This window comes from Copidosoma floridanum, unplaced genomic scaffold, assembly GCF_036245765.1.
Source record: "Copidosoma floridanum isolate Cflo_tuat_1 unplaced genomic scaffold, Cflo_Japanese_pri ptg000034l, whole genome shotgun sequence".
NCBI lineage: Eukaryota > Metazoa > Arthropoda > Insecta > Hymenoptera > Encyrtidae > Copidosoma > Copidosoma floridanum.
The window spans coordinates 1,688,453-1,760,541 of NW_028321911.1; the positions used below are offsets into that span (position 1 = coordinate 1,688,453).

At 37.3% G+C, this 72,089-nt stretch overlaps 4 protein-coding genes and 1 pseudogene across 5 annotated transcripts; 2 read left to right on the forward strand and 3 right to left on the reverse strand.

Moving 5' to 3' along the window:
* Positions 1 to 6,153: 6,153 nt before the first annotated feature.
* Positions 6,154 to 8,168, reverse strand: Psf3 (DNA replication complex GINS protein PSF3). The gene is made up of 2 exons (XM_089597596.1): positions 8,033 to 8,168; positions 6,154 to 7,936 (listed from the first exon to the last, which is right to left on the reverse strand). The coding sequence occupies exon 2, from the start codon at positions 7,872 to 7,874 to the stop codon at positions 7,278 to 7,280; it is 597 nt and encodes a 198-aa protein (XP_089453722.1). The 5' UTR covers positions 7,875 to 7,936; positions 8,033 to 8,168; the 3' UTR covers positions 6,154 to 7,277.
* Positions 8,169 to 10,119: 1,951 nt separating this feature from the next.
* On the forward strand, positions 10,120 to 11,602 carry LOC149373238 (uncharacterized; annotated as a pseudogene).
* Positions 11,603 to 16,364: 4,762 nt separating this feature from the next.
* Positions 16,365 to 21,028, reverse strand: LOC106636992 (5'-3' RNA helicase armi). Its single transcript, XM_014349606.2, has 6 exons — positions 19,872 to 21,028; positions 18,670 to 19,555; positions 17,777 to 18,378; positions 17,145 to 17,717; positions 16,817 to 17,062; positions 16,365 to 16,727 (listed from the first exon to the last, which is right to left on the reverse strand). Exons 1-6 carry the CDS (start codon positions 20,895 to 20,897, stop codon positions 16,410 to 16,412), a joined length of 3,651 nt encoding a protein of 1,216 aa, XP_014205092.2. The 5' UTR covers positions 20,898 to 21,028; the 3' UTR covers positions 16,365 to 16,409.
* A 599-nt stretch (positions 21,029 to 21,627) lies between these two features.
* LOC149373239 (F-box only protein 2-like) lies at positions 21,628 to 23,876 on the forward strand. 2 transcript variants are annotated; one of them, XM_089597598.1, is made up of 4 exons: positions 21,628 to 21,659; positions 21,878 to 23,338; positions 23,539 to 23,567; positions 23,652 to 23,733. In XM_089597598.1, exons 2-4 carry the CDS (start codon positions 22,763 to 22,765, stop codon positions 23,668 to 23,670), a joined length of 624 nt encoding a protein of 207 aa, XP_089453724.1. In that variant the 5' UTR covers positions 21,628 to 21,659; positions 21,878 to 22,762; the 3' UTR covers positions 23,671 to 23,733. The 2 variants fall into 2 exon arrangements, with proteins under 2 accessions (XP_089453724.1, XP_089453723.1); XM_089597597.1 differs by lacking the exon at positions 21,628 to 21,659 and having other exon boundaries at positions 22,198 to 23,338; positions 23,424 to 23,567; positions 23,652 to 23,876.
* Positions 23,877 to 50,534: 26,658 nt separating this feature from the next.
* Positions 50,535 to 52,774, reverse strand: LOC149373240 (uncharacterized). The gene is made up of 6 exons (XM_089597630.1): positions 52,699 to 52,774; positions 52,318 to 52,613; positions 52,068 to 52,269; positions 51,727 to 51,953; positions 50,925 to 51,528; positions 50,535 to 50,647 (listed from the first exon to the last, which is right to left on the reverse strand). The coding sequence occupies exons 1-6, from the start codon at positions 52,772 to 52,774 to the stop codon at positions 50,535 to 50,537; spliced, it is 1,518 nt and encodes a 505-aa protein (XP_089453756.1).
* Between the last annotated feature and the right edge of the window lie 19,315 nt (positions 52,775 to 72,089).

A 72,089-nucleotide genomic window follows, 5' to 3' on the forward strand; every position in this document is an offset into this window, starting at 1 on the left:
GTTGCCAGTAAGCGCCCTGGGTGATCAGGTGATAGGCGCTTGTGTTATTTATTAATGATTGTTTATTTAAAAGAGTGGCCAGTAAGCGCCCTGGGTTATCAGGTGATAGGCGCTTGTGTTATTTACTAATAATTATTGATTTAACAGAGTGGACAGTAAGCGCCCCGGGTCATTAGGTGATAGGCGCTTGTGTTATTTATTAATGATTGTTTATTTAAAAGAGTGGCCAGTAAGCGCCCCGGGTCATTAGGTGATAGGCGCTTGTGTTATTAATAATTATTTATTTAATAGAGTGGCCAGTAAGCGCCCCGGGTCATCAGGTGATAGGCGCTTGTGTTATTTATTAATAATTGTTTATTAAAAAGAGTGGCCAGTAAGCGCCCTGGGTCATCAGGTGATAGGCGCTTGTATTATTTATTAATAATTGTTTATTTAAAAGAGTGGCCAGTAAGCGCCCCGGGTCATCAGGTGATAGGCGCTTGTGTTATTTATTAATAATTGTTTATTAAAAAGAGTGGCCAGTAAGCGCCCCGGGTCATCAGGTGATAGGCGCTTGTGTTATTTATTAATAATTGTTTCTTTAAAAGAGTGGCCAGTAAGCGCCCCGGGTCATCAGGTGATAGGCGCTTGTGTTATTTATTAATAATTGTTTATTTAAAAGAGTGGCCAGTAAGCGCCCTGGGTCATCAGGTGATAGGCGCTTGTGTTATTTACTAATAATTATTCATGTAACAGAGTTGCCAGTAAGCGCCCTGGGTCATCAGGTGATAGGCGCTTGTGTTATTTACTAATAATTATTTATTTAACAGAGTGGACAGTAAGCGCCCCGGGTCATTAGGTGATAGGCGCTTGTGTTATTTATTAATGATTTTTTTATTTAAAAGAGTGGCCAGTAAGCGCCCCGGGTCATTAGGGGATGGATGCTTGTGTTATTGGACCTTATTTGAATCTCGCGCGTCACCTTTGGTACTAATTTTTTTTTGATCTAGTGATTTCCCACGTCAGAGAGGTTGGGTCCTAGAGAATTCCCAAATCTGGCCGGAACTATATCCCATCGCTGCACTGCCAACACGCGGACGTGGTGAACTAGCGGGCGCTAGCCATCCAACTTTGAATTTTCCGTGGAATCGTAGCGCACGCTCTTGTAGCGGGCGCTAGCCATCCAACTTTGAATTTGTCCGTAGAATCTTTGAATTTTCCGTGGAATCGTAGCGCACGCTCTTCTAGCGGATGCTACTACAGCAGTATGCACTGCCAACACGCGGACGAGGTGAACTAGCGGGCGCTAGCCATCCAACTTTAAATTTTCCGTGGAATCGTAGCGCACGCTCTTCACGCCTTCCAACCCCAATTCAATTAAATAATAGGTCTTTCAGACACTTAACGCCATCTAGCAGTATGCAGGGATAATTACGATTTTCTACCATCTATGTTAGCACTGCAGAATTTATGATTTTCAGTGCCCGTTGCCAACCTCGAGGCCAACCTCAAGTCAGAAAATCACTATTTGGTTTTTGTGCAAATAGTCGCCGACCCTCATTTTCATGATGATCTGCGCCCTATACCGCGACGCCATAGGTTCGTTTGGGGCTTAGCTTGGAGTAGCTCGGAGCTCCTTTGGGCCAAAACACGCGTTTTGCTCCGAGCTCATCGGAGTGACTCCGAGCAAATTCCTACAGTCGGTAGATCTATATTTACAGTCTTGGCAATATAAATATTTACGTCTTGGCCATAAATATAGATATACCCACTGTAGGAATTTGCTCGGAGTCGCTCCGATGAGCTCGGAGCAAAACGCGTGTTTTGGGGAAAAGTTCGGAGGAGCTCGGAGGAGCTCCGAGCTGCTCCAAGCTAAGCCCCAACCGAACCTACTATTGGAGAGTAATGTGACTATTACAGCGCCGAAAAGCCTGCACAATTAAACGAAGTGACTTAAGTTGAAAGTAAAACCTATTCTATGTATCTCGTCTCAAAGTGGGATGCATATATACATGAGTCATTTTACAACCCACCCACACAGACACTACAATACATAATAATTCAATTCACTCATATTCACATAAAACGTCCGCCTAATACAGTTACATATAGAGATTTCTCTCCATACTTTTAAACCCTAAGAATTACAATAAAGAATTAAACATTATCAAACAAACATTATTGAATAATAATTATAATCCTTTAATTATAGATAATATAGTTGAAAAATAGAATATAAAATAGCTGTATAAAATGTTTTTCCCTTACCCGTAACAGTAAATAAGTATTTTGGTATAACATACACTGGTAGACTATCACAAAAATACAATTATTTTAAAAGTACAGTATCAAAATAGCGTTTTTAAATCTAATAAAAATTTACAAACAATTATAAAAACAACAAAGACAAAACAGAAAAAGAAAATAAATAAGGTGTTTATGAACTTGCCTGTGGAACTTGCGATAAAAAAAATATAGAGTACAAAAATGCTTATGAAAAAAGTTTAGATACTTTCAGTTGTACGAACCACTTAATAGAATGTTAACACACACTTATAATTTAAAATTTTTTAATTTTACACGCATGTAATGAAATTAAAAAATTAGATGTATTAGAAGCATTAGAAATTAAAAAATTAAAAAATTCAGACATTTTATTGAATGACATGTTAAATCTCTTAATAATGTTCACCAATGCTAAATATGTATTGTATGTAATTGCGCCTACGTTGACTATGTACGTATTCATATGTAATTTTGCGTTGTTGTGGATCTTTGATGATAAATGTGTATATGTTTTGAATATAAGTGTAGTATATCGTTCAGTCTTGCTGTACACGCGTCTGAAGAAGGTACTGTGATACCGAAACAGCCGTAACGTTTTTATTCTCGAATAAAGAGAAGATTGACTTATTTATTAACAGTCCTTTTTATTTATTAAACCAAATAATTATAATTAATTATAAAAATAAATTAATAGATGAAAAATAATGTTTTGAAATGTTAAAATATTGATAATATTTATATGAAATGTTAACTATTACTAGAATTCATGACAAAAAAAAACTATTTTTCTATAAGTTAATGTAGAGAATTTTTTTTTTATGATAGTAAGAATTAAATATTTAGTACTAGCAGCCCCCCGTCTCAGCTTCGCCCGAGACTTACTAAATAAAACACCGTAGTGTGTTGACATGTAATGTGAAACATTTTTAGTTAGAAAATTTTACACATATTCCCGATACATCTCAGAACAAAAATCTTCTTATTAAAAACATATTTTTTTGGAATCCATATAGTTTATTTGGTCAAATAATAAGGTATAAAAATTCAAAAAAATAATTATGCTGAAAAGTACCGTGCGTTCTTTATGCCATAAAATAATCGATGGCTATAAGAAGTTGTTGATTTACAGTTTCTTTTGTGTAATTTACGAAAAGGGCTATTTTTTAAAGCTGTTAAGATTTTAAACCCCCAAAAAATTTATATTAAAAAAAGAATTTTTTTTCTCATATCTCACAATTTTATTACCAGAGTAACAAAGTCCTGGACCTAAAACCCAACATTTTTATTGCCACAAAAACAGAAATACATTTTCTACTTATTTAAAAATCTGGAGTAGGATCTTTAAAGATTTCAGAGATTGCTGTGAGGGTACAATGAAAAGCTGATCTCTCACGTAATGGACTCTTAAGTTGACGATTTTGATGCTGCTGTTTCAATCTCGATAAATTTTCTGCGTCAGTTTCTTGACGCCTCAAATTGTATTCATTAGATACATTTGAGGTTTTCTTTCCAATATACCCTTTTGCGACTATTGGTGGTATGCTTACGACTTTTATGACCCCTAAAAGCTATTTTCAGTCAACTTTGTTAATTTTAATACATTTGTTGGAAGGTAATTCGACGTCCGATGGCCCTAAAAAAGACCGGTGAGCTTCTTAAGTTAACTCTTTTTTGACTGCAGTTAACAGCAATTGTGACTGCCTGGATACCTCAGGGTGATCTTCTCTGGCTTACTGTTGAAGACCCAGACTGATTGGGAGAAAAATTACAAAGTCCGAAGCTTTGGGGCTAGTTGTAGTGCTCTTTCCCAACGTCTCCCGTTATAACGTCGAAGACGTTGGTATCTAAAGCACCTTTTTTATTTGCAGATTCAGTTGTTTTGGTGATCTTAGATGGGAAGATTGGTTAGTGATACTTCTCCAGTGGAGGCTGTCCCGTTGGCTCAAGTTTTTTTTCCTTTATAGCTGTTATAGGTTTGCCCAGCGCAGACCTTGGAGAGGATCAGTGATTCCTGGTTAAATGCTTAGAGTCAAGAGGTTAATATAGAGTCGTCGGTCACCGGGTTTTCCAGCCTTGCGAAGAACAACTCCGCAGGTGACGTCTGCCAGTGAATAGCTGACTTGGTTTAATAGTGCCCGTCTTTAGTTAATATAGTCTTTTAGTCGACGAATCGCTTCCGGAAATGGTAATAAAAATGTATTTGTTGGCAAGGTAGTTTACACTTAGGTGGCCCCTAAAAAGAACCGATGAAATTGATGGTTAAGTAGGGAACGTAAATACTTATAATGGCCCTAAAAAACGCCAGTGGTGAAACTTCCAGGCTATTCTTTATTATTATTCCTGATGATAAAGAGCTGGCTACGGGTTGCTTGATTCTTACCCTGGGAGTCTTGATGTACGGAGACTGTGATGGAGGAAGGTACGCCGCTGACCAAAGAATATCTCGTCTCGGGTCGTTCCCCGGGTAACCAACTGCTCATCTTTAGACGAGAACATCTGGGTAAGCGCGCTGGGGACGCGACGACCAAGAAGGTAGCCGTTGTGGCTTCCCGTGCCCCTCAGAGCTGTTTTCCCTTGCACATTTGTAGCCACAAATTTTCTAACTATACCAGGTAGGAGGGTGGGACTGCCACACAACTCTGAATAGTTGGTGCAGATTGTGCTCTAGCTAGATATGTCTTCTGGTATTCTGGCAGACGGCATCGGTTGAAAATAATTTTTTTTTTTTTTATCGCACTCGCCGAGATTCAGGGTGAAGGGACACCTAGGTCCCTGTCCCCTTTAGAGAAGAGTGTCATCCGTAACCGGGATACCCAGCTGCAAGACTATTATCAGCATTCTCAATACAGCTCGTTGAGTTGCCGAAGCTCGACCATAATAATATGGAGACGCTCCAGCCTATTATAACCACACTTATTTAATTATGTTGCAGGTAGCTTCGATTTTATGTCGACGCCACCTAGCGGATTTTACTAAACTAAAGTGAAAAGCTGGCGTATTTTTGCAAAACTTTGAGCTCATTTATTGCTATTGTTATTAAATTTTTTAAGATAAAAACTATACTAAAACCATCTAGAAAGTATCATGAATCAGTGTGCAAAATTTCAGCAAAATCGGTTCAGTAGTTTTCGCGGTTAGCGATTACAACGGTTTTAGCGCTTCTGCTTTATATATTAGTAAGATGTAGTTGCAGTCTATATTTTAATTTGACCCACCTGAAAAAAATTGACGGAATTCTAAGTAAAATTAATTCTACAATACTTTCAGGACAGCCATATGGCAAAACACATGGTTTTACATTTGGCATTACATGAGGGGTTTTAGCTTGGTGATGTCATATGTAATTCCGTAGGGAAAAACACATGGAATTAATAATTTGAAAAAGAAAAAATTTTTATCATCTAGAAATAACTGCAAAATGCCATAATAAGTTATTGGCAGTTGAAAATTTGTCTTACCATCGGGATGATAACTCCGAAAAAAGGGGGTTCAGCTTATTTTACTTCTGTATAAAAAAATTTAATTTCTCAATTTTTTTTATTCCTGAAATATAACTAGAATCCCCTTGTTTTAGAGTTATCATCCAGATGGTAACACAATCTGTTCACAGTAAATGACGCATTACAGTATTCTGCAGTTATTTCTAGATGACAAAAATTTTCTCCTTCTTCCAATTTGTAATTTCATGTTTTTTCAAATGGAATTACATATGGCGATACCAAGCTAAAACCCCTTACGTAATACCATACGTAAAACCATATGTAATGCCACATGGCTTTCTTGAAGGTATTACAGAATTAATTACACATTGAATTAGTCTTTTTTTCAGGTGGGGAAACTTCAAAATATTAAGTTTAAATTGTAAAAAAAAACAATAAACCATTTAAAAATTATTCTATTGGTATGGACATGTTAAAATGTTTCCATACAAATTTTTTTCGAGACTTTTACAGTTGAAAAATGAATTTTAAGTTTTTTTTACAAATAGGTCAGTTCCGACCCCCACCCAAAATCATAAATGCTGCATGTTTTGACACTAATATTTTGTGGCAAATTCATTGTAGATAATTGTTTTTTAGGTAGTGACAAGCAACAATCAGCCATAAAATATTTATAAAGTTCAATTCGGAAAACAAAAAATTTTAAACTGAATCTGAGACAGTTACGGCGGCATTATCCATATGTACATACATGTACGTCAACTGATCAATGTTTGCCTATTTAGTAAGTTTTTTCAGTGTAAATATTTACGAATTGTAAGTCTGGTCACAAAAACAACTGGAATGAAACTATTAATATAAAAAAAATATATTGTTTCACAAGTTCCTTGATGTTAATATGCTTTATATTTTAGAAGCTTTTGAAATTCGCAGACACACATCGTGGTGCAGTTTAAGCATTCCTGATTGGTCAATCAAAATGGATATGCAACGCCACAATTTGTATTTTTACATCATGGTTGCGATCATGATGTTTTGGGTACTGCTGAGCCTTCTGAAATTTCAACAGTAGATCAAAAATAGTTCAAGGAATACATGTTCAAAATTTATGGAATTCTCGTCGTCATTTCACTTTATCAACTACGACTTCAAGTATTCATTGAAATAAACCCGTAGATACAAGTGAAGTTCATCTCAAAATATATGAGAAAAGGCACATGCAGATCAGTGATGTATAAGTCCGTCCTATGGTTCAATTTTTAATTTATTGTTCATGTCATGAAAACTTCTAGGTGCTCAGTTTAATACCAAACCAAAGAATATTCATGTGTAGTACCATATAACACGTGCACATGAACCTCCATGTATAGTATGTATCTATGTATTCACAAGAATTCTGTAGGTGGCTTAAGAGTAGTCAAGCCAAGGCAGGCAAATTTTCGCCTTTATCAGCGCCACTTTTAAGCTAAACTTAGACCCATATTAGTTGCCTATAGTAGCCTGAGCAATGTGCTTTGAAAGCTTGTATTAATTTTTTGTTTTTTTTTTTCTTCAATCGGGAAAGAACTCCAGTTAAACATTCATTCTCTTACGTTTCTTAATGTTATTGAGCACAGTCGAGGTTTTAATGTGCCTGACCCCACGTATCATCCAATTGAGGAGCTGCTGCTTGCCAAAACTGCCCTGCTCAATCAACTTCTTTTCGAGAACGGGCGGCGAATGTGAGCTAAGGGCTGAGGTCCCGAAGACACACTGCTCTGAGTCCATGATCACACGGAAGCGTGCCCTGAAAACCTGTAGCAGGAACTCAGCTATACGTCGGGCTTCTTCGGCGCCGACGTTCATCAACTGGACTCTACCTAGCTGTAACCCAAGCTCGTAGTAGTGTTGACCCCACTTGGCCAGCTCGACGGCGCAAGCGTCAGCCTGCAAGATTTCCCGGTAACTCTCACGATATACCTTGGGCATCTCGCAACTGACTAGCTGGGCATGTCGTGTGCAAAGCGCGCTCGCCAGCCAGAGCGGCAGTTCAAGCTTCGCACCGACATTAAGGTCCACATCCTTAGCTGAGTGACTCAAAAAGCCGAGCTTTGGAAACGATTGCTGCAGCTCCACCGACATGCGCTCCTCAGTAACGAGGATGTCTGTTAACGAAAAGTAATCACTCATGATTGGTTTTCTTGTTGCTCTTACGTTGACGTTTACATAGGAAACTACAAATCTTACTTCTCCTGTGAAAAATTGCACATAATATTTTAAATACGTAAGTACCTGCACTCAGCTGTCTACAAATTGAAGGTGGCGCAGCTTAATATTTATTGACTTACTTATTTCTCGACGATATCAGCAACGCTTATTATAATGTAATTTGCTTTCCATACCATGCGCGCCAAAGGTAAATACATATCAATCATGCAGTAGATTAGGGGTTTTTCACGGTAGCAAAGAAGAGAGCTTTGAAAAGGAGTCCTTTAAGCTGCCGTCACATCCTGAATAGAAATGTGCCGTAGCTTGCCTCACAGGCCTGTGTTATAACATAGGCAGGTCCTGCACAGGCAAGATAGGCATTTTCTGCATATGTGAGTTCAGGCTGTGCACAGTTCCTGTACAGGTCCGGTGCTCTTGCCTGAACTGACATCAACTGTCTGCTACTACAGTATATAGTCTTAACCTTTTTTTCAATTAATCTAAAATGGAGCAAAACCATTATTCTCGACGAAAGACGCGAAATAAATATAGAATGTAAATTATTCGTAAAAGAAAAATTTCGGAAAAAAGAAAACCATACAGATTTAATGGTAATAATAAAAAAAAAGCTAAACTTACAGATAATATTAGTGAAAACTCAGCTGTACAGTTTGATAAGCAAAAAATTTAGAGCGATATTCAGCAAGAAATTTTTGAAGAATTAAACATAACTAATGACAGTGTAAGAAGAAAAAAAAGCAAACAAGTGTCAATATTGATGAAGTTCGTGATTTGTATGTACAACCTCGGAAATGGAAAAGAGAGTGCGTTTTATTGCAAATAGCAACATGAATGAGCTTTTAAAAATATTGCAATATAACATTTCCAGCTTATCTGTTTCCCATAAAACTTTACAAAAATTAACTTTCCTGTTTAAAAACATTTTTTTATGTAACATAACCTAACTATTTAATTGTGTAAAAGTCAGCTCAGGACTAGATAATATTTGTCCAGGTTGCCTGAGCTGAGGCTGCCTGTGCAGGAGCCTCAGCAGGTCCTGTGCACATCGTTGGATGAAATTCCATTAATGCCTGAGCAGGTCCTACGCAGGCAGTTCAGGCACCTGTCCAGGACCTATTCAGTGCCTGAACTCAATTTCTGTTCGGGTAATAGACCGTCCGCAATTACAGAGGGCACTGTTGGCAAAGAGGATCTTCGCGTGGGTGGGTTAGTTCGCGTCAGTCGTCAGTGTTGCCCTGGGTGCGTGTACCATGTACATAAATATATAATTTAACAGCTACATGAAAATAGATCAACCAACTGACTAAAAAAACTCACAAATTTTATGTTTGATAGATTTAAAGTAACTCATCGTAGATAGTTTTGTCTTATTTTTAGAACCATAAAAGCTGAATACCCAGCTTTTATCCACGTTAGACTGACAGATGATATAATGATAATCAAAAGTTATACATCAAGTACTTAAATATGGAGCATTGTACCCACGAAGGATCTGAGGTAATATTTAAATATTTTATCCATTCCAAATATAAACAAAATCCCCTGTGCATAAGTTGTACTGTGACGTACAGTATCTAGAACCTTTGTAAGTTCGCGCCCAAGACTCACCTCTCACGGCGCATGAGCAGCGGATACAGAGTTACAGAGTACGTCAAACTGTCAGAGTATGATGAACACCTTTCGGCGGCGGGCCCGAGAGTTATCAGCTCTCCCGCTCTCTCTCTCTCCGATCATCCTCCGAACCTAACGCCACGCACGCGACTGCGCTCGCTTTGAGACACTAATAAACGGACAAATACTTTCTTCCACATGTATTCAATCCCCTTACACCCCCAAAGTCCAAAACTCCACAATTCCCACGTAACAGTGCATAAGTACAAATAATATACAAATATAACACCGTAATATAAAATAACATGTACTATTTCTAACGAAAAAAAATTTTCGTAAGAAATATTCACTCTAACATTTATAGTGATCTTCAAAAAAAGTTTAAATTTGTATTTAAGGGAGAAAATAGATTTTTTTGTCCAACAATGAAGAAAAAAATTTCATAACGAACAAAATTATTGGTCATTTCTTGCAATTTTTTTAGGACTTTTTTGAAACTCTGCCTGGAAATCGTAAGCTGAAAAATCCAGAGGATAATGAATGTGTAAAATAACTTCTTGAAATGAGCTGTCCTAAAGCTAAGATTCGTGATAAGATGTAAAAAACTAAAGGTATACATATGACTGCAAAAGATGTACAAAACATTGTAAAAAAAGCAAGAGGCGACGACGATGACAATCTGGGAACAGCTGTAAAGTTGTTGAAAAATACATACAGTACGTAAAAAATATTTTTTTTTTAATTAAAGGCATGCATTTTCTCAAAAATTTTTTTAAGTTAATGTGTAAATTTAGCCTTCACGACAAATTATAATAGGTACATTAGTCTAATACTCTATAAATATGGATGAGGTTTTATTTTTTACTACTTTTTTTCAATCGTTAAATATATACATCAAATTTTTATCTGTTGCAGAAGCCAATTGTGTAGTGATTTGTGAAAACCCAAACCCAAACTGCGATGTCAAAAAAGTCTTCAAGGCTTTATACTTTTCTACTGAAGAAATGCGCCTGTACAATCGTACTAGATTTAAAGGCGGGCGACGTATCGTCAGGAGATCCGTACTGCCTCGGTCGCCTGATAGTGTGTGTAGGCATGACCAGGCGTGTCTCTCTAGTAGTGTGGAGCTACGGCATACGCGCTACTCGCAGGGCCAAGCGCGTGCTCATGCACTGCGCACACCTACATGTAGGTATATGTTGCATCAGTCTTTGGACAAGAAACGCGCGCACGGCGCAGACCGTTGCCATGTTGAATCTCGAGTCTCGACTAGTGGTGCTAGGCATTGCTGATTCGCAGGACACTCGCTTTGTTGTAGTCATTGCGTGCGGAGCTCTGTAGCAAATCTAACTCTAAAGTACCTCAAAGGTTAAACCTCTTAAACTATCTCTCTGGTAAATTCGCTTGCCCTGACCGGCGATTATCTCTCCTTAGTGGATTTACCGCCAAAATTTAATCATTTCGCGAGTGCACTCGGTGAAATCTTGGGTTTGTTATTTCCAATGCGTTTAGTTTACGTTAATCATGCGTTTGTTTAAATTGTTGTGATTCTCGTGCGTGCGTGCTTATTCGTATGTTTCGTCATATTCATTCAGTTTGTAGTTATTAAATAAAAAAAGGGTTTTTTCTGGCTTCGTGTCCTTTTTTCCTTCAAATTCTTGTGTTATTATTTATAGCCTAATATCCAGTGTAGTGTTAAATATAATTATATGCATGCAATTGAATTCAGTGCTTCACAATAAAGTAACTTCCTTTTTGTTATACGGCGGCCGAGCCACCTAAGGCAAGGTCATCGGATTAAACAGCGCCAAAGCTTCCGAGCTTGGCCTGAAATCGTATTCATTGATGGCACATACAATCCACTAAAATGTAACTTAACTGTAATAACTCTTTCCCTCAGGGATTCGAATGGAAATTGTTTAATTGCAGCCATTGGTCTATTAGCTAATGAAGAAAAAGAAACAATAATGAGATTCCTGCAACAGTTTAAGGACGAGAATAAAGATACAGTCTATAAAGTGCGTGCATTCATGACTGATAAGGATTTAATCGAGAAAATGGTCATGAGTCATCACTGAACTATTTCCTAAAGTTAATATGTTTCTTTGCGAATTTCACGTTTTAAAAATTTTTTCCCGTACAATCACTACATCAACAATAAATATAAGTAAAGAACGATGAGATAAAGCATTATATTTGCTTAATAAAATGACAAAAGCTAATTCACTGGAAGTGTATGGAGCTATTCACATAGACATTTTTTGCTTATTTCATTGTGAACGTTCATTTTAAAAAGGGGGTTCCACTGTTCCGCTAAACTCAAAGTGAGCAAACAGACTGAACAGACCTATACCTCATTTTCAATTAGGCAACAAAGCCTGTGGTCGCAACTATGTTGACTGACAGACAACACAGTATAGGTCTGTTCAATCTGTTCACTCAATTTGAGTCAAGCGGAACAGTGGAACCCCCTTTTCAATATGAACGTTCACAATGAAATAAGCAAAAAATGTCTATGTGAATAGCTCCCGTATCTCGTGTATACTTCCAGATTCTAAATATAAATCTGATCAGCCGTCTGCATTTGCACATGTGTTCATGTTCATTTTGCTATTTCACAAACACACACACAGAGCTGAGAGCGTGAGAGTGAGAGCTCTGATCTCTGATGCTATATGGTAGTATGTGTATCGTATCTGTATTCTACCCATAGAGGTATAAGAATAGAGGAGAAAAGGGGGCGTGATATGCGACAGCAGAATTCGCTACGTAACGAGGCATCTGTCTTTGTCTGGCAGTTATGTTATTGGTCGAGTCATACATGAGATTGAATCAACTGTAGGATTCAGGACGAAGAAGTAGCCAATAACGTGGCTTTGGCAACAAGGACAGATGCCCCGTTACACTTAGTTATGCTGTCGCTGCCGCTAATGGGCTAGTATAGCGCTTTTCCCCTCTATTCTTATACCTCTATGATTCTACCGGATAACGATAACCAGAGTAGGTACAGGGTACAGGGTACAGGGGTCTGATCGGGGAATTCGATATCTCGTTCAAGTAAGCAGTTTTTTCGATAATCCGATTACCACCGTGTACCTAATATTATTAGGTACACGCTTGCAAATTATACGTTTACAAGTTGCTGGATAAGACTTGGCTATTCGCTCCGTGCATCAGGTTGGAGGGGATGAAAAAAAACGACTGCAGTGCTGTAGGTGAACAAAGTTGGCGAACTCGTACCCCCATGAATCGTACAGTAAGCGTTGTCTTATATGAGAAAAGATATTATTTCATTTAAAGTAATTAGTTGAGAAATCAAAGGCGGAAAAAAATTGTTATGTAGCCAAACCGGGTCTATAATACGGATAAATAATTTTGCTAGGCACTTCAAATCACCCGAAATTTTAAATAATGGGTTATTAAATATCATCTGTCATATAGTACACAACACATATACTTATCTGTAATGTTGTATACGTGAGAGCAAGAACTCCAAGCAGTCGACGTATGAGACTCTTTTACAGTCAAGCTTGAATCAGATGGCGCCAGGGCACGTCGCGGCTGTCATGGCCGTCGCACTTACACACCGTCAAATTTACAGTTGTGTATTGTGTCCGTGAGCCTATCTGTGTGATGAGCAAAGCAGAAGACATAACCTTTGTAAATGATTGCTGTTGTTTGCAGACAATTTTTGTTTGCATTTACGTTTAAAGATGGTAGGAAAAATGAAGTGCAGTGTAATATCCTGCGATAAGAAAGTGAAATTTAAATTTCCTTCTGATAGTGTGATAAAAAAAAGTGGCTTGAAGCAATTGGGAGACCAATCATTAGTAAACAAATACATAAATAGCCTTGTAAATATAACCTAAAATGTACATTTACCTGTCCACGAGTTCTACTTTTCTTCCACTGACTCTTGCTCCTTTCCCTTTTAAAAGCTTTTTCAATTCTGAAACTTTTAAGCTCCCATAATATTCTTTCTTGTCTTCCTTATTCATTTCAAAATTTCAAATATTGCGCTTTACCACTACACTTTAATTTCCTGTATACATACAATACTGAAAAGTAATGTTGTGTGAGTGAGACGGCCATAACAGCCGCGACGTACCCTGGCGCCATCTGATTCAAGCTTGACTGTAAAAGAGCCTCATAGGCTGCCGCTAGCTGTATAATCTGAATCAGTGTTTACGTTTACAAAGTATCGAAATGCGTACGAGACAGTGCTGCGTTGTTAATTGCAACAAGAAAGAAAAGCAGGGGGTGGTGCTGTATAAATTCCCAAGTAGACCCCATGAAACAAAACAGAAGGAGCTGTGGATTAGGGCTGTTAGGAGACAAAAATTCGTACCTAACCTACGGAATTTTTTTTATTATTACACATTTATGTATATGTTACCATAACCTACGTTTGTTAAGCAGAGGCAATAATGTACTTACAGATAATTCTACTTTGTATGGATTTAAGCTGACAGATGTTTGTCTCACAACATAGCAATTGATCAGATAACCGACTCCTTTATTTACATATTCCTGTACGTAGGCAACGTGCCCACTCTCTACTAATTTTTTAGCTTTTTTCAGCGTTTCATTATTAAAAACTATGTTGCAACTTATACTTTTAAAGCCTGTTTGGATAATCATATCCATTTTTTAGGGTGCTGATGTTTACGCGATAGCAGTATGTACGTCTTATTCAATAAATAATACTTTCTACTATAAGCGACAGTGTTACGATTTAATCATACGGGGGTACGGTATTGCGCGATTCTGACACCGAGGGCGGCGCTGCGTGTCATGCACGGAGCGAACACGGTTTTACAAACTACTAAAGACACTTGTGAGTGTATTTTTTTTTTTTTTTTGAAACAAGCTACCATGTCGTCACATTTTTGCTGTAAGAGAAATTTTTAACGTACCATTATTTGATAAATCCTTATGTGGCTTGTTGGATGAAACAGTACAGCAACGAACACCATCCCTTGCTTTTAAATTTACCATGCAGAGCCAAAAATTCGACAACTTCAGTTGAAAAACTAAAAACAAAATGCTTAACGCAACTTTTTCACTAAGAGCAACATCTAAAGTAGGAAAACCAATCAACATCAATCAAAAACTCAAAAAAATGACAGAAATTAATAGCAAATCAATTAGTAAACTTGGGCGCAGTATTGTGACCAAAGAAACATTTAAAAAAAGACTTGACTACTACACTATATTTCATCGGCATATATGGTCTCAGAATATTGAAATAGAAATTGATGATCTTCATTTTAATAGTGACAATCCTGTAAAAATAACTACTTCTAAGGATATTAATGACAGCATAGTATTGCCAAATTCAATGAAACTAAAAGGGCGACCTAAAGGTCTAAATAAGAGAACAATTGTTTTTAAAAAAAAGTAAATAATATAATTTAAAATTGCACGACAGTACTTATAAGAATTAATAAAATGAAAGAATACCTCTTTAGTAATAAAGAATACCTCTTATTATTTGTTGATATATACCAACCCAAACATTACTAGTATACAGATTCTTACTTCAAACATAATTTTTCTACACAAATGATAAAATCTTTTTCATACCTTAGTCTTTTTTTTAATATTCAAGTAAACTGGCCTCAGAGAGATATGTTCACTATCTTTATTAAAATAGTTACAGAGTACAAAATATTTATATAATTATTTTATACCTTACAGTCATTTACATAGCTCTAATGTATAGCTATAAGCTATAGTTATATAGGTCGAGCGCGCGGTGGCTCGGTCGGCTAGGTCGTGGATTGGCACGCGGGAGACCGTGGTTCGATTCCCGGCCAGTTCGACTTTTTGGGCAAGTACCTCTGTGTCTTTCACATGCATGTGCTTTTTCACCACGCAGTGCTCCTCGAGGAGGGTTTAGGCGACCTTCTCGCAACAAAAATTGCCTAATTTCCCCCTACCCCCCTCCCAGTAATGGGAGGCCTCCCATCCCTCTTCCCTTCCTTCTCCAAAGTGCTAAGTGCCCATAGTAGTGCCCTTATTAAAGGAGCCGGACGTGTAGAGCACTCTAAAATATAAAAAAAACAAAGATATAAGTCATGTACTGCACCTTTAAATGTGAGTTTGTGCGTGACAGATTTTTGTTTGACATCTCTGTGACGGTCTATTCAATACTTACGCCAACTATAAGAAATTGTTAATTTTCTTTTGTACGTGGCAATTGATTCATCAGTGCGTATGCGACGATTGTTTATATTCGCGTACGCGAAAATTGATCCTATTCGCACACGCGAGTGAAAATCATTCGCGTACGCGACAAATAATTATACTTGATTTGGGACGTGAAAAGGGGAATTCGGTTTGGTAGAGGGGGAGCTTTTCGCGTATGCGCTGCCGGGTGTATAGAGTATAGACAGACTCGCTTATAATTACTTACAGAACTAAAGTAATAATTTGAATGATTAATGAGAAATAAGTTAAAATTATTCAAATCGCGATTGCAATATCAATCGGTAACAAGTGATAATCTTAGTAAATTTTTTTACACATTTTAAATTAAATATTTCATATAATCAACAAATGCCCTATCTATTGACATTATATTTGGTTAAAGTGAATTTCATTTTGGAAAAGTATTTTTCAAATCTAGTTTTACTGTAGCAACATTGCAGGATGTTTTATGAATTAAAATTTAATTACATTACAAAAAAAACTTATCTACATTTGCTATGATTTTTATATTTTGGAACAAATAAAAACTAGTCATAGTGAGAAAATTAAGCTTTATATTGTATTTTACATAAAAAAGACTTATCATGATGTATAAAATGCATAAAATAAGCTAAAACGTAATAGTGATTAATTTTCTTAAATTAACGATGTATTATGATTTTACTTTGATCATTATGAATCACGGTCTATCATAGAATTTTGAGCACTGCAGTACTCTAAAACATTTCGCCAATAAACATCTTGCTGTAAGAGTTTAGGGTGACCGACAATAATAAGTAACGCTCTGGCACGCGATATGGCTACATTTAATCTTTCTCGGGCAGCAACAAAGCCAAGTGAATGTCTTACATCGTCTTCAATTTTAGCTTCTGATGTTCTGACCGTTGAAAGAAGGATGACTTTTCTTTCTTGTCCTTGGAATTCTTCTACACTTCCTATTTTGGGAGATTCAAGTTCCATATGAGCCAAAAGATGTTTTATATGAAAAACCTGTATTAATAAAAGTTAATGTTAAGTAAAGTATTTAAAGGACAATAATAAGAATTGAAAAGAATAAAACAGTCAACATAAGTTCGTACTTGTTTGGCATATGGCGTAATGATACCAATGTCATCAGGATGCAAGCCATGATTGTAGAGCATTAGTAAATAAATATACACCTGTGTTGCTTCTTCTTGATTATACCAACTTGGACTGTCTGGGTCTTGCATATTTGTTCCATACACGCAATGAAAAACAACTGGGGGAGGAGCTCCAAGTCTCTTTGGTAATACATCATGTAAATGTTCTAACAGCTCAGCTTCTTTGCTGTATTTGGGGTCGACCTATTAAATTGATTACATAATTAGAATTGTAAAATCAAAATTCAATGTAAACAATGTTTCACACCACAAATATTTTGCAAACCTGCGGTATCAGCTCGGAATCGTAAAATAATTTGTTGGGTAAGGCCAGCAAATCTGGCAAGCTTCTATAATTTATCAGGAGCTTAGTGATTAACCGAGGATCAAATCCAGCCTCAAAGCCTTCAGGATCCTTTTGATAGGGAAATTGTTGGAGTAATCTTACAAGAAAACTATCGTTTAGGCCAAAATATCCAGCCAATCGACTTTGGTTTACAGGACCCAACTGTTTTGGATCTCCAGCCAGCACCACTTGAGTTGAATTTTTGTGAGCTAAGCTCAAAGGAATCATGATTTCTGGCTCACTCGCCTGGCCTGCCTCATCAACAAATATGTGGGTAAAGTGTCCAATCTTGCAACCCATATTGTACAGGACTCCAAGGGCTGCGCAAGTTCCAATGATTATCCTGTGACGACATATAGTCCGCATTGTTACTTGAGTCTGATAACCTCGTGGATCAGTTTGATTAACTCCAGAGCGAGTACCTTCTTCTGCTATATCTCCCGTCATGCAGTACGGAATTAATTGCTCGGGTATCGCGCTGCTTTCCAAGTAGTGGTGGGCAACTAGACGCACCTACAATTTTTACATTTGAAATTATTGTGAATTTTGTTTAACAAATTAGCTACTCTTACCAAATCACCAGGCAGGAGTATTTTGGCATCCAACAATCTTTCTGCAATGAGATTAGCTGAGCTATTTGATGGTGTGGCAATGAGAATGCTACTTTCTGATATTGTGAAATAAATTTGTAAAATGGCCTCGACTACAGTTACAGTTTTTCCAGTACCTGGGGGTCCAAATATAACATATGGCAATGGACGCGCGAGACCTTTCAGTATATTTTTTACCGCATTTTTCTGATAAATGTTTAACTTCTTGTTAAACCATTTCAAGTTTCTTTTGTACACAATTGACTCTACGAGCTTTAAGCGCTCTTCAGCATTGGTGAGTTCTGATAGTTTTGGTTGTTCATTTTCTTCAGCTTCTTCACCCTCTTCTACAAAGTTATATTGGGGTTTCTTTAAATGGACTCTTGTAGGGAATAAAATATCTTGGCCAAGGTTGTTTATCACAGCGCCAATGGCTGTATGACTTCGTTGCAACACTGTAGTTGAGGATTTGAACTCCACTTGACAGTCTTCACCATTGTAAGACTCGTGAAAGTTAGAATGAAACTTTAAGAATACATCTGAACTTTTTATTTTATGAATGTAGCCTTCATAGTACTTGGAGTCTGTAAAATACAAATTTATGTTAACCCTACTCTATACTTCCGACTTTTTGTTAAGGATATCAGTTATTAATAAATGTAAATGGCTTATAAAACTTAGTAAGCTGGGCTTCCAGAATCTATTTGCATAATTTTTTGTTGTAAGTTTTCTACCATCATGTTATTTTTCATTACTGACGATGTTTCAGTTATACTTTGTGTACATCTACGAAGTTCAACTTGGAAACGTCATTGTTTGCATAAATTATGAGCAACGCTAATAAAAACTATACATTACTATAAAATGATAAATACCTTTGGACCATTTAAAGCGTACTATCACTCTATCACCGATTATTAGTGATGGTCTCCTTTCAGCAAGACCAGGAACATTCAGTGATAAATATTCTTGACTTCTATGCAACACAGCACTGTCCATCTTAAATTTCTTCATGTTAATGATGCATGCGATTTCTTCCAAGTACAACAAATAATCAAACCGTTGTTTGTAATTACCAAAACACAATGCTTGGTTTAGACAAGGCACTTTCTCTTGTAAAGCAAATTCTGATTCAGAGCGAGTTTTCTTATCTTGCATGATTATTTCTATCGTGGACCACAGGATAGGTGGTATTTTCCAAGTGACAGGACGTTTTGCAATAAATTTTGCTGGCTTGTATGGCTTAATACCTTTTATGTACGTACCGTCTTCATATTCCAGAGGTATTAATGATTGTGAATTTTGTCCAGTATTGTAGGGGCTACACAAGTTTTCATACTGAGGCAAAATACAAGGCTTAATACTCTTAACTGTAATTTCAAATATTCGCGCAATTGAGAAATCTTTAAAATGAAATACAACGAATTCTTTAGAGGGCCCGACAAATCTTGCTATACACTTAAATGAATAAGTAATTTCTTGCTCTGGTTGTATGGTTATTAGATTTTTGTTTTGTGACATCACTAGAGATAATCGAGACCTAACTTTTCTCGACAAAAAGACGCACTTTTTAAATGTTTGATTGAAATTGCCATTATTCTTTATTTTTACTTTTATTATCTTTTCTTCTTCAATGTTCAAAGTAATACTAGTATCACATGTAATTTCGATATTTCGTTTATCAGCTAGTAATTCTTGTAATTCGTCAGGAGACCATTGAGGTTCAAATTTCACCGCTGATATTTCATATTTATTGGGTGCCTGTTAAAAAAAAAAAAAAATACATTTGTTGGCAAATAAGTTTTTCTTATTTAATGAGAGACCTATTGACTCTTCATTTGGCATACAGTGAAAACATTCATCAAATGTGTCCAATCAATGTACACAATTTTAAATAATCAAGTGACAACATTCAGAAAAGCTGATGTGGTCAAGCATTGTCAAGAGATTGAATTAAATGTGATACCTCGGCAAGTATCACCCACTCTCAAGTCTAGCATTTAGTTTAACACGTTGATGTTATCTTAATAAATCATGACAATAAATTTTGTTCAATCAATACATGTTTAATACTCACTTCTTCCATTGGAACAACATTAAGCGCTCTCCAGTGTATCTGCATCATTTGATCACTTTCAATACTTTGTACAACTACTTTATCTCCTACACAAGGTAAATAACCATCTTGACAAGCACGTTTATTAAACACAATAATTTTGTCCACCACTCCGTACTGTGCATTTTCATTGTACTCCGTAATCTTGCCTAGCTTATTAAACATCTTGTGAGGTCGGATCTCTTTGATCTCCAGTATCTCACCTTGGAAATTGGGAATGTTCTCATTTGACTCGAACCAACAATCAAGAGCCAACCAGTCACCAACAACGGGAACGAATTTCGCTTTGACCTTGTCCAGATCTATTACAGTCTTATCTTCAAGGTGGAGCTCTCTACCGTTTCTTCTTTCTACTTTGCCAACGTGCACTCTTGAGCATATCTGTCTCTTGAAGTCAGGCTGTAGAGGCGCACATCTTGTGTCTTCTGAGAGACTCTGCATTAGTTCAACATCAACTTCTAGACTAGTCTCACGAGTTAACGATTCCGTGGCGTTCTCGTGCCAGTCAGAATCAGTCTCGTCGAGCTGCATCTTTAATGGAGGTTCCCACTCGGACCCTGCCTTGTAGAGAATTTTACGCACCTTGAGCTCTTCACCCTTGCTGGTTCTGTAGCCCATGTAGACGACCCTGTGTCCCTTTTCAAGACCTGTTGGCACGACGTATTTCATCTCGCACATATAGCGGTTATCAATGAGGATAAAGTTTACGCTGACACGGCTGACAGTGCCATAGGCGTAGAAACAGCCTACGTCGTCTTGCTCGGAGACCAAATTAAGCTGAGGCTCAGGCTCACCCTCGATGGCTTCTGCACGAATGTCACCGATCTCCATCAGCATTTTTTCGATTTCCTTTTCTAGGGTAGGTTTGTCATTATCACAGTGGCTCGACACTACTACCGGTATTTCGGCTCCAACTGACTCCTCGCTACAACCGCTGCCCCTAATACTAAATACATTATTGGCTAAATTACTTAGTAACGAGAACATCCTGCCTTAACCGCTAGTTATTTTTCCTCATATGCAGTACGTCAAAATTAAAGAGAAAATATTTTTGATTAATGCCTTGTGCCTAACTTAATGCATCACATATATGTCAGACACATGTTTTGACTTGAACACTTGAACCTATCCTGAACATAGAGATAATGGAGCTGTTCACATAGGGTGTATTCCGCAAATGCTGCCAGCAGTTAAGTTACGTAGGTCGTGGTAACGCCGCATAGTCGGGCGGCGCTAGCGTCAACCTGTACTAACTGTCGGTGCCCGAATAGAAATGTGCCGTAGCTTGCCTGACTGCCTGTGCAGGTCCTGCACAGGCAAGATAGGCATTTTATGCATTTGTAAGTTCAGGCTGTGCACGCAGTTCCTGAACAGGTCCGGTGCTCTTGCCTGAACTGACATCAACTGTCTGCTACTACAGTACAGTCTTAACCTTTTTTTCAATTAATCTAAAATGGAGCAAAACCATTATTCTCGACGAAAGACGCGAAATAAATATAGAATGTAAATTGTTCGTAAAAGAAAAATTTCGGAAAAAAGAGAACCATACAGATTTAATGGTGATAATAATAAAAAAGCTAAACTAACAGATAATATTAGTGAAAACTCAGCTGTACAGTTTGATAAGCAAGAAATTTAGAGCGATATTCAGCAAGAAATTTTTGAAGAATTAAACATAACTAATGACAGTGTGTAAGAAAAAAAAAACAAAAAACAAACAAGTGTCAATATTGATGAAGTTCGTGATTTGTATGTACAACTTCGGAAATGGAAAAGAGAGTATTTTATTGCAAATAGCCACATGGATAAAATTTCAAAAATATTGCAATATCACATTCCCAGCTTATCTGTATCCCATAAAACTTTACTGAAATTAACTTCTCTGTTTAAAAACATTTTTTTATGTAACATAACCTTACTATTTAATTGTATGAAAGTCAGTTCAGGACTAGATTATATTTGTCCAGGTTGCCTGAGCTGAGGCTGCCTGTGCAGGAGCCTCAGCAGGTCCTGTGCACATCGTTGGATGAAATTCCATTAATGCCTGAGCAGGTCCTACGCAGGCAGTTCAGGCACCTGTCCAGGACCTATTCAGTGCCTGAACTCAATTTCTGTTCGGGACCTTACCAGGTGATTATACTTAAGCTATAAACTGTAAAAAAGTATGACGGTGAAATAAAACATTCACCGGGTGAATACACTGCCCATACTTGAACACTGGTCTACATCTACATGCTCTAAGGGAATAATAGGTTCGTTTGGGGCTTAGGCCGCTTAGGGGCTTAGCTTGGAGCAGCTTGGAGCTCCTCTGAACTTTGCCCCAAAACATGCGTTTTGCTCCGAGCTCACCAGAGTGATACTCCGAGCAAATTTCTACAGTCAGTATGTCTATATTTATGGTCAAGACGTAAATATTTATATGGCCAAGACCGTAAGTATAAATCCTCTAAGGTATAGATATACCGACTGTAGGAGTTTGCTCGGAGTCGCTCCGATGAACTCGGAGCAAAACGCGTGTTTTGGGGCAAAGTTCGGAGGAGCTCCGAGCTGCTCCAAGCTAAGCCCCAAACGAACCTAATGTAATGATGCACAATGCTTTTTTTTTTTAAATATTAGGCTGACAGCCGACAGCCCCATCTGATATTTAAAAAAAGTATAAGTAGTACATCAATTCTTTTTTTCTCTCATTCTTTCATTTCTTGCTGTTTTTCCTCTGATTCCCATTATTTTCTTATTCATCGCTCTTATCACTTATCGTATTCGCATGCTAAGAAGGCCCCATCATGTCTCTCTGTGTCCCTGTACGTCAAAAGAAGTTGGATTTTTCATAAAACCGTTAACTCAAGTGCTTAATGGGACCAGTGCAGATATTAGTTAATAAAACAATGATTACCTCAGTATCAAAAGATCGTGTGCCATATGAAGAGGAGAGTAATAATGGCTACGTTATTGGAGATAAGTATATTCCAGAAGAGTTACTTCTAGAAATTCTTGGCTGGGTGGATTACAAATCATTACTTGCCTGTCAATTAGTCTGTAAGCGTTGGAATATTCTCATCCAAGATTATGTTTGGAAAAGAAAAGCTGAGATAATATTGAAGGAGTCATTAACTGCGTATGGCAGCACAGCTCCATGGACAATGTACTACTATTTATGTGATGGAAAATTTGGTCGTAATTTGTTGAAGAACCACTCCGGGCACAAAGGACTGTCTAGAGAATGGATAATTGTATACAATGGTGGCGATGGTTGGAAAGTGGAATGTCCCCCACAGGGTGTGCCAGAGCTGCCAGATGATGATAGGTTTAAGAGAGATTTATACTGTTTTGTTACATCTTATAGAAAATGCTGGAAATATCAAGTTGTAGATTTAACTAATGAAGGGGTCTCAGAACACTTTCTAGATGTTTTTCAGCCTCCCATCAAGGTAGTAAGATGTATTATTTTGTTAGGAATATATTTAAAATAATTGTTAATAGTGACTTATTATTTGATTATCTAATTTTTTCCAGGTAAGCGAATACTATAGCTGTCGTTGGGATTGTTCTGCTATTTACATATGTACTATTGAGTTGTTAACAGAAAATGATGTTGTAATAGATTCTAAAAATTTTTTCAAACAAATAGAAGGAGAGGAACAGAACCAGTGGCACAAAGTAAGTATTAGAAACTTGCAAGGTCGGTTAAACTTATTAGAAGCTATTTGCAATGAACATAAAAATATAAATTCACCATTTCAGTTTGAGCACAGATTCTTAAGATATGGAAAAGGACTGAGAAAAATAAGATTTTCTCATGGTGGAAATGATAAACAATTTTGGGCTGGTCACTATGGTGCGAAAATGGGAGGAGCTTGCATTCAACTAGAATTACCTGTATTCAACAATAGGGTGGATGAAGATGATTGATGTATTCTCATGCATAAGTAAAAACAATTATTTTTGAACAAGATATGAAAAAACAAATATATATGTGTTTTCATTACTCGTGTAAAATAAGCGTTAAAAATAAGTATTAACAGCATAGCTGTTTGATTCACTAACTTATAAATTTTTAAAAGTATAAGTGTAACACTGCTTCTTGACCTAAAATGAAAAGAGGCGCCGACGCAGCATTAGCAATCTCAATCACGTTCGTCACCGTTGTCCCTCTCATCTCTTGGGTTTCTGCTCCTGAAAAAGGGGGATTAGCACGGGAGTTCTCCCGTTTTACCAGGAGAACTAATAATTAACGCACAAACAAATACCTTAAACTATTTTTTTATTTAATCACTTACACTAATACACAGTCTCTCTCTTCACAATACACGACACAACGCTTCACCTCGTCCTCTGGACTGCGCTGCAGCGACTCCGCCTCGCACCACGCGAGCCGTGAGCGCACTCTACCACGTCCGGCTCGTCCTGTTTCAGGAGGGACTCCTGCTCGTCCTAGACCTACACTATACTATGCACACACTCACACTCCATCTCCAATCTCACACACTACTGTACTCTCTCTCTCTCTCTCTCTCTTTCTCCGTTGGCCAAGATTAGAGCTCCTCTTTCGCCGGCAGACACCAGACCGATTGCCCTTCCACCAGCGCTGTCAAAGGTTTTCGAACGGATCCTCCACCAGCAGATTGTCCGGCACTTGCACAGACATGGTCTTTTAGACCCACGATAAGCTGGGTTTAGAAGCGGCCACAGTACACAGACTGCTTTGCTCAGGGTCACGGACGATATAAGGATAGCCATTGATCAACGTAAGGTGACCCTGTTAGTCCTGTTTGACTTCTCGAGGGCCTTCGAACTTGTACCTCATGACAAATTGCTGCAAAAACTTCACAGATTGGCCTTTGACAATCTTGCAATTGCGTTTATTAGGTCCTATCTGTCAGGCCGGGTTCAGGCGGTCGGTGCCGAGGGTCGTGCTCTATCTGAATTTAGACCGGTTGAGGCTGGTGTTCCGCAAGGGAGTGTGTTGGGACCTCTGTTGTTTGCGCTTTTTATTAATGATCTGCCACGTGTTCTCAAACACTGCTCCCATATGATTTACGCGGACGACATCCAGATCTACCTACACTGTTTTCTGGCTGACCTGGAGGGGGGTGCTGCACTGTCGTCGGAGGACGGGTCTGCGGTTGTCAACTGGTCGGTGGAGAATGGCCTTGCCTTTAATACTAAGAAGACCAAAGTGATGCTGCTGGGTAGCCAGATATATACGTCGCAGTTTGATCTGGCTGACCTTCCACGGGTTAGAATTGGCCCTTGTCACGTTTTATGGAAGTGTCAAAAACCTTGGGATACTTATCTCCCCCACTTTGAACTGGACAGCACATGTTAATGGAGTCGTACAGCGCGTTCACTTTGCCCTTAGGTCCCTCAAATTCTATAGGCATGCATTGACCCCTCCCGTTCGTAAGCTGTTGGTTAAAAACCTGGTGTTTCCTCACCTTGATTATGCCTGCGCGGTGTGTACAGTTCTAGACGCAACAAGGAACTTAAAGCTCCAGAGAGCGCTCAATGCCTGTGTGCGCTTTGTTATTGGTGGTCTCCCTAGAAGAGCGCACGTTACCCCGCATAGGCTCAAACTTCAATGGCTATCCGTAGCCAGAAGGCGTCAACTTTTTATGGGCCTACTTGCGTTCAAAACCATCAAACATCAATGCCCTGACTACCTGTTCTCGATTTTTTCGCTAACTGAATATCGTCCGTTAGCCCGAGTGCCTACCCATCGAGCTTTGCCCCCCTTGCAAATACCGAACCAGCGCACACAGGCACTCAGAGATTCGTTTCATGTACAGGCATCATACCTGCTGAATTTTCTTGCGCCCTTTTCCTTTGATTTGTCGCTCACTGCTTTCAAGACTGCTTTTTGATAGGCTGTTGGAGTTTCATATACACGACTGGGAGATCCGAGTCGTGGAGGAGAGTCTGCCTACTGATCAATAGTTATCATGTTTTTCTCTTCCCTCACCTTATATCCTTTCCCGTGTCAAACTCGATATGAATATGATAATATTTACCCTCCTCTCAAACCTGACAGCCTTAGCACCGCTGTTGCCGTGTGGGTACCTGTAAGCTGCTTATACGATATCTTGTGAATTTAGTATTACTTTATTTCTTGTTTATTTTTACAGTTTAGTCTATATTACCTGCTTTTTTGACCTTACCTTTGTTTGATTTGCCGAACTTGTATTTATATATTTGTTAATTTTCACCTATAGTGACTGCATCATATGTTGAGAGAGCGATTTTTTACTATATCATGCTGTTCTTTAACATTTGTACAATCCTGATAGGCCATATGGGGTTTTACCCTAAGGTCATAAATAAAAACCTTCAACCTTCAACCTTCTCTCTCTGTTCGACGATGCCTCTCTCTCTCTCTCGACTCTTCTATCTACACACAACAAAACGCGCGAACAATGGCGACACTCCCAAGCATGCACCTCGCGGTCTCTTGTACACCTCGTCTCGTCAACCCAAACTCTCTCTCTCTCTCTCTCTCGCACTGTCTATACTACTCTCTCTCTCTCTCTCTCTTTAATCACAGAGAGAATCGTTAACTCACACACCTAGGCCTGCGCCTGTGCCAACCATTACCTACATTATTCAATGTGCGCATGCCTTGATTCACTGCGTACAGCGATTGCCATTTGACGTCTGCTACAAACTGTTGGTGTTTTCCTGACGGCTGCCGTAGTGCCGTGTAAAGTGCCTTGACTGCGCTACCTGCCTTGCCACGCCGCCTGCTTCAGCTACTCTACTACTACTCGTTTACTTCTATTTTTATTATATTTTTTTTAATACGCATGCATTCATGCCAAACGACTGCCTAATTTGTAATATATGCAAACAACTTATTTTAGGGAACCACACCAGAGCCGTCTGCACGCAATGCTCAGAGACGTTCCACTCGTTTTGCTCAACAACACCTGACTTCACAAACCGCAAGCGTCCATCCTGCTGCATTGCACAACAATTTCTTCACATCTACCTACTGACCTGCAATAGCGAATCTACACACAACCGTCCCCACAACACCTGCTTGTAACACCCCTCCGGCCTCGACACTTTTCCCTTCTTCCACAACTAAACGCCTCCTCTCACCCCCATCACCACTATCATCACAAATCTCTAAGGCCTCCCGATTCATCAACTTCTCAAGCACTCCAACCACATCTGACTCATCTCTCTCCCCTGACTCATCAATCATCACACAAATGTCGAACATCCCCTCAAATGCTATTCCATCACTCCCAAATCCCACTCCACCACCGTTACCACAGGATACCCCAGACTGGTTCCGGAGTTTTTATACGATCTACTTAGGTAATAACCATGAACTGATGTCCACAATCGGAGGCTACGAGTCTCGTCTTAGCGCTCTTGAGGCCAGGGCGGCATTAACAGATTCTATGGAGATTCGTTTTATTGGAATCCCCGCCTCCTCTCCTGAGCATTGCAAATCACAAGTGACTAAGGTCCTCGTTGCCATAGGCCTACCAGATTGTGCCAATCTCATAATCCGAATTAGACCATGGGTTGGAAAATCACAACCGGCCCTCGCAGCCTCAATGGCCACTCCCTCAAGTAACATCACTCAGCCTCACTCGCTTGTGGCCGAATTTGCCACTGCGAGGGTTCGGGACCTGATTGTGTCTCAGTCTTATCGACTGAGGAACGTCCGAGCCCAGGATCTTTTCGGGACCGGTGGCAGTACCCCCATCTTTTGTTGCCCTCTTTGGCTGGCTCACATACATTGCCTTTTACTTAAGGCAAGAGAGGCACAGCGACGCCTTAATTACTTGCCACCGATAGTCAAGGACTTATGTGTTTTTATGCGACCCAGCCGCTCAGCCGATCTCATACCCATCTCTTCGATTGAAGATCTTGTCCATCTACCTCCCCAACCTGCCCCACCCCAACGATGACTAAACACAGCTAATCACGCTCCCCCCATTCATCAATCAACAAACTCCATCACTGTCATCCACGCCAACATAAACCGTCTCAACCATCCACATCACACACAACTCGAACTTTGAGCTGCTGACAGGTCCCCAGATGTTATTGCGGTTACTGAGACCTTTCTTACGCCAGATACGCTGGATGAGGTTGTCGGCATCCGTGGCTACTCCCTGTTTCGGGTTGACAGAGCAGGGAAGGAAGGGGGTGGTGTTGGCGCCTACATTCGGGATTCCTTCAAGACAACAATTCTTGCCAGCTCGGACCCAGAATTTTATAACACACCAGAATTCCTTATCCTCAAAATAGCAGTTGTTTTGCATAGAACACTTGTGGCCATTGTCTATCGACGCGCCGCAGCATCTCTTTCACACCACTTTTTTGACACACTTTCAGATCATCTACCGGCTTACTCTAATATCATTATCACTGGCGATCTCAACATCAACATGCTCACTTCATCCATCTCTTCTCAGTTTCTCTCCACTATGATCTCAGAATACTACCTACACTTGGTTCCTTCCAATCTGACACACCATGCCTTCTACCACAATAACCCCTCGCACACCTGGATAGATATCTTTATTATAAAAGACCCAACCTCGCTAATTCGCTACCAACAGTCCACCGCACCCTTCATAGCCGGTCATGACTGGATCGAAATCACCCTTCGTTTTCTCCATATACCAAGTATAACCAAAACTATTACAGCCCACAACCTCAAACACATAAACTCCGAAGCACTCTCATTCCATATCACACCATCCCTCTCATCTCTAATCAATTCATGCACCCAACCAAACCCGCAATCTCTCGACACCCTGACAACTCTTTTCTCAACCACTATACTTGAAGCCTTTGACAGACTGGCTCCAAACAGACGGATCACCTTGTCATCGCGAAGAAAGCCGTGGGTCACTCATCAGATCAGGGACATGATGTTAGTGAGAGACAGGGCGTATCGTGATGCCAGACGGTCTGGCCTGTCAACAGATATTGAGCGCTATCGCCGCCTCTGCAGCAGGGTATCGAATAGTCTCTCCACTGCTAAAAACTCCCACTTCGCTCACCTCATAAATTCATCCCGAAATTCAAAAGATAAATGGACCGCCATTCGCAAACTCAACCTCACCAGTCAAAACCTTCCATCGCCCACACAGCTCTTTTCCCCGGATACTCTTATCTTTACATTTTCCATCGTCCTCGCATCTACTTCACCACTCACTTCACTCAACCTAAATACATTACTTCGCACCCCTCCTCCTCACTCTTCGACACCAGTCTTTCATTTTGAACCCACAACATCTGACGAAATACTTCACACCATCACCACATCCTCATCTAAAGCAATTGGACATGATGGTATATCGAACTCAATGCTTCGCCTTACTCTCGGTTTCATCCTACCCTTTCTCACATTTCTATTCAATAGCCTAATACAACATTCGCACTTCCCCACCCTCTGGAAGAGTGCACTGTTGCTCCCCCTGGCTAAAATGCGTCACCCCTCCTCCCCATCTGATACGCGTCCCATAGCGTCTCTTTCCGAACTTTCAAAAGCATTTGAACGTATTTTATCCTCACAGCTCTCTAAATTCATCTTATCCAATAATCTTCTAAATCCCCGTCAATCTGGCTTCAGGAGGGGGCACAGCACTCAGACCGCCCTTCTTGGCGTAACTGAAGACATTAGAGAAGCAATAAACTGTCAGGAGGTCACCATACTAGTTCTTCTCGACTTCTCTAAAGCTTTCGACACTGTCCCCCACCTGCAACTTCTCCACAAATTAAAAAATCTCAATCTCTCCAATAGTGCTCTAACTCTTCTCCATAGCTACCTTTCTAATCGTCAACAAGCCATCGGGGGGGGGGGGGGGGTAACGGAAAATCCATATCCAACTGGCGACCTGCTCTCACGGGTGTTCCTCAGGGAAGTGTCCTTGGCCCTCTCCTATTCTCCTTGTATATAAATGACCTCCCCGCCTCTCTCTCTTATTCTAAACATATGATTTACGCTGACGACACCCAAATATACCTTCATTGTCCATTTGCGTCCATTAATGAGGCCATTGCCCGCCTGAATCGTGACCTTGAAGCCATTGCGGCCTGGGCTCATTGTAACGGCCTAAGTCTCAATCCGCGGAAATCCAAGGCCATGGTTCTCGGCAGCCTCGCCTACATCTCACGCCTAGATCTATCATCCCTCATACCCATTCATATTCATGGCATCGCGATCCCTGTTGTGGAGAAGGCATTGAACCTGGGCGTTGTTTTCACCCCCACACTCCACTGGTCCCCACAGATTAATAAGATCAACCAGAAAGTACATAACACACTCCGTTCCCTGCGATTCAATAGACATGCCCTAACTCGTACCTTACGCAAATCTCTGATCGAATCTCTGGTCTTTCCGCATCTGGACTATGCTTCATCGGTTTTCTTTCGACTGGATGTCACGCGCAATCTAAAAATGCAGAGAGCCATTAATGCTTGTGTCCGCTTCGTAGCCAGCAATATTCCCAGAGATGCTCATATTACACCATTACGGTTGGAACTGGGCTGGCTCTCTGCTCGACGTAGACGTGAGTACCACTTGGGGTGTCTTGCCTTCAACATAATTCGCATCCCTATGAAAATCTATATAGATGGATTCATAAACAATTTTATATGGAATGATCCGTATTGGAATCCATCAAACAAAGACAGCGATTACTTCTACAAAAAAAATACGCACTTTTAAATGTATGTTGATCGAATAACTTTGAATTTATACTTGTGCTTAAAACACATAAGGCCTGATCTGTAAAATAGTATTAAGGATATCTGCCTGAGTAATGTATACCAAAAAATTGTGTCCAATTATGTACACAAGTATCAACATTTAATGATGTACAACGAAAATACATCCATATAGGAATCTTTATTCATATTACTGCTAAATATAATAAGTGCTAAATACATTTTACACTTACGCTGAATGCAGAAATGACAAGTGGATACATCTATATAAAAATCCATATAAATTGATTCATAAGGAAATCCAAATGGATAAGTCCATATGGAAATTCATATATAGAATTACTCTAATTACATATTTTATTCTTACACTGCTATTATGACAAAATAAAAAATCCAGATATAAAATACATATAGATTGTTCCATATGGATCCATTAATGGGGAAATCTTTATTCAAATTAATGCGATATATAAGTGCTGTATGCATTTTACACTCACGCTGAATGCAGATATGACGAATAAATTAGTCTATATAAAAACCCATATTAATAAGTCCATATAAAAATGTTTATGTATAATTACTCTTATTGTATATTGTATTTTTTCACTGCTCATCTGACAAAACAAAGATTCCAGATATAAAATCCATATGGAAATTAATATGGATAAGTCAATATCAAAATCAATATAGATAATTACTCTTATTATATATTTCATTCTCCCACTACTATTCTGACAAAAAAGAAATTCCAGATATCAAATCAATATGGATTGTTCCATATGGATCCATTCATATGGAAATCCACATGGATCAGTCTATATAAAAATCCATATGGATATTTATTTTTATCGTATATTTTTTTCTTACATTGATATTCTGACAATACAAAAATTCCAGTTATAAAATCCGTATGGATTGTTCCATATGGATTTGTCCGTATGAAAATCTTTATTTAAATAATTGCGAGATATTATTAGTGCTACATGCACTTGACACTTGTGCTGAATGCAGGTATAGCAAATGGATATGTCTATATAAAAATTTATATAGAAATCCATATAGATAAAACTGTATAAAAATCTATTCGGATATTTACTCTTGTTGTATATTCTATTAATACACTGCTATTATGACATAAAAATTCCAGACACAAAATCCATATGGATTGTTCCATATGGATCCATCCATATAAAAATCTATATGGAAATCCACATGGATAAGTCTATATAAAAATCCATATGGATAATTACGCTTATCGTATATTTTATTGTTACAATGATATTCTGGCAATATAAAAATTCCAGTTATAAAATCCATGTGGATTGTTTTATATGGATCTACCCATATAGAAATCTTTATTTAAATGTTTTCTAAATATTATTAGTGCCACATGCATTTTACACTTATGCTGAATGCAGGCTTATAGCAAATGGTTCTGTCTGTATAAAAATCCATATGGAAATCCATATAGATAAATCTATATAAAACTCTATTCGGATAATTACTCTTATTGTGTATTCTATTCTTACACTGCTATTATGACAAAATAAAAATTCCAGATAAAAATCCTTATGGATTGTTCCATATGGATCCATCCATATGGAAATCTTCAATCTAATAAATGCGGAATATCATTAGTGCTAAATGCATTTTACGCTTATGCTTAATGCAGTGATGACAAACGCATACGTCTATGTGAAAATCCATATGGATTAATCCACATGGAAATTTAATTGGATGAATCCATATGGAAATCCATATGGATTTTGTTCCAAAACGCCATATGGATTTCCATATGGATCCTTTTGATTGCGCGCCTTCATTGCCCCACATACCTCGCCGATCGTTTTCGCCTTGCATCCCACTCAGTCACTAATTCCCGCACCCTAAGCTGCCCACAACCCCTGCTTATCGTCCCTTCCTCCCGCACCCGTGCTCGCGACGATTCCTTCTACATTCAAGCATCTGATCTCCTGAATTCACTTTTTCCAATAAACCTTGCCAATCACTCATATTCATCATTCCAAATCCTACTCCATAATACCCTCTTACAGCGCGACCAGAGCGAGTGGATCGAACGTGTTGAGCGGAATTGTGCTCGCATAGCGCAAACAGTGCTTTAACTTTGACCTCAAACTAATAGCGGACGCTCTGACGTGGTTAAATAACCTTTCCCATCACACATAATATACAACACCATAGCCCAACTCTGACATCTAGCCTCTAACGACTCCTCCTTGCACCAACCATCATTCACTTTATCTCGCCTACCTCACCCTCCAGTCCTTCACCAGCTCTCTCCCCACCTGACTTCTCTGCATATAAATTCCTCCTCCTATCCCTCTTAACTCCCCAACCACTAACCATCCTCACTCACCTCATCTCTTCTATTGATAGCCTACTCTAGCCTTCTCGCATCACACAACCTTCAAAACGCCTTCCTTCGCATCTCCACAGCCCCCACACCCTTCCGCTTATCAATCTACCAATTGTATCTACACTCTCAGCTTTCACACGCATTCACTTTACCCTGTTATGTTGTTCTACCTTTTATTTTTAGTTTTAAGTGGCTTACATTTATTTACCTTGCGCTCAAGTCAGATTAATCCTTCAATTTGTAATCTTACACTTTGCTCTCTTACTGCAATTTGATCGCTTGCTACAATTCTAGCTTATTGAAATTAGTTTTAAGTCTGCTTATCTTATTGTATTATACTTTTTGGCCAGATGGGGGTCTTCCCCAAGGCATAATAAACACTCTAAACACTCTAAACTCCAGTGCCGGATTTACCTAAGGCGGGGCCCCAAGCAACTTCAGGATTTTGGGGCCCTCGTTTTGAAATTTAAGTTGCCCCCCTTCATAAAATTATGAAATAAAAAGTACAAATGTAATATTGCATTATAAATATATTACTCAAATTTCTTATAACTATCTAAGAACTTTCCTACTTTTTTCAGTCGCAAATTGATGAATAACATCATCAAAGTTGAGGTTTCGAAGCTTGTCTTTTTCGATAAACAGTAAAGCTAAATCACTAACTTTTTCTTGACCCATGATAGAACGTAAATAATTGTTGATTCGTTTTAATGCGCTGAACGATCTCTCCCCTGTACTATTAGCTATCGGCAGTGTTAGGAATAATCTAATGAGACATTCAACGTTTGGAAACGCCGAAAACAATTCGTCATTAAAAAGAATCTGGTACAAATCGACAAATAATTTACGAGACTCGGTTCCGTACACTTGTTTCACATAAATGTGAAAATTTTGAATCTCAGTCACAATGTCTAAATTAACATCATTTGGATAGTCTTTTATCAGTCTTTCTAAACTTTCCATGATTTTATCCTTCGACGCATCTAAATTGACAAGGGAAGAAAATTTATCAGCGACATCAGTGTATGCCGTAGCACGTTGTCGCAAGTTGGTTGACAAAGAATCAATCATCGGAATAAAAGATTTTATCCGAAAATTATCACGTGGAGGCAGATTTTCTAGAGCATCTGGAGCAAGACAGTCGTTGCATTGCGTCTTTCTGCGTCTTGTTCTTTGCGTGCTCGCTTTATAATCATCACCAGGAACAAGCTCTTTTGCTTTCGCCTCGACATTCGAAAATACATCATGATGATTCTCAACGTACGTAATCAACGCAGTGTACAAGTGCGCGCAGGTTTCGAGAGAAATCGATGGGTTTTGTAAAATAGCTGATACTTTATGAAATTCGTGAAGAACTGATTTCCAAAAAATCATCATGAAAACGAATTCAAGTATCTCCATACTATTAACTAAACTTGATGCTTGGTTACGCGTGTCGCCGTCGAGTGTACAATCATTAGCGATATTTTGTAAAGTATCAGCTATTTTATCGTAGTTCTCCGAAACAGATGTCACAGACTTCGACTGCGCACTCCAGCGAGTTTTTGACAATGTTTTAACGGTTAAAGCGTGTGGACCTAAACACTTTTCGAGGCGAGCCCATCGTTTTGTTGAACCCGAAAAGAACACATAAATGGCTTGGATTGTACCAAAAAAATTTACAGCCTCTAAGTCTTTCCATCAACCAACAGTTACCTCAAGTGGCAGACGCCGCTATGCGGCGTCTGGTACTCGACTCCGCACCAGTGATGCCAGACGGTACTGCGAAGTTGCACATGCGCAGAAGAGCTTAATGCTCATTCGCCAGTACAGCAGCGCGCTGCTTAAAGTAGGCCCCACCTCAGCTCTCTCTTTAGCTTCCCCACTCCAGCCTCCCCCAGATGGTTAACCCAAGCCTTCCCTAACAACTTATATACTGCTTCAGTATCACGTAGGAGGAAGTTGTCGGTAGCTGAGTGGGCTAGCGCACATGGTGATTTTGCTCACTTAATCTTCGAATCTCAGCAGCGCAATTTTTTTTTTTTTTTTTTTTTTTTTTAAACTACGCATTAAATTTAAATACGTACATGATATATAATAATTTTAAAAAATATAACTCTCCTGATTTATATGATAAAGTGATTATTAATCAGGTGAAATTTATATTTTCAGTATATTCTACGGACTGAAAGTATTAATTTTTTTTTTTTTCATTAATTAAGTACGAAATTAAGAAATAGTTATTTTTCATGTTTTATACGCAAGATGTACTTTTATACATTTATTTTAGAAAATACTAACAGCCTCCCGTCTCGGCTTCCCCGAGACTTACTAAATGAAACACCGTAGTGTGTTGACATAAAATGTGAAACGTTTTTCAGTTAAAAAATTTTACATTTATTCCTGACACTTCTCAGAACAAAAATCTTCTTATTAAAAAATATTTGTTTGCAATCCATACAGTTTATTTGGTCAAATAATAAGCTGTAAAAATTAAAAAATTATAATTATGCTGAAAAGTACCATGCGTTCCTTATGCCATAAAATAATCGTTGGCCATAAGAAACGGTTGATTTGCAGTTCCTCCCGTATAATTTACGAAAAGGGCTATTTTTTAAAGCTGTTAAGATTTTAAACTCCTAAAAAATATATATTAAAAAAATTTTTTTTCTCTTATCTCACAACTTTATTACCAGAGCAACAAAGTCCTGAAGCTTAATCTCTACATTGTTTATTGCCACAAAAATACAAATATGTTTCCTACTTATTTAAAGATTTTAATTTAGATCTTTAAAGATTTAAGAGATTACTGTGAGGGTAAAATGAAAAGCTGATCCCTCACGTAATGGATTCTTTGTTTGGCGATTTTGGCTGTTCCAATCTTGATAAATTTTCTGCGTCAGTTTCTTGACGCCTCAAATTGTATTCATTAGATACATTTGAAGTTTTCTTTACAATATACCCTGTTGCGACTCTTAGCATACTCACGACTTTTGTGACCCCTAAAGGCTGTTTTCTGTCAACTCTGTTAAGTTCTAATATATTTGTTGGCAAGATAGTTTAGCGTCCGGTGGCCCTAAAAAAGAACGGTGAACTTCTTAAGTGAACTCTTTCTTGACTGAAGTTAACAACAATTGTGACTGCCTGGATACCTCAGGGTGATCTTCTCTGGCCTGATGTTGAAGCCCCAGACTGATTGGGAGAAAAATTACTAAGTCCGAAACTTTGGGGCTAGTCGTAGTGCTCTTTTTTAACAGCTCCTAATATAACGTCGAAAACGTTGGTGTCTAAAGCACCTTTTTTTTGCAGACTCGGTTGTTTTGATGATCTAAGATGGAGAGATTAGTAGAAATTGGTTCGTAATGCTTGCCCGCTAGAGACTCCCGTTGGCTCAAGTCTTTTTTCCTTCATAGCTGTTAGGTTCACCCAGCGCAGACCTTGGAGTGGATCGGTGATTCCTGGTTGAATGCTTAGAGTCGTGAGGGTAATATAGGTGCTAATAGTCGCAACAGGGTATATTGTAAAGAAAACTTCAAATGTATCTAATGAATACAATTTGAGGCGTCAAGAAGCTGACGCAGAAAATTTATCAAGATTGGAACAGCCAAAATCGCCAAACAAAGAATCCATTACGTGAGGGATCAGCTTTTCATTTTACCCTCACAGTAATCTCTTAAATCTTTAAAGATCTAAATTAAAATTTTTAAATAAGTAGGAAACATATTTGTATTTTTGTGGCAATAAACAATGTAGAGATTAAGCTTCAGGACTTTGTTGCTCTGGTAATAAAGTTGTGAGATAAGAGAAAAAAAATTTTTTTAATATGTATTTTTTAGGAGTTTAAAATCTTAACAGCTTTAAAAAATAGCCCTTTTCGTAAATTATACGGGAGGAACTGCAAATCAACCGTTTCTTATGGCCAACGATTATTTTATGGCATAAGGAACGCATGGTACTTTTCAGCATAATTATAATTTTTTAATTTTTACAGCTTATTATTTGACCAAATAAACTGTATGGATTGCAAACAAATATTTTTTAATAAGAAGATTTTTGTTCTGAGAAGTGTCAGGAATAAATGTAAAATTTTTTAACTGAAAAACGTTTCACATTTTATGTCAACACACTACGGTGTTTCATTTAGTAAGTCTCGGGGAAGCCGAGACGGGAGGCTGTTAGTATTTTCTAAAATAAATGTATAAAAGTACATCTTGCGTATAAAACATGAAAAATAACTATTTCTTAATTTCGTACTTAATTAATGAAAAAAAAAAAAAATTAATACTTTCAGTCCGTAGAATAAACTGAAAATATAAATTTCACCTGATTAATAATCACTTTATCATATAAATCAGGAGAGTTATATTTTTTAAAATTATTATATATCATGTACGTATTTAAATTTAATGCGTAGTTTAAAAAAAAAAAAAAAAAAAAAAAAAAATTGCGCTGCTGAGATTCGAAGATTAAGTGAGCAAAATCACCATGTGCGCTAGCCCACTCAGCTACCGACAACTTCCTCCTACGTGATACTGAAGCAGTATATAAGTTGTTAGGGAAGGCTTGGGTTAACCATCTGGGGGAGGCTGGAGTGGGGAAGCTAAAGAGAGAGCTGAGGTGGGGCCTACTTTAAGCAGCGCGCTGCTGTACTGGCGAATGAGCATTAAGCTCTTCTGCGCATGTGCAACTTCGCAGTACCGTCTGGCATCACTGCTCGGCACGCGATATTGAGCATACAAACACAAGCGACCGAAGCGCCAGCTACGCGCGCGAAAGGCTGTTTTGAACCAATAAGTTCAAATTGTTTCAGCAACAATAACTGATCAAAATTAATCGCATATTGGATTTTTTTTTTCATTTTATCTTTTCCAGTTCTCCTGAAAATTTTTTCAATATTTTGCAATTTTCGGGGCCCCTGTCCTAGCGGGGCCCCAAGCAAAAGCTTCCTTTGCTTCCCGATAAATCCGCCACTGGACACCTCGTCGTCCTGGGAGAACACAGCAGCTTCCTTACTCGCACGCACACTCCTCTCTCTTTTCTCAACACTCTCCGCACCTTCTCGAAAACTCTCTAAACTCTCTCTCTCTCTCTCTTAACTCTCGCCACGAAACCCCGCAAAATCACCGAAGCTCTCACTGCTCGCGCTTAAGCGCGAAGCTCGAGGCTCTACTCCAGACTGACTCACAATCTCTCGTTCGAGCAATGGCCGCCACCGCTGCTGCTGCCACGTATCTCCTCTCGCAGTCACTCTTGACATAGCAGCTGCTATGTGTCCCGGTAGTCGTGTTCATGTTTTCTTGTCCTTTCTCGCTGGCGCTGCTGCGTCTCTGTGGCTCAACTGTTTGTCCGTTGGCGTCCTCGTCCCCTCCTCTCAGCGTGTGTATACTGCTCCCGAAAAACAAACAGTTCGGAGAAGCGTCAAATTAATGCTCTTTGTATACACGTTGTATGAGCAAGAGCATTTTGGGACATAGAGGCCATTTTGCCTCGTTACATAAGGACGTACGTAGCGATAAAAATTATTGGGAAAAGTGTACTTTACGACTCCCTGAGTCTGCGTATACATAGATAGACAACTCGCTTAAGCTCTGAGTTAGAAATTTGTTGTTCAAGTGGGTGTTTTATGTTTTTTTTAACGTGTTTTTTCGGCTGATTACGGGAAAAATAATTTAAAAAACTTTTTAATTAATGGATCAATGTGAAAATCGTGTCTGAAGTTTATTTTGCTTATATATCTTTAACAGTAACAGATACGACACAAATTAAGACACCAGCGTGTAGGGTGGAAGATTTCCTATCGATTTGATCTATTACATGTGTTTGAACAAGCGCGAAATTATGCTAAAAAAATTAATTAAGCATTTTCTACACTTGCTGTAAGAGTGAGTGAGGAGAGAGCAGCAGCCGTGACGAGCTACGATGCCTATACGAGCCATACTCCCCCTCCATGCTCTACTACATGCGTGCGTTGTATACGTAGATCATGGTGCGTGGAGAGAGAGAGAGAGAAGCAAGAGGGGAAACGGCAGCGAAAGCAAATGCTGGATTGAATTTTTCTTTTTCAGGTTGCGGGCCGCACACTAGAATATTTTTAAGTCTTGCTCAAAAAATATTTAATGATAAAAAAAAAGTCTCCGAGGAAAACGTTTTTTTCACGGTTCTTTGTATTTCCAATTGATTGGTAATAGTGTCAAATGAAGTTTTTTTTTTCTTTCCTTTCTAGAAGTAGTAAAGTGAACTTTATCGTTATTTGGCTTTGGTAAACATGTGTGTTTAAGCATATTGTGCATGAACGTAAAAGAAAGATTTTATTTTTTGCATTTTTAACAATATTTCAGGAAAAAAATACAGTTTGCAATTCAAACGTTGCAAATATCTCGAATATTCTTTTCAGCTGAACCATTCCCAAACCAAAGCGTTTTTCTCGAGAGTGAGTCTGAGCAGTCACAGGTCGCAACATTGGAGCGAGGTTGCTGCCGAAGATGCTGCAGAAATTTTAAAGTAGTATCGCCGACTATTTTTTCAGTCAAATAGGTATATTAAAAACAGGTATAGTTTTTCCACGTACGTATACCCTTTTTGGCTCAAATTTGACTGAGCAGTTAGACATCGTGAACAATTCGTGAGTGATCCACGAAAGCTGATAAACTATTTCAATTCATGGCTAGTTAGAGTAATACCTCCGAGATTGATCGTATTACCTTCTTCTATTTAGCATGATGTATGTAACTTTTTTTTTCGCACCTACAGGTTACTGTAATCGCGCTCGCGGGGAAACTGGGGCTTATGACAACGTCGTTCTCGCAAGAACAGTCACCGGTCGCGACAGTAGAGCGAAGTTGCTGCCAAAGATACTGAAAAAATTATAAAGTAGTAGCGCCGACTATTTTTTCAATAAGATAGGTATAGTGTTTCCACGTACGTACACCCTTTTTGAGTTAACTGACTGACACCGTGAAAAATTCGGGAGTAGTCACATTTTGGTTGCACTGGTACTAAGTTGTAATTGGACATACTTTACTCCTAACTCATACGCAATAAGTTTTTTTTTTATGATCCAATGTATCAGCATTATGATTTTTTTGATCTTTTTTTTTGCTGGGTATCCGCATGTTACTTTTTGTATCAAGGTCAAGAAATTTACGGTGACTACTCTAGATTATCTTGGGACCCGGGTAGATTTACAGAATACGCGAATCATTGGCGCTCTTTATTGGAGACAATTGCCCTGTTGATTTTACATATAAGTAAAAAATGTGTAACTTCAGTTTTACATTCTGAATTACACTATTCAATGTTGCCCAAAACATATCATTACAATACGTATCATAGATCATGGATAGCATCTCCAAAGAATTGGAGATATGCTCGATATGTAAACAAGAGATTTTTTATTTGTATATGATTTAACTGACATTAAAGAAAAACAGATATCGAGTTTTAAATCAAAGAGTAAAATGAAAGACGATGACTATTGGCATGAGTGGGAAGGGAAAAAATTTTTAAAATTCCACGAAAAATGTAGAAGTAATTCGAAAAAAAAGCAGAAACACCTTCAAAAAAAGGAAAGTAACCCGAGATATTTATGTTCAAGTCACTTTACAGTAAGGTGATTTTGACGCTATTTCGGCACCATCAGAAACAGACATGCTTAATTTCCCGGCCCAGGTTGATCCTCTTAGCCAACCGAGTGACTTTAATTTCCAAGATTGCTGTTTTATTTGTGCTTTACCAGCCGATAAAAAAAAAGATGTTGTTCACACAATAACGAACGAGAATGTACTACAGTATTATGTTGATTTTTGCAGCAGAAATAATGACGAAAATGATAAAGTTATCATAGAAAGATTACAACGTGAACGTCTCGGGTATCCTCGGCGCTTGTATCATGCAACATGTAGAAGCCGTTTCTTATTTGCGCGTGTTAAAGAACCTTTAAAAATACGTAGACACACATCAAATTGATGAAGTTGTAGAAAAAGTATGCGAGCATATTCAAAATAGTGGTAAATTTCAGTTCTACTTGAACGAAATTGATGTACTCATTGATGATGCAGTTTCTAGAAAAACGTTATTCGACAGATTGAAAGCTCACTACAAAGAAAAAATTTGTATAGTGCAACGCGTAGGCAAACAGCCTGTGATATACTATTGAATTTCTAGTACAGAAAATATTTGCAGCAAGTGGTTTTTGGAAGAACAGAAAGTTGGAAAATTAAAAAAAAATGTCATCTTAACTACGTCAGCTCAAATTTTAAAAAATCGATGCCCTCTCAATAACTAGTACATCAAACAGTTACCTTCCTGCTGAAGAATTTCTAGACGAAATTAATTCTGATGTGCCACAAACATTGCAAGACTTTTTTGATGCAATACTTTTTAGTGACATAGAAAAGTCTAAACGGTCAGTTACGAAACGTGATAATATTCTTCATTCGATAATGACGTTACTTCGACCAAGGTTATTTTCATTAAGACTACAACCAACTCTCGATATTTACATTTTTAGAAAAACTGGGAAAAAACAAATTACAGATCTTCTTTACAAACTGGGAGTTTGCGCCTCTTACGATGCTGTTCAGTTATATGAATCATCAATAGTCATGGATCCACCAAAAAGAAAAATTTTACAAGATGCCTTTGTCCAGTTCGTTTTTGATTATACGGATCATAATGTTAATACTGTAGACGGCCGCGAAAAATTTCATTGTTTAGGTGGGATAGCTGGTTATACGCCATAATTTTCTGTACAGTTTAAAGGTGAATCCAAAAAAAAGAAACAAATTCTGAAAGTAAACATCATAGCTTTCCAAAATACAATTCCAACGGTTCCTTTTAAGGGTTTTAATTCAAATGCATTGAATAATTTTATTCTTAAATCGACGAAACACATGACATTTAGAAATCCGCCCGTCATTTTCCCATCTTACGGTGCATATCTATGGTGTAAAACTTTCAAAATTCCGATGGGATAAAAAAAAAAAAAAAAAGTAGGCGTTAGCGTGTGGTAGTTACATGAGTTAGTTGGGTAGGTGCATAGTACAGGATCAATAAGTAAATGAGTGATCAACCGAAAACTGGGTGGATCCAAGATCTGAACAAACAGCAAATTCTAGAAGAATTGCGAATTCGAAATATTCGAGGGGAAGTTTCGGAAATATTCGACATTCTTCGCGAGAGACTCAGAAAAGCGGTAAAAGCAGAGGCTGTAGTAAACAACCAGGAAGAAGTTATCGAAGAATCGGAAGAGGAGAGCAACATGTTGGACGGTAATAAAATTTCGTTTGAGTTAGATCGCGACGATTGGGAAACATTCGTAGAACAATTAGAGTTCTACATCATTGAAAAAAGTGTTGCTGACGACAAAAAGAAAGTGTCTATGCTAATGACTCGTGTTGACCAAGAGGCGTTCAAATTAATCAAGTAACTGATATCTCCGGCGAAAGTGTGTGAGAAAAAATTCGACGAAATTGTCAAGGTCATCACACAGCATTTCGAACCCAAGCCCTCGGAAGTCATGGAAAGATGTAATTTTCATCTAGCTAGGTAAGAGGCGGGAGAAAGTATTTTAGATTTCGTGGCAAAGCTAAAAAAACGAGCTCTGCATTGCAATTTCACAAATCTAGATGAAGCAATGTGGGACCAACTTGTATGCGGTATTCGTAGTATATAAGGACATTCGAATTAAACTATTCGAAGTAGATAAACTTACTTACAAAAATGCTCTACAAATTGCGACTTCGTACGAAGCAGCAGTCAAAAACGCATAAGCTTCATCTAATGCTTTAGATAACAAAGCAGCAAATAGCGAAATGTATAAGATTCACAGTAAGGCAACAAAAGAATCCGAAAGCCAAAAGAAAGAAAAGAAATCTATGACATGCTACTGCTGCGGTGAGGAAGGTCACATCAATAAAAACTGTAAGTTTCGGGAGTGCGAGTGTCGTCACTGCGGCAAGAAGAAGATAGCAGAAAAGAAAAAAGAAAAAGCAGTCAATCTATTGGATCAAGTAGACGCAATGGACGACAGCACATCTGATGACGACACCATGCAACTTTATTCACGCTTCACACAGAAGAGAATTTTTCCACGTACAAAGTACAAATGTAAACAAAGTTACTGAAAGCCAGGGAGCCAAAAGTTAAAATAAAAGTATTAAATCAGATTGTTTTGAAAAGGAAGCAGATAAGGCAAGACCATTGTATATTAAATTAAAAATAAATAACAAGATATTAAATTTAGAAATAGATACGGGCACTTTTGCCACGGTGTTCTCTAAAACCTTTTATGAAAAGCATTTTGGCAATCTAAAACTCTCAGAAACTTCAATTAACTTAAATGCTTACGAGGGTGTCCCATTACAAGCGTTAGGCAAACTCGAAAATCTGTGTGTTGAGTTCGAAAACAATAAACAAAAATTAAGTTGCCTAGTGCTGCCAGGGGAAGGGACTCCTCTAGTAGGTAGGCAATGGCTCGCGAAATTAAATATATGGCCATTGTTATATATGATATGACGGTTGTAATGTCGCGGAATATTGCCAATGTATCACCGTACTCGAGGTTTCACAAATACATGATTATTACTCATAGTATTCTATAGCAGTTAAATCCAAGTGTATTTATTTTATTGATCCCTTTTCACTCACCTCGTTCTAAGTCTTACCGATACTGATTTTGACTGTATACAGTTCTTTGAAAGCCTTCATCGGCTTTACCATGGATGGTTCTGGGTTAAAAGAACTCTGGTCTACCGTTTATGCCCCTCAGTCTGTGAAACACCTTATGTCTGGACATGCTTTTACTCGCGCACTCAAAGCTCACATTTTAACTTTTACTGCTATCAGTATGCACATATGCAAAAAGATCGATACCACTGATGCCGATAAAGACCATTTTTTCAAAATTTTTGAGACGATTTGGAATAAAGCAAGTGTCCAAAATTTAAGTGCACCTAAAGATACAAATTCTTTAATATAATATACAAGGGTTACAATCGAAAAATGCAATAGAGATTCGATTGTGTATCGTCCAACAAATTTTGTAATTTTGAAAATAAACTCCTTGGAACAGGAAGGGCCAACCTCTAAATTATGGCTTCAGTGTTTTAAGCTCGTCATTACAGCTTTACAATTTCTTGAAGCAGAACGTTTAGGTGATTTTAAATTGCATTTCCAAACTGTTCGAGCAATGCTGCCACTTTTTCACGCGACCGGACATTTTTCGTACGCAAAGTGTGCACAAATATATCTGCAAGACGCAGAAAAATTGGAAGAAATAATGCCTGAAAGTGACGATTGAGACTACACTCAACCGATTTTTTGGTGTTGATTTAGAACGTGGAAGAAGTGTTACGGTATGTGTAGTGTCTCGCTACTTATCAGCTATGCCAGCTGATTTTTCAATAATGGAATGCTTTGAAGATTTTTGCGGTATTAGATCTAAATCAAGTAAACAGCACACAGATTTAAATAGTAGCAGACGAATCCGGGATTTTGTATACATCAATAAATTACTTCAATGGCTGGATGATCACCAACCTTTTGCGCATTGTGATGATTTAAAATCACTTAGTACTGGTCTTATTGGTGATTCAAGAATAAATTGCCATATGGCAGTGGAAAAAGGCATAGAGAGCATGCAAAAAATTATTGGTAAAAAAATTGATTAATTATCATTGCCTCGGATTAACAACGTTAAATCTTTATTGGCTATAAAGAATAATAGTCACTTAAGCGATTCGTCCACCTTTACAGTAAATAAAAATTTATTGTTTCAAAGAATATCGGCAGTATTTGGTAATCAGGATGAAGAGAATAAACAAGATGCACTTTCCCCAGAATTGGCGCCATACACGCTAACATTATTTAATAATGACGGATGAATAAGAAAAACAACGAAATCAGATTTGTATAAAATAATTACATCTTCCCTGTGTTCACCATCGTTTTTGAAAGAATTTAAATACGTAGTAGATGGGGGATGGTTATTACACAAAGTCGTTTGGCCTCACAGCGTAGAATACAAACAAATATTTTCATTTTACCTGGAATACATTTGCAACAACTTTGACGAAAATTGTGTAGTCAATTTTGATGGATACAGCCAAATAAACATTGGGACAAATCGTACCAAAGGTTTGTCAGAAAGTCTTTCTAGTTATACTAATGGCTATAACTATTGTTTCTGTCTGACCTGATCTTAATTTCCAGATATCGTCGAAAAGAGAAAACGTCAGCAAACATTAACATCAATGAGACATCTTTAGTTAGTATGAGTCAACAAAAATTTTTATCGAATATTGAAAATAAATATCAGTTTGTCGAGTTGCTATCACAATTTTTAATCATCAATAACATAGTTTATAGTAAAAATCGCAGTAGAAGATGCTGACTGCTTAATAGTCAATACAGCAATGGAATTAGCAGTTGATTCAACGAAGTCAATAGCAGTGGCCGATAACGATGTAGATTTATTGGTTCTCCTGATTGCTTTAGTTCCTTCAAATGTTAACGTTTATTTTCATAAAATCGTTCCGGGAGCAAAAAAAAAATACTTTATACTCAGCGCAAGATAATGCTCATTATAAACCTTTTATTTTGTTCGCTCATGCTTTTTCCGGTTTAGATACGACTATTTCTATGTTTAAGAAAGGAAAAAAAAAATAATTGCAATTTTTAAGAAGCATCCAGAATTAATAAATACATGCAGTATTTTCTTAAAATCATTGGAAGAACATACCGAAGAAAAATGGTAAGAATATAATAATCTGACGCGAAAAGCATTACAAGAAATAGTATTTTAAGAGTTGTATGAGGCAGCTAAAAAAGTACTATTTAATCTGTATGATTCAAATCATGAAATTGGTAACACCGGTTTACACTCATTAAGATACAAATTATTCTGTAAATTAGTTAGTGTATCTAAAAAAAAAATATCACTAGCTATGCTTCCACCAACAAAAGATGCTTTCAAAGAGGGCGTTAAACGAGTGTATCTTCAAATTCAAGCATGGTTAGGTCATTCCTTAGATCAAACTGATTGGGGCTGGAAGAAAACGAAAACAATATTGTTCCTGTTAATGACAACTGCTCCACCTGCACCAGAAAGACTATTGTCTATACTTGAACTTGAATTTTCTCAATAATAATATTTCACACAATTAAACTGCCTAGATTTCCTGCTCATGCCAATTTGGTTGTAAAACAAGAAATTGTACTTGTGAAAAAACAGGGCTGTCATGTACTCGATCCTGCAAACATTGTAATGGTAATAGCTGCGGAAACGCTGCAAAATTGGACGAACCGTACGTTTATAAAGACGACGCTGGTGACATAAATGATGATGGAAATTCCGATGAACTAAGTGAAATACAGGAAGAAGAGGATACAAACGAAATTAAGGATGAAATTTATGCCGTGCAAAGTAAAACCCAGCATAACGTGTACAAATTCACGAAAAATTTTTGTTAATCCTTAAAGCAAGCTAGACCATCTACGTTGTCTGTAACACTTTTTCTGTTTGTTTGGATAAAAAACATAAGAAATTGGCTGAGATATTTGCAATGTTTGAATTGCAAACTATTTTTTTTTTCCCTGAAATATTGTTAAAAATGCAAAAAATAAAATCTTTCTTTCACATTCATGCACAATATGCTTAAACACACATGTTTACCGAAGCCAAATAACGATTAAGTTCGCTTTACTACTTCTAGAAGAAAAAGAAAAAAAAAAAAAACCTTACTTGACACTATTACCAATCAATTGGAAATACAAAAAACCGTGAAAAAAACGTTTTCCTCGGAGACTTTTTTTTTTATCATTAAATATTTTTTGAGCAAGACTTAGAAATATTCTAGTGTGCGGCCCGCAACCTGAAAAAGAAAAATTCAATCCAGCATTTGCTTTCGCTGCCGTTTCCCCTCTTGCTTCTCTCTCTCTCTCTCTCTCCACGCACCATGATCTACGTATACAACGCACGCATGTAGTAGAGCATGGAGGGGGAGTATGGCTCGTATAGGCATCGTAGCTCGTCACGGCTGCTGCTCTCTCCTCACTCACTCTTACAGCAAGTGTAGAAAATGCTTAATTAATTTTTTTAGCATAATTTCGCGCTTGTTCAAACACATGTAATAGATCAAATCGATAGGAAATCTTCCACCCTACACGCTGGTGTCTTAATTTGTGTCGTATCTGTTACTGTTAAAGATATATAAGCAAAATAAACTTCAGACACGATTTTCACATTGATCCATTACTTAAAAAGTTTTTTAAATTATTTTTCCCGTAATCAGCGGAAAAAAAATACGTTAAAAAAAACATAAAACACCCGCTTGAAAAACAAATTTCTAACTCAGAGCTCAAGGGAGTCGTCTAAGAGTCTTGAACAGAGATGAGTAGAGAGATTCTTAACGCCCAGTGTTGGCAAAGAGGATCTTCGCATACCCCCACCGCTACTGGAACTTTCCGTTGGAAAAGTTCCGAAGCCAATCAGAGCAGGGCTACAGCAGGAGTGTTGGGGAGGACTTATTTCTCCTGTGAATAATAACGCAAGCACCTATCCCCACACAACTCGATGAAATTACTCGTCACTTTGATTATTTAAAATATATAAAACTTGCTTACTGGCTGCTTTAATTATTTATGATTAATAAAATAATAACGCAAGCGCCTATCCTCATACAACCCGATGCGCTTACTCGTCACATTGATTATTTGGAATAAATAAAATAATAACGCAAGCACCTATCCCCTGACAACCTGGGGAACTTACTGGTCGCTTTAATTATTTATGATTTATAAAATAATAACTCAAGCGCCTATCCCTAAATAACCCGTGACACTTACTGGCTACTTGAATTATTAATAAAACAAATATAATTACTGTCTCGTGGCGAGAGAGTCGCAGGTGACTCGCTCGCCTAGTTGAAAAATAAGGAAAAGGAAAACAAATAAAGACACTGCGTTTTTTTGAGGGGAAAAAAACCTTGCGGTAAAAAAAACCCCTTTTATTGAAGAACACAACTAAATTTACATACACTTGACTCGACTACGAATTAAAACACGCACGCACGCACGAGAGCCGCCAATTACAGGTGGTCGGGTTTAAGACGCTATCGGATACACAACAAATTGACTACACTAATACTATGTCAACGTGTGCACTCGCGAGAAACGCTGGTAAAGGCCCAGAGAGATATTATTGCCATGTCAGGGCGAATTGAGTGTGTTATTGCCGTGTCAGGGCGAATTGAATACGATTTAGGTATTGCCGTGTCAGGGCGAATTGAGTATGATTTGTATTTGAGGCAACGGAGCTCCGCACGCATTGAGGTGTCTCAACAGACTAGCTCAGCCATGCACGCAGGCACACGAGCGTAACGACTTAAGATGGCGGCGGTGCACAAGCGTGCGTGCCGTGAATATGTATATATGCTTGTAAGCTGACGAGGCAATGACGGGTCATCGCGTCGTCAGCCTTATGAAGGCATGTACGACTGTACATACTCCGGGCGAGAGCTGCGAAATGACGTTAAATATAACTTAATATGAGCAGAATGTTACTATTAACATATTTGAATTTGCATTGGCTTTACATTGAATGGTAATGAATGTGAGTTAACAATTTGACATAAGTAAACTCAGTCTCTCGCTCGAAGTATCTTTGATTTATTTAAATTGTTTGATTTAAAACATAAGACCAATGAAAAACTACAGGCTAATTTTAAAGCGCTCTAATCTAATCTATTTAAAGTCTTTGATTTAGAGTTATTGAGATCAACATTAAGCTTTGAGCAAAACACAAATAAAATAAATGAATGAGGATGAATTATAAGAATATTGACTAGTTCAATCAACTAGAACGCATTTACAAGTTAAGTTGTACTAAATCTAGAAATTACAATCAATCTCAGTAAGTCTATGACTAATCTTGACAATCGGTCGAGTTTCCTTTGGAGTGACTAGAACCAGTGATTAAATTGAAAAATGAACAGTAATTGAAACAATGACTAAGTTAGAATTATTGATTGAAACAAATTGAGATTAATGACACACCTCAAGAACCACACCCAGCGGTCACCGCCCATGTGGAATTGTCTTTTCGATGAGAATAACGACCGCACCAGGTTTGATTTCGCCAGTAGATTCATGCCATTTTTGACGGATATTGAACTCATTGAGATAGTCAGTATGCCAACGATTCCAAAAGTCCTGTCGAGCCTTAGTTATGAAGTTCCAGGTGGATAGACGATTATCAGGAACTGAAACAAGATTTTCCTCGGGTAATGTTTTGAAAGACCTTCCTATAAGCATGTGAGCAGGTGTTAATGCTAGAGGGTCATTGGGATCCGCAGAAAGAGTGCATATTGATCTTGAATTTAGAATAGCCTCAATCTCAATGAGTAAAGTTTGCAATTGTTCGTATGTGAGAGTATGATTTTTCAGAATGCGTTTTAGATGGTGTTTGAAACTCTTTACTGCAGCTTCCCAAAGACCGCCAAAGTGAGGTGATAAAGGTGGGTTAAAGTGCCAAGTTATGCGATTAGAAAGTGCGTAATTTTTTATTTGGTTTTCATATTCGGGTGTTTTAAATAAGTCATAAATTTCTCTCAATTCATTATTGGCTCCTACAAAATTTGTCTCATTGTCTGAATATACGTGCTCGGGTATTCCCCTACGACTAATAAACCTACGAAAGGCGGCTAAAAAACCTTCCGTAGAGAGATCATGTGCTAGTTCAATGTGAACCGCTTTGGACATCATGCATACAAAAACACATCCATACACCTTAAGGGTTGTTCTACTTCTAAACTGTTTTTCCTTAATATAAAGAGGTCCAAAGAAGTCCACACCAACGTGACTAAATGCTGGGGCTTTGATTACGCGAGCTGCGGGTTAATCAGCCATTTGGGCCTGTAAGGGTTTAGGTTTGGTACGAATACAATCCACACAGTGTCTGATAATTTTTCTAACTTGATCTCTACCATTAATTATCCAAAAGCGTTCTCTGATTGAGTAAAGAGTGGATTGTATTCCTCCGTGTAAATTAGATTGATGGTATTGTCGAATAATTAAATCGGTTACGTGATGTTTGCTTGGCAGCAAAACTGGATGTTTTTGATTGTAAGCAAGTTGTGCATTTTTCAATCGACCATCCACGCGCAAGAGTCCATCGTTATCTATGAATGGATGTAAATTGTCGAATCTGGTAGTTTTTTGATAAGGAACAGAAATTTGCCCAGACTCTGTGTCGTGAGCGGTCGACAGACGTTATACCTCAACAGGGAATTTTTCGTGTTGTATACTACGCAGAAATTTCAGCTCTGCTTCTCGTGCTTCTTCAACGGTGATTGGTAATCCTTTGTTAAGTTTTGTGCGCCATCTAAAAATTAAAGCTATAGTTTTAATAAGAGTCTGGTATGATGAAAAACGAGAATAGATCTCAGACACTGAGTTTGTGGTTAGAAGGCAGAATCGTTGTTTGAACCCAGAGTCTTCTCGACTTGATATCTTCACACTGGGTGGCCAGGTGTTCTCTGCTTGGGACAACCAACTTGGACCTGAAAACCAAGTGTTATTTAAGAGAAAATCTGCAGGGAGTTGACCCCTGGATAACGCGTCTGCGGGATTGTCATCTGTTCGAACATGTCTCCACTGGACCTCAGCTCCGAGAGTTTGAATATCCGCAACCCTGTTTGATTCAAAAGTTCTTAATAAGTGGGGAGCCTTGCTAATCCAATGCAGTGCGATGGTAGAGTCGGACCACAGCACTACCCGATCGACATGAAGCTCGAATTGAGATCGCATAGTAACGTATAGTTTTTTGAGTAAGGATGCGGCAGATAATTCCAATCGAGGAATAGTCATATTTTTGAGAGGAGCGACGCGTGATTTTGCACATGCAAGTCTTACCAACACTTTGCCCTTTACATCTATGGACCTGAAATAAATACATGCTCCATACCCACGTATGCTTGCATCGCAAAACCCGTGTATCTCGACTCGTGCAAAATTGTGAATCAAGATGTCACGATCAATCGAAAGTTTTTCTAGCAGATGTAGTTGTTCTGCAACAGTGGCCCATCTGGTATGAATTTCCTGGGGCAGGGACTCATCCCATGTGATTTTAGATTTCCAGCAATCTTGAATTAAAACTCTGGCATATAACGACACTGGGCCTACCAATCCAAGCGGGTCAAAAATTTTAGAAATTTCAGATATGAGTTTACGTTTAGTGCAAGTGTCTTTAGGATCAATTACTTGAACCTTGTATTGAAGTTTGTCATGTTGAGAATTCCAAATGATTCCCAGCGTTTTTTGAACAAGATTTTCCTTTATCAAACAGTCTAAATCAAAGAATTTCTTATCAATGTTGTTAAGAGCAGCTTCGTGATTAGAGGCCCATTGTCGTATCGTAAATCCGCCTCGACTCAACAGCTCAATCACTTCATCACGTATCTGAATAATCTCACCGAGAGTGTCAGCTCCAGTAATGAGATCATCCACATACAAATCTCTGAGGAGTATTTTACTAGCTCGTGGTGAATTTGATGCTTCGTCGTTGGCGAGCTGCTGAATCGTGCGTATGGCTAAAAATGGGGCTGATCAAACGCCAAATGTTACGGTATTAAGTTCATAGGTTCTGATTTGGTGGTTATGGTACCATAGTACACGCTGATATTTTCGATCATCGGGATGTACGATAATCTGCCTATACATTCGGGCTATGTCGGCTGTAATGACGTATTTGTGGGCTCGGAATTTAATTACTTGTTCAAATATTTTGTCCTGGATGGTGGGACCTACTAGTAAAACTTCATTAAGTGAAATTCCTGTGGAAGTCTTTGCCGAAGCATCAAAAACTACTCTAAGCTTGGTGGTCTCGCTAGATGGTTTTATTATGGCATGATGAGGAAGATAATAACCTCCTACAGTGTCGTTAGCTAGTGACATATGATTAAGGTCGATATATTCCTGCATCACCTTTTCATACTCTACTTTAAAATTGGGATTTACCTTAAAAAGTGAATAAAAACGATTTAATGCTTGAGAACGAGATTCTCCTAACTCAAATTTATTGCAACGAAAAGGTAGCCGCACGATGTATCGACCTGTAGGGTCTCTTCGAGTATTATTGACAAAATGTTTTTCACAAGCTATCTCATCGCGAGATTTTGAGGGTTCGGTGTCTATCTCTTCGACTAGCCAGAATCTTTCTATCATGGTATCTAATTTTACTACATTACAAGACGCCTTTCTTGAGGTTGATATGTTGTCTGAGCCTCCTGCCACTATCCAACCTAAACTAGTTTTCTGTAATATTATGTTAGTCGTATTATGAGTGATATTTAATTGTCCTACAGCTAATACTGCTAGGGTAGTGCCTGAGGACAATAATATGTCAACTGCTTGAGGTATGTGAAATTTAGGATCTGCTAGTTGTATGTTTTTTGGAATGTGATATAACTCACGAGGGAAAATTTCATCTGGCACGAGGTTAGTGATCTTTGGGACAATAAGGAATTCTAACTCTTTTCCAAACTTGGTGTGATTGGATTGAAATTTAAGCTTAATGCATTTTTTGGAAATAGTGCATAAGTCATCAACAGCTCCTATTGAGACTGAACAGTCTTTAACAGGTAGCTTTAATGACTCTGCTAAATCAGAAGTGATCAAGTTGACAGTAGAACAAGAATCTAGCAACGCTCGTGCCGAGATGAAATCACCCTTGAGATTTTTTACCTGTAAGATGGCTGTCGGCATAAGCTGTGTGTGTAGTAAATGTGCTGATGATGCTAATGAGTACTGGTCTAGTCATGTTTTTGATGTAATTGATTGTTCCCTTTCAGTTTTTTGGGTCGCAGGAGTAGGAGTGTTTGGTGTTCCTTTGGTCTGTTGTTGAGATGTTGTATTTGATTTCTTGTCTGCATGTAGAATGGTGTGATGATCCCTGTTACACTTTTTACATCTACTTTCGTTTTTGCAAGGTAGTGGATGAGAGCGCAAACAGTTACGGCAGATTTTGTTACTCTTTACAAAATCCCACCGCTCCTGAAGGGCAAGCTTATTAAATGCTGGGCAGACATAAAGCCGATGAACTTCGTTGTATTTAAGACAATTTGGTGAAACATTTGTCACTAAGGAGCGAGCATTAAAATCGATAGGAGTTCGCTTGGCCTTCTGGGAGAGTTGAGAATTGTCAGAGGGTCGCTTCCTATTGCTAGCTGATGGTGTTGAAAACTCCTGCTCTATTGCTTTGAGGTTAAAAATGTTGGTTTCTACAAATTTATAAAATTCATCTAACGTCGGGAACTTGTCTAAAGCTAGGGTTTCCTGCCATCTCCTACGAGTTGTTATGGGGAGACATTTAACTAAACTTCTCACTATAAATTCATGATGGATGTTAACGCCTAGCTGCTCTAAAATGCTCAAGTGTTGTTTAGCATCATCTGTTAATTTGGATAAATCTGCTGCTGTTGCCTTACCAACAGGGGGGAGACTCATAACGGTATCGATATGTTTTTCTAATAAAAGCCTTTTCTGATCATAAAACTCATTTAAAACCTTCCATGCCTGTGTATAATTTTCTGCAGAAATATGAAAAACTGCTACCTTGCTCAGTGCCTCTTCCCTCAGTGAACCTTTCAGATGAGCAAGTTTTACCATATCACTAATGTCAGAGCGTGAATGAATTAAATCAGTAAAAGAGTTTTTGAAAGACATCCAATATTCATGACTGCCACTGAAAGGCGGGACACTGATCGTTGGAAGCTTAGGGGCTTCATGTCTCTCAATGATGGTGGTATTGGTGATGCTACTGTTAAGATCAGGTTGATTCATTTGTTTGATTTTGGAAGCTACCGTGTAATACGTCATTTCAGCCGAGAAAAACTTATCAAAACAAGGGTGATTAGGTTGATTGAGTGTCAATTCATCGCAATATCGGACGCAATCCTGGTGTATTTTTTGTAGGTCTGCGAGCCGCAGGCCCACATTGACGGAGTCGACAGAAGAGCTATTTAAAAGGTCATTTAAATTTTGCACTTTGAAAGAAAACGTTTGCAGCTTCTGCACGAGGTAGTCAATGCGTGCCGCAGACTTTCGGGACATGATGCTGAAATTTAATTAACACTTACGGTGTACAAAAACTAAATGTGATTACCAAAATGCTAAGATAAAATTAAGTCAATTTTAGGACGTCACGCGTTGATCGGCGTACACACCATAACTGCCTGCGGCTCACCACATTACATGGAAAAAGGTACAGACAGGAGGAGGGCTCAAACACGAGGCACCGGCCGGCCAGGTTCGGCACACAGTGCGCCGTGCCGGGGACACCAACAATCAACACGCAACTCTACGCAATTCGCGCCAGGGAGAACGAGAGAGAGAGAGAGAAAGAGAGAGAAGGACAGAAACAATTAACGAAAGTGTCCTCTGCTGAAACGCATGTGCAGGAGACAAAGGGAACAGAAATAGCAAATTCACTTATCTGACTGTGTGCGACGAGCGGCAGCTGGGCGGTGGTGTGTCCGGGCGCGGGAACGGCGGCGTCGATGATGTTGACGGTGATGATGATCCTCGCGTGGCCAGCGGGATATGCTGCGCCCACGCGGGCGACTCTCGTCGTGCACGGCGACTGCGTGTACGCGCGCGATTTCGTCCGCGAAAGAGAGAGCTATAAGAAGTCGCGGCTCACGCGCACACGTGCGTGCAAGGATCGCTCCCGGGTTTCGGCACCAAAATGTCTCGTGGCGAGAGAGTCGCAGGTGACTCGCTCGCCTAGTTGAAAAATAAGGAAAAGGAAAACAAATAAAGACACTGCGTTTTTTTGAGGGGTAAAAACCTTGCGGTAAAAAAAACCCCTTTTATTGAAGAACACAACTAAATTTACATACACTTGACTCGACTACGAATTAAAACACGCACGCACGCACGAGAGCCGCGAATTACAGCTGGTCGGGTTTAAGACGCTATCGGATACACAACAAATTGACTACACTAATATTTTGTCAACGAGTGCACTCGCGAGAAACGCTGGTAAAGGCCCAGAGAGATATTATTGCCGTGTCAGGGCGAATTGAGTGTGTTATTGCCGTGTCAGGGCGAATTGAATACGATTTAGGTATTGCCGTGTCAGGGCGAATTGAGTATGATTTGTATTTGAGGCAACGGAGCTCCGCACGCATTGAGGTGTCTCAACAGACTAGCTCAGCCATGCACGCAGGCACGCGAGCGTAACGACTTAAGATGGCGGCGGTGCACAAGCGTGCGTGCCGTGAATATGTATATATGCTTGTAAGCTGACGAGGCAATGACGGGTCATCGCGTCGTCAGCCTTATGAAGGCATGTTCGACTGTACAATAACGCAAACGCCTATCTCCACATAACCTGGGGCGCTTACTGGTCGCCGTGATTATTTATAAAAGGTTAAATAATAACGCCAGCGCAATTCCCAACACGTTTTAGGGCGCTTAGATTAATCTATTTATTATAAATAATCAAAGCGACCAGTAAGTGCCCCGGATTGTGTGGGGGTAGGTGATTGCGTTATTTTTATATTTATACTAAATAATTGAAGCAGCCGGTAAGCACCCCGGGTTATGTGGGGATAGGCGCTTGCGTTATTATTTTATAAGTAGATAAGCTATGGCGATTCCAGCCCAGGTAGGCTCGAGTCGCCACGTCGCCAGGCGATTTCGGCTCACTCCCTCTTCGCGGCGAGTGGCCCCTCTTTTCGGGTGGAGTAGTCCCTGCTGCAGTCAATGGGCGAGCAGGAGCTGTGGCTCCCTCGCATTCCTTGTGCGTGCGCTGCTTGAGGTTGCGTGCGCCACCTGCAGCGCTGCTTAAGTTTGCGTGCGCTGTCTATGCGCAATGTGCATTAGTGCCTGTAGCGCCACGTGCGCCAGCTGGGGTCTTAATCAGAGTTATTAACGTGCATTAAACCTAATCTTATCTTACTAATATAAAGCAAAGTCGCTAAAACCGTTGTAATTGCTAACCGCGAAAACTACTGAACCGATTTTGCTGAAATTTTGCACACTGATTCATCATTATCAACATCAACCCATTACATATTGAAGTAATATTTTTTCATTCGCTTCACATTATGAAGAGCACACATGGATTTGTAGGGTCCGTTGTAACGTGCGTGAGTAGAAACCAATCTAGGAAGTTCGAATGGCGTAAAGTCTGTTATATAAGTCATTTTGAAGCCAAATATTTCAAGCCACTTTTTTTTTTAAATCTCCAGTAACATGTATCTTTGTAGCATTTTCAAGATTCTCCCGTAAAATATTTCCTGTTTCCGTACACTCAATTTTTCCCAAGTCCCAGGTTAGTCCATGACAGCAAAGTTCAAGGTATAAATTTTCATGTCTATACTTTTGGGATAATTTTCGCCATGCAAAGGGTGCTTTAAAAAGAAATACTTGTGCTTCTGTATCGTTAGTATTGAGCGTAAGGATAGCCAATTCTTTGAGCACATAATCATTACCCTGTTTTTTGAAACCTTGCATGACCACAAAATGTTTCATCTTTCACTATTATAATATTTAATTTTATTGTTTTTTTTTTATTTTTTCATAACCTTCATTTTTAGGACAAGACTCTTTACTGGTTGAATACTTATCAACGAAGTTTTTTTTCCCAGATTTCTTATTTCTATCATCATCATCTTTCGATGAGATTTTTTGATACTTAAAATTAGTTGTAAAATTATTCGTACACGGTTTATGTAACTTATTGATTAAAGTATATCTTATTAAACATATTAATTTTCAAACAATTGTACAGTCTTTGTCTTTTGATTTTCCCTCAGATTTTATTTGTTCAACCTTTATGTCTTTCTTCTCGTTTCTCCACATAAATTTTTCCCACTCTTCTTGTCGTCGTTTGTTTTCTGCTTCTTCTTTACTCCAGCTGTTGCTCCGACCTTTATGCATGTTGGTTGAAAATAAACTGATGCTAGCGAAGCCCTGAATCAACTTTGTATCTACACAAGTTTCTTGACATCCCCACTCATTTGACTGTATTGAACTATACGGTCGTGCAAAATTAAGCAATAAGCTGACGTATTGGCAGGAAAATTTGTATGCGACTTAAATTATAGCCTCACATCTACTGGAGCATTTTTCAATGACTCCTTTTGTTTTAAACAATCGAGAACATTTAAAGGTATTCGATTGAGAAAGTGCTGTTTGCCCAGTGAAGGTGTACAATCTTTGCCATAGTATAAATTTTGAAAATTAGCATACATATGATATAGCAACGCATACTGGTTACGCGTTATATCAAGATTCATATCACCATAAGGATAATATTGTGAATTTAAGTAGAGTTTCACATTTCTTATGTTACAGTGATCAAACATACTAGCGCTTACATTTTTCTGATTTTACGGTTAGTTTAAAAGGCTAAAATAACGTAACGTGGCTTTTCCAACTGATTTGATGTTTTAACTGTCCATATATGTTTGGATGTGCTAGGTAACAGGGAATACTTATATAATTCCTAAGTTCGAGAACTCATGGGTATAAACTTGTCTTTTTGCAGATAATTTAATAAACGAATTTTATGAGAATCTGACATTATCACACATGGCATAAGCCACTCGAGCTTTATTATGACTATTTTAAAGTCTTTTCAAGTTGCTACGGCCGCGGGATCAGCAGCATTAGCATTAACTGGAATTTGCAACACGGCATGTATATCGTTTCTTGCTCTTGTAAGTATAAGCTCATGTTTTACGTTAACCACTATTTTACGATAGTCTTCAGCAAAACCCAAAATCATATTCAGTGGATGCATGATATCAAAGTAGCCGTTATCATTAGTAAGATGATCAGCTTCTTCTCCAACACCAAGCCAACTGGTATTTATCATAAATTTTTGATCAGGACGAAGTGATAACCAATTTTTCATAAGGGTTGTAAATCCAACATTTTCGCATTTGTTGACCTCTATGGCATTTTTCTCATATCTTATTTCTTCAAATAAGTAGCAGATTGTGTTGTTTATCAAAGCAGTATTTGTTACTGCTGTATTTCCATCTGCTTTGACCAATCTTCCATAAACATGTAAAGAACTTCTGGATGGTAAAAGACACAAATCTTGATGTTTAATTGAAATACGAATTTCATCGCTGTTACGATATTATATTGACGATGCATACGGATGATGAGCATGAATCTCATAATGCGTAATAGATTCATCAAATGCGACTGGAGACTGAATTTTTAGAATCTCGTCCATTTTGTATACAACAAAAAAGTACCCAATTTCTTTTCCACGAGGGTTTCTTATTTTTAAACCGAGACTTTTTATAAACTGTATGTTTTGATGAGTTAGTTTTTGACGTGTTAGCTGTTTTCTCAGATGTCTCAATGCTTTTATGAACTGTTTTTTCTGACGTCTCAACGGTTTGAGAGCTCCTTGTTGACTGAGTGCTGGAATGCATATTGAGCTACCTATATGATTCGTTTGATTATAAATGATACCAATTATGAAAAAGATTTTATATACAATCTTATAGTTATGACTTCACCACGAAAATTAACTAAATTACCGTCCTGATCTACCATACGTAGTTGAATATGATTAATAATACGTCCAATAATCGGTAAATAAATTATTTGTTAAGGAACTTCAATAATTTTATATCCTGGTGGTACAGCTGGAAAAAATTTATGAATCGTGTGCACTTTGTTGCTATTTATGTAAGGTCCTCTCGTCGTGTTACATTCAACTCTTAATACGTTTATCTTTAGAATAGCTACAGGTAAGTCTGAAATACGAGTGGTGTTATTGTTTGGAACTCACTGAGTGAAACCTCATCGACGACCTATAGAATCCTTAGGTCTAAAGTCATGGTATGGCTGCACTTGATAACACTTCGAAGTGTATTATTGTTCGGCGTAATATCAAGAGTTGTGTTCTGAGGTTGTAATATTTCAATTAAAAATGATTTAATATCTTCAATGTCATAACTACCGGTTGGTTATACAATAACTTGATTGTCGACGTAAAATTCATTACAATTTCCATCAATATTAAGAATTGAGTTGAGTGACAAAAGTTCTACTAAGCCAAGAACGTAGCTGTGTTTTGGCGATAATTCAATAGGTGAAAAATACTGTGCTTCAAAAACAGAAGAAGTACCAGAAAGGCTTAGTGTTAATGTTTCTTCCATCGTTGTCAAAGCATAACTAAGAGATTTTTCTTGATGTACGAAAGTTATATTTGTTTTGAAAGAAACTTCAAGCACAAACGACCGCAGTTGTAAGAGTTAAATTTTTGATAACGCTCATGATTATATCTCACCTTATTAGCTTTTAGATATAACATTTAGTCGATAGGTGGCTAAAGATCTCCAAAACTGTCAAAATATACAATATTATTACCACGTTTTCAATAAGCCACCCAGTGAGTTCCTGGTACACTATTATCATCAAGATTTACTACAGCTGTTTCAGAAAACCGCGGACCATCTGCAGGTAAGTTGTTTCTCATGAATACTCCACGAAAACGAGGGATTTTTTAAATTTTAGAAAATTTTATCAAATCTATGTTGGTCAGAGCTCGATCAGGTAATTTTACTGCTTTAAACTTTTTTTTTTTTATTTATTTATTTTTTCTTTAAACCTTTTCCAACGTAAGGCTTTAAATAGACTCCTAATCCAGTTTTATGAGGTCTGACATAAAGACCTTCCCTGAGGGCAATACCTCCCATGGTTTAATTATGTCTCTGACTCTCTGCTAGCTGCTTTTTGGCTGGCTTAGTAGCATTGATGCTCTTAATAATTCCTGCTATTTTATTGACAGCACCTGTTGCACTCAAATCAGCAAACAAGGGTATTAGAGGTAGAGCTCGTCCAATTTGAGTAGGAAGGCGTAAGATACGGGGAATTTAAACATGCTTTTTACCACCAGATTTTTTAACAGCAGTATGAGCACCTTTCAAAGCACTACTAATGACATCTCGAGCTTTTTTGCTGTTTGTATTCATGTCTTGTGAAGCAGCTTTAAAAATTGCACTTAAAGCACTACCTTGTTTTTTTTTGATACTCTTTTATCTTTTCCTTTTGTTAATACCTTGTTTCTTCTTCTCCTTCTTTAGCCCCATACTAAATTTACTTTTAAGCTTCATAGGGCCAGTCACAAAGGTAGCTGTTGCTTTTTCACCAATACTTGAATCTGAAGCTTTAACTCTTTGCCAAGCCATATCAGCTAAAATTTTATCTGCTTCGTGTCTGGCTTTTAAATCTTGTCGATTTTTTGAGTATGTTATATCATGCTCTTCACACGTGGCGTCCAGCAGATTAACTCCTGGATCTCCTCTAGCAAGACGCTTAGCAAGCTTAGTACCAGGACCACAATACCAATATCCAGGCAAATGAAGCTCTACGGGTAAAGAATTTATGATTTTATTTACAAGATCTCGTCCTCTCTTACAAGTGCATGATGATGATGATGAGTCTTCAGAGGTTGGATCATAACTAAGCGTTTGAGAAAATAAATAATGTATTTATAGTAAATGAATTCGTTGCAACGAAGAGCTCAAAATATAAAAATGTTTTACTATTTAATTTAAAGATTAGTTGTAACTCATTCTTCATACCGAGTAGACATGGAATTCAAAGAACAATCCATCAAATTACAAGTTCCGAATTTTGACGCTATTGTAAAACAAGAAAAGCGTTCGAGTCAACATGGTGAACCACTCCCCGATAGTATTCGCGCTGCATTTTGCGGTCCATCTAATTGTGGTAAAACTAATAGCTTATTGGCTTTAATCGCGCATCCCAATGGAGTTAAGTTTGGAAATGTGTATGTGTATTCTAAATCGCTGCATCAACCAAAATACAAGTTTTTAAAAGATTTATTAAAGCCTACATAGGGTGTGAAATACTTACCTTTCAGCGAACACGAAACTGTAGTTTCGTCCGATGATGCTTTACCAAAATCTATAGTGATTTTTGATGATAAAGCTTGTGAAAAACGAGACAATGTAATGGTCTTTTTCTGTATGGGTAGACACAAAAATGTTGACTGCTTCTATCTTTGTCAGTCATATGCTCAAGTACCAAAGCATCTTGTTAGGGATAAGTTTAATTTTTTAGTTTTATTCCGTCAAGATAAAGTTAACTTGAAGCATGTGTATAATGATCATGTAAACTCCGACATGCCATACATTCAATTTAAAAATTTGTGCTCTAATTGCTGGAATGATGATAAACATGGATTTTTTGTTATAAATAAAGATAAACAAATGAATATAAATGGTCGCTACAAAAAAGGCTTTGATAATTTTGCTGTAAATTTAGGACATACCGTATAGTCGTAAGACATTGAAGCATCATCATCATCATTAGCATCATTATTATTATGTATGAACAAGAGGCAGACGTTCTACATCAGTTAGTGAAGGCACGTGAGGCTGTTAGAAAAAAGTGCAGACTATTGAAGTTTGGAAAAAATGAGGCTGAAAAAGTGCTTCGTGAATTTTTTAAACCAATTACAGACCCTTTAATGGAAATTGTTGCCGAAACAAAAAACAAAAAAATAATAGTAATAATTCTGTTACTCATAATTATTTTTATAATATAAACGATGAAGAAAATAATAAAGTTGATGAAGAAAAGCATCAAAAAAACAGAGAAAAGTTTAGTGAAATTGACATAGCATTCGAGTCTGACATTAGTGAAAGTAAAGATACTGATTTAAATAATACTATTCAAAATCAACCAGTTGATTCAGTCCAAATAAGTAAGAATTCATCAAATAACTTTTATTCACAAATACTTGATGAAAATCAGAAAGATTTATTAGATTTGAAGTATGGATTACGAAAAAAATGCGATGTACGAGCTTAGTGATTAGCGAATAGACTGAAAACAATCGTATCAAAATGAATGATTTAAATTTTCCAATGATTTCTGGAATAATGGAGGTACTTATCAAAAAGCATCCTAATGAATCTCTGTTGACACAGCAGGATTTTGAAAAATACTACGTATTATTAAAAATATCAAATATTCACAGAAAAGGGTTTAAAAAAAACGGATCTATACGAACCCATAATAGTAATAAGTTTATTAAAATGATTGCTCCAATGTTCGATCTCACGGTTCGTAAAAAAGGTAGATCGTTGCTGCCTCATTATAAAACTGCTTAAATAACGCAACAGGTAGATTATATACATTGGGATGATCCTAATGAGTTATTAGATCGTTTACGCTTATTAACAGCTGAAAAGTCAGCAGGAAATACAAGTCTTGACAATGAAATTTTATCTATCATCGAAGAGCTTCGTGAAGGAAGATATACATATTGATGTGCACAATTTTTGCTTTAGTATCAAAATGAATGTCGATGTTTTCGGTCGAAAACTAGGTAAAACCGAAGGCGGTAGCCGAGGTCTTCCTGGTATTGGATATAAACTTACAACAGATGGGCAGTATGACTTAAATAACAAAAGACTGTGCAATGTTGAAACACCGAAACAGCCTCAAGATGCAGTAAATTATGCTTACTTGATTGAAGTAATTAAAAAGCTTGAAAAAGAAATAGATAGCTTTCGAATTTTCATATTTAACTTACAAAAAAAAAATTCCCATTTATTCAAGCTGATTCAGAAAACTTAAACCTAGACAATGAATACATGGAGCAAATCGTTGAGAAACTCCAAAAGACAGCCAGGCGTAATTATCCTAGCCGAAAATTCAACATACGTGGTTTCGATGAGACTTGGCAAGCAGAACTTGTAGAGATGCAGCCTTACGCTTCCGAAAAGAAAAGATATCGGTATATGCTCACTGTAATAGATATTTTCTCCAAGTACGCATGGGCTGTACCCATCAAGAAAAAAATTGATGAAGAAGTAACTGCACCAATGCATTCGATATTGAAAAAAGGACGGGTGTCAGTATACATGCAAACTGATCACGGCAACGAAATCTATAATGCAAACTTCCAAAATCTTATGCAAAAATATCAAATAAATGTATACTTAACTTACAGCAATCTTAAAGCTTTAATGTGCGAGCGATTCAATCGTACTTTTTGTGTCAAAAAAGATTTGATGTGAAAAAAATTCAGTTTGCAAGGCAAATATAAGTGGTTGAATTTGATACAAACGTTAGTTAAATTATATAACAATAGGAAGCATCGAACAATTGGTTTGAAACCGAAAGACGTTACTGATGAAAATGAAGTTCAAGTCTTGAAAAAGTTTTTTTTTTAATGTAAGAATAGCAGTGAGCCAAAATTTAAAATTGGTGATAAAGTACGCGTGAGCAAGACAAAACAAGCATTCAAAAAAGGTCATACACCGTATCATTGGTCGATAGAAATATTTACAATCATGCAAGTAGCAGCAACAAATCCAACGACGTAGTATCATCTCAAAGATTATTAAGATCAATCTATTTCTGGAGGTTTCTACGAGCAAGAACTGCAGAAAACAAAACATACTGATGTGTATCTCATAGAGAGGATCCTTCAAAGGCGTGGCAATCGAGTTTTTGTTAAATGGTTGGATTTTTACAGTACTCACAATAGTTGGACGAATAAATAACTAAGATATTTGAATTACTTTAAGTTAAAAAATCATAAGATTGTAATATGTATCAAGTAAAAATGAAAATGTTACACAGGAAGAATGTTTTAAATAAATACTCAAATTGTAGAGAAAATTGTAATTTATTTTTTTCACTTTTTTACATCACACATAAGAAAATATAATGTGTTTTCCATTGTAAACTATGAATAGTTTAAATTTATTCACAGCATCCAATAATTCATTATAGAATTCCTCGTTTTTAAACAGAGCTGCACTTATTCTAGTCTGCAGAAAAATTTGAAAGTCATCGTCAAGTTCTTTAACTATCTTGGGTCCGAATTTAGTATAAACTTTTCTTAGTTTTGACACCATGTAGTTTTGGTAGGTAATCAATTCGGAAAGTTTTTTCGTTGGCAGAAAATCACTGTCAGCGATTCTGTTGAGTGTTGCAAGATCCATCTGTAACAAAACAAAAAAAAACATGAAAGTTAGCATGAATTATTCATACATTACATATGCTGTGTTAATATGCACAAATATTTACTATGAAAAAAAAAATATGTTACCTTGACTGTATTTAGGTTTTTTACGAGGTGGTTCACTTAAAGGTGATGTCAGCTTCTGTTGATTAAGTTCAACCTTACTTGGACCTCTGCTGGAGTGTAGAATGAGCTTGCTTGGTCGAGACAACTTCTTATATAGTGCCGACCCCCCCCCCCTCCACTGTAGGCTTATCTGCTAGCGTTCTGTCTATTTTTGAGGGATGCAATACAGGAACAGTCCTTGCAGCTTCTCCTACCTGATTGGCTACCCCTTCTATCGATCCTTCCCTCTTATTGGATGATTCATTTTCCACTATGCTATAATGACCCCATGGTAGAGTATCGGTACAACCAGGTTGCAAAAATCGTTTGTCATCGCTGAAAGCAATTTTCGTTTCCTTTTCAGTGAATAGTTGATGATGACGCAATCTAATAATTTTCTGCTCTCAAGTGATGCTAGAACTTTCAGTCAAACACTTGATGTTATCTTAAAAGGTTATCGTAGCTCCTACAATGGAGCTTTTTACACCTTGAGCTTTTTTTTATGGTTTTCAATTTTGAATTTTCACGCTATACATTTTACTTTGCCATCCTACAAATTCCAACATAATGTTACCATTGCATTCATCTTTTATAAGACCAACAATTTTTTTGTTTTCACGAGGTATATTAAATATAAAGTCATTGTTGATAGGATAGTTCCACGTGTCACATTCTCTGATATTCTCGTGCATCATATTATAGATATTTTTATTCGTTATTTCATATGTAAAACTATCAGTGTCGGTATACAATAGTTTGCACTGATCCCCAAATTGATACATAAGTGTTTTGGACATGTCCAAGACACTTAATCCCATGTATATTAGTTTTTAATAAAAATATCAGTGCGCATTAATTGTAAAACAACAAGCTGCTCGTCAAATATGTCACAACTATGAAAATTGGGACGTGAAAAATATGCTTCTGCCCCAAATCTTCCTGCCCACTTGTTGATAAGCTTAACATCAATTCGCTTGCGCTCATTTTCCATTGTTTTTCCATATACTGCATTATTAAATAATTTATACAACATCTTCTAAAAGTGATTTTTTGCATTTTGAAGTTTTTGACTGTTTAAGTTAATGTATGTTTTTAACCAAGAACTTTGATTAAACTGTATGGCTCTATAGATTTTTGTTATACGGAGACCATAACTCACAGCCTGCTTGAGTGCCTGATAGTGTATTACATATCGTTTTTTGTCGTACAGAGTAGTCAATAATTTTTTTTGTTTGGATCCTGGAGGTGTCATGTGCTCAGCACAGAATAGCAAGTCCTTGTTTGCGTTATGGAGAGTTTCGGGGTAAGCAAGATCTACTTCGAGTATATACCCGATTTCAGCATCATCTTTTACATTCAAAATATCTGTTGGGTTAATATTTTCAATCCATTTGAAACCAGCGTAAGGCAATGGTTTCGTCATGGCCCAACCATACAAATTATTGACATCATAATACATGAGATATTTTTCATCCATATCATCGCGTTTGCCTTCTTCCATGTATGCATTATTTGCTTTAGCATAGCGATTACAACATTGACTGACGCCACCTCGTATGCCACGCTCAATAAACATAAGCATGTCAACATCAGTTAACAATTCAAGTTTCACCTTAAATCAATTAACACCATTAATATTATTATTTTATAATGAATTATCATTTAAAAAAATATTTTCAAACCTTTGTATACTGCAATATAGCATTCCAAGTTAAACCAGGTGTTGTATAATAATGAGCCAGGTCTAACTCATGTGGTTCGAGACAATTGTTTCAAAAATTTTCGGAAACTTCGGCAAGTAGTAGCACATCAGTCTTCAAGTATAAGTCTGAATACTGCCCAAGTGTTTGAATGTTAAAAGTATTCTAGATACTTTTAGCATGCTCATACTCTTCATCAGTAATATGAGCTTCGTAAAAGCTACTTTAAGAATCTTGTTTTGTTAGTATCTTTTTTTCCTCTAGTTTTTCAAACGGGGATATATAATCATACGGAAATATGCCTTTTCTTTTTAATAAATTTATTTGATTCATATCGTAATTATCATCATTTAAGAATGTACTTTCGATAATTTTCATTTCATCTAAATATGATGACAGTTTGTCGAGAGATGAAGGCATAAATTTCAAGGTATCTATGAATCGTAGATTAATATCAGTTCATTCAACATATTTTGTAAAGGAAATGTACTTTTCTTTTGTCTGAGGTAAAAGTTGAACTCTTCCTGGGAAGTTAATAGCCAACTTTATAAACAAATGAGAATCATAACTACTTAAGTTATGAAAAATTATCGGTATCATTCGTGAATCATGATAATTAATATTACACTTGCTATGCGCGGGACCTCGAAACCTACAATAGAAATGTTTTTTTTTCGTTTGGTTTATTAAATAATAATAATTATGACAGTAAAAAAAAATATGCGTACTTTCCAATCAGATGACAATGATCTCTCACTTTTTTATCAACTAAACTGAAGGGATGGTTACATATATGACATAAAGAAGCTTGATTATACATGACCTTCTCTGCTGTTGTTAAATCAATCATCTTGATAGGATTTTTATACAATTCTTCCAATTTTAAAGCAAGAAGGTAAAGAATATTAACAATCCATTCAGCAGGTGCCTCATCATTATTTATATCATTTTGTCTATAACTTTTATACTCTGATTTACTATCATCATAACTGCATTTGATATAACATCCAATACTGTATGCTACATGATGTTGATACGCACGTTTATTTTCAACGGATTCCAATAAACATTCAAAGTCCGCATAAACAACAAAAGGTACTCGGTTCTTGTATGTAAAATTTTTAAATTCAAGTATGTGCTCATTTTTCTCTTTTTTAGGTAGAATAATTTTGCAAGTATTCATATTTCTACAATCTTCTTCATGGGCTTTCAATTTATCTTTGGACCAAAAATAATGAAGGCATCGGTCACATATGTTTGCGGCATGCTGATGTTCAGACAACTGTTTGCGTATTAAACATGACAAATTTTTAACCCCAACATAATGATTTCTACACTCGGTATTTAAATCGTCCTCAATATTGATTTTATTATCATCCTCCTCATCATCAATATAAAAACTTTCAACAAGTAAAAGGTTAACATGATTTTCTTTTTTGTTTTCTGATAAATAACTAGGACAAACATTCTAAGTATTACTTTTCTTTTTAAAAAAATATAAATTAACCGAAACATTATTTCGTTTTTCAAATTTAGAAATTTTTTTATGGGTAACCGGGAACTCAATATCATTAAAATTTAACTCGTTTTCGTATTTTCTATAATTAGAGACATGATTTGCAATTTTATTTACTGGATGCAATGCTAATAAAATATCCCATTTCAAGCATTGTTTGTCCGTGTTCACAATATTTACACAAGCATTTTTTTTTTTTAATGTAGTCTGGTAAATCTATAAATGAACTACCTCGCATAGGATTCAATTTCCTAATGTTGATGACTAAATTTAATATTGAACGTAAAAACCATCCAGAACCGGCATCTTTAAAGTCATCCATACTTTGACCAATTGGTTGTTGCACATTCTTATCAAATCAATCGTTTAAGTCAGTTGTTTGATAAATGGATAATGACTTTGTGTTAAAGAATTTTATTTCGGTACTTTAAATGTTATCTTTTACTGTCACATATTCAGATGACAACACTGTGTTAACTTTTAGTGCATCATGTTTACTAAGATATTGTTGTATTCGGTTAAAAAACTGCTTCTTTGTGTCTTTAAAAAAATTTCTCAAATCTAAATGTTTTAAGTTAACAATCAATGCTGTTATGATTCGTGTTTCGAAAGCACTATTTACATCTTCGAGACTTACTGTTTTATTGTTCTTAGCAACGGGAAGTGTTGTTGATGGTATCACTGCTGCTGTAGATGCCCCTGCAGCTATACCTTCACCTTGAACGTATTTTGTGGAGTTATTTTCAAATTTACTATTTGACGCGATTTCTACATTATTTTCCGGTTCAAACACTTCGGCTTCATTTTCAAATGCTGTAACTGCTGCCTCAACTTCACGATCACTGTCTGATACAAAAACTTCAGACTCATTAATAAATATTTTTGCTGCTTCCACTATTTCTAAGTGATCATAAAGTAGTTGTATTAAAGTTTTTAGTAAAGCTATCGCTGATTGAAATTTTTGCAATTCAGAAGTTGATAAGTCATTTTTTTTTTACTAAAAAAAAAATCACTATCCTTAAGAACTGTAAGACTGCTTTCTGACTGAATTTAGATATGAGCAGCATCATTTCTATTTATATTTTGCTGATATGTTTTCCATAGCTGGTGAGCCACATCTTAAAAATGTTGTACTGTTGCCATAGCTAACTCGCAACTATAAGTTTACTTACTCATAGACTGCATAAAAATGAGCTGTTTCAGCAGCTCCAATCATATTATATTACAAAATTTTTTGGACAATAGTGGGAGATACGGAGGAAAGCGGTGGAAGGGGGGGGTAATTTATTGGGTATTTAGAATGCTGCGCTTTACCGTGGGATTAATTTGTTAGCATACCCTTAACTAAACAACATATATTTCTCCTTTCAATAATGGAGTTTATTGTAGATATTCAGAGTTTTAAGAGCGCAAATAAATTTATTTTTAAAGAAATTTCTTATGTTAAACTTGGGAAAAATAGGGATTCCATGGCAGTTGTATTAGTGCTTAAGCCACCTTACGAGTGGGAAAATTTATCACATGCGGACAAAAAGCAAAATCGTTGGTTGACAACCAATTTCCATGGTATAAGCTGGAATGTCGGAAACATTTCCTATGAAAGAGCACTTAATATATTTAAAACTGAACTTGTTGATGCGGAAATGGTTTTTGTCAAGGGTCTTGAAAAAAAAATACCTGGAAGAAATACTAACATGAAAGTATTTATATATGCACACATATGATAAAATATAATAAAGGTAAAAGTCATCCATGCTTTCTACACTTTTAGAGTTGTGAATATTGAGGAGTATGACTACCCAGAGCTTGCAAAACTCAACGAAGCCTATTTGCCATGCCTTTTACATTAACTCTTCATGTGCTATCAGAAATGTTTCTGCAATAAGGGATTGGATTTATTTTATGTCAAATCAAAAAAATGTGTTTAGTTCGATGTATAAAGTAGTTTTTCCTAACTGAAAATTTTTTGGCCAATAATAATAAGGAACTGTTAGAATATTTAAACTATAATTCAAGAATAAGATGTCAAAATAATTTTTAAAAGTAAAAGTTGTGCTTCTAAGCTATTTACTCGGAGAGAAGAAAAGCTGCATCTCATACTCGCTCATGGAGAGAGAGATTGCGCAATCTTACGCACTGCTGTGGGTGGGCAGATGTCACTACCTCTGATTAAGAAAAGTTATAAATACAGGTTGTATCTTATTATTCACTCAGTTTTACCCATGTGACGTAAGTAGTAACAGCAACGGTGAAAAAGAGAGCCTTGTCAAATAAACAATAAATTAGGAAAAATAATTATTAACTTTCATATTCACAATTTCAAAATACTCATCAAACACACCATGGATTTCATCATTAGTATCCACGGCTTTTATAATGATGACAGATACTTCCTACCGAAAGAATTTTCAGTGGTTTCCTTGCAAGGAATTGTTGTTGGCCATTAGATAATCAAGCCACCTTGCAATTTTAATGATTTACCGTCTGATATAACAAAGCATAATAATTACCAGACGGTAGAAGTCCACGGAATCGGATGGTTTGAGGGTGATGTTACTTTAAATTACTTAAAGTATCATCTAATAACTATTGCCAAGAACCTAAAAAGAATTTACACTTACGGAAGTGACGAAGCTAAGTTCATAAGTTTAATCCTGACGCGTGAAGTTCACGATTTGCCCCAAATGCATCGTCCTTTCAAAGACTTTGAAGACAAAGTCTCTTCTTCAGTATGCTTTACACACGGACAAAACCATTTTGAAAAGAAAAAACTATTTTGTGCCGAACATAAAGCACATTTATTAAAACAATGGTTTCTGACTAGCATATCGATTAAGTCATCAAATCAAGACAGCGATTCATATTATGCAGCATATGAACGCCTTAAACGACAAAAGCAACAGCCTACATGGAATACCGGCTACGACGTGGTCGGTTAAGCGAAGCACATGATATAAATAATAAATTATTATGTATTTCAAATGCCAAATTTTTATGTATTTCAAGAATAAGATGTTTAACAAAACGAATTTTATAAATTATGCGTGTTTTGCGAGTCATATTTTGTAAATCATGTACATTTTTTATTTAATATAAACTAGTTTTAAAAATAAAATAAAAAATGTTTAACAATTATTTCCCCACCACTCCACACCCTACATTATCATGCAACGCGCTCGCTAACACAAAAAAGTTTTTGTATGCATATAACTATCACGTGCACAAGCTACACACGATTTCGCACATTTAAACAGTGCTTGCAAATCAGCGCTGTAGACGACTTATGCATTGCGCGCAAACTCGAACTGCGTTGCACGTCACCAGCTGGCGCACGCGGCGCTACAAGCGCTAATGCACATTGCGCATAACCTCAAACAGTGCGCGCAAACTCAAGCAGCGCTGCAGGTAGCGCACCAGTGTTTCTAACAACCAAGAGTTCTCGCGCATGCGCACAACGGTTTTACTCTCTCCCCGACCAAGCTAGCAGTGGAGGGAGAGCTCCCCCTACCTTTACCTTTAACCCAAGCTCCCCTCGCTCTAACACCTTAAATATAATCTTATATCTTAGAGGGGTATACTCGTCGTTGGTCAAGCGGGCTACGTCTTTTGCCCGCGTATAGAGTCTCACCAATATGCCATCGATTCTTCATCAATGCACTTTTTATTTTTTTTTTATTTTTATCATTCATTCAAGCGTCATTTTTTACAGTAGTCATTTTATTTATTAAATACTTTTTCAAAAAGCATTACATTTTTTGTTAAAAAATAATCTTTAGATCCCTTTAAATTCAATTATAATTTAAATAATGTAATGTTAAACACGAAATATTTTTTGGTATGTTTATAATAATATTTTGGACTTGTTTATAAACATTCTCTTCAAGTAAAAAAACTTTTTTATCATGTATTTACATGCTTGTGCAGCAAATAATATTTTTTCCATACCACGTTGCCGTAAGTATCTTGGTGTGTTGTTTTTTAAAGAAAAAATTCAAATTCCGCAACAATCCTTAGTTTAAACAAAAACTAGATTATGTGCCATAGAATTTAGTAAAATTTAATAAAAAATACCTTTAGCACTGTAATTATCTTTGCTGATTTATTTTTTCTTCAAGTGGTTTCCTACGCCTAATTCCACTCGTAATCAATATTTTGTATAATAAATATTTTTATTACTAAAGGAGACTAGTTGAGAGTTTAATTATTTGAAAAGTTTTTAACTTTACTATGAATGGTAAATATTGAAAAAAAATAGCTATTCCAGTAGTGCTAAGCATTACTTTAAATAAATTTTACTAAATTCTATGTCACATAATCTAGTTTTTTTTTAAACTAAGAATTGTTGCGGAATTTGAATTTTTTCTTTAAAAAACAACACACCAAGATACTTATGGCAACGTGGTATGGAAAAAATATTATTTGCTGCACAAGCATGTAAATACATGATAAAAAAGTTTTTTTACTTGAAGAGAATGTTTATAAACAAGTCCAAAATATTGTTATAAACATACCAAAAAATATTTCGTGTTTAACATTACATTATTTAAATTATAAATCAAAATTAAAGGGATCTAAAGATTATTTTTAACAAAAAATGTGATGCTTTTCGAAAAAGTATTTTATAAATAAAATGACTATTGTAAAAAATGACGCTTGAATGAATGATAAAAGTAAAAAAAAAAAAATGCATTGATGAAGAATCGATGGCATATTGGTCAGATTCTATAAGCGGGCAAAAGACGTAGCCCACTCGACCAACGACGAGTATACC

What these genes read in the sequence shown, in the direction of transcription:
- Psf3 (XM_089597596.1), bottom strand. Translation starts at nt 7,874, where the DNA reads ATGAGTGATTACTTTTCGTTAACAGACATCCTCGTTACTGAGGAGCGC.
- LOC106636992 (XM_014349606.2), bottom strand. Translation starts at nt 20,897, where the DNA reads ATGTTCTCGTTACTAAGTAATTTAGCCAATAATGTATTTAGTATTAGG. An exon ending in ATGTTGTTCCAATGGAAGAA is followed by an intron (nt 19,556 to 19,871) that starts GTGAGTATTAAA and finishes TTTTTTTAACAG; the next exon opens with GCACCCAATAAATATGAAAT. An exon ending in ACGCTTTAAATGGTCCAAAG is followed by an intron (nt 18,379 to 18,669) that starts GTATTTATCATT and finishes TGTATTTTACAG; the next exon opens with ACTCCAAGTACTATGAAGGC.
- LOC149373239 (XM_089597597.1), top strand. Translation starts at nt 22,763, where the DNA reads ATGGGACCAGTGCAGATATTAGTTAATAAAACAATGATTACCTCAGTA. An exon ending in TTTTTCAGCCTCCCATCAAG is followed by an intron (nt 23,339 to 23,423) that starts GTAGTAAGATGT and finishes AATTTTTTCCAG; the next exon opens with GTAAGCGAATACTATAGCTG. An exon ending in AACAGAACCAGTGGCACAAA is followed by an intron (nt 23,568 to 23,651) that starts GTAAGTATTAGA and finishes TCACCATTTCAG; the next exon opens with TTTGAGCACAGATTCTTAAG.
- LOC149373240 (XM_089597630.1), bottom strand. Translation starts at nt 52,774, where the DNA reads ATGACTAGACCAGTACTCATTAGCATCATCAGCACATTTACTACACAC. An exon ending in CTACCCTAGCAGTATTAGCT is followed by an intron (nt 52,270 to 52,317) that starts GTAGGACAATTA and finishes ATAATATTACAG; the next exon opens with AAAACTAGTTTAGGTTGGAT. An exon ending in TACTCGAAGAGACCCTACAG is followed by an intron (nt 51,954 to 52,067) that starts GTCGATACATCG and finishes CCAATTTTAAAG; the next exon opens with TAGAGTATGAAAAGGTGATG.